General features: G+C 36.9%; 3 protein-coding genes and 3 pseudogenes across 3 annotated transcripts; 5 read left to right on the forward strand and 1 right to left on the reverse strand.

Annotated features, from left to right (window-relative positions):
* Positions 1-3,724: 3,724 nt before the first annotated feature.
* On the forward strand, positions 3,725-5,599 carry LOC149176508 (disease resistance protein At4g27190-like). The gene is made up of 3 exons (XM_089421496.1): positions 3,725-3,958; positions 4,109-5,288; positions 5,382-5,599. The coding sequence occupies exons 1-3, from the start codon at positions 3,725-3,727 to the stop codon at positions 5,597-5,599; spliced, it is 1,632 nt and encodes a 543-aa protein (XP_089277622.1).
* Positions 5,600-45,872: 40,273 nt separating this feature from the next.
* Positions 45,873-46,946, forward strand: LOC149176509 (3-ketoacyl-CoA synthase 11 pseudogene; annotated as a pseudogene).
* A 101-nt stretch (positions 46,947-47,047) lies between these two features.
* LOC149176510 (3-ketoacyl-CoA synthase 11 pseudogene) lies at positions 47,048-48,394 on the forward strand (annotated as a pseudogene).
* Positions 48,395-51,572: 3,178 nt separating this feature from the next.
* On the reverse strand, positions 51,573-52,139 carry LOC149176511 (uncharacterized). Its single transcript, XM_089421497.1, has one exon. It carries the CDS (start codon positions 52,137-52,139, stop codon positions 51,573-51,575), a length of 567 nt encoding a protein of 188 aa, XP_089277623.1.
* A 986-nt stretch (positions 52,140-53,125) lies between these two features.
* On the forward strand, positions 53,126-53,623 carry LOC149176512 (polyamine transporter PUT1 pseudogene; annotated as a pseudogene).
* A 389-nt stretch (positions 53,624-54,012) lies between these two features.
* On the forward strand, positions 54,013-54,438 carry LOC149176513 (metallothionein-like protein EMB30). Its single transcript, XM_089423139.1, has 3 exons — positions 54,013-54,062; positions 54,216-54,266; positions 54,357-54,438. Exons 1-3 carry the CDS (start codon positions 54,013-54,015, stop codon positions 54,436-54,438), a joined length of 183 nt encoding a protein of 60 aa, XP_089279265.1.
* Positions 54,439-72,089: the final 17,651 nt, after the last annotated feature.

Here is a 72,089-nt window from a genome sequence, read left to right on the forward strand (position 1 = left end):
AGTTTTGTAATAAGAATAAGAGTTGTTTAACGATGCCAAGGCAGGGAATTGCCTGGCGATCAAAAGTGGTTGGAATCTGGGCAAACAAATTTCAAAAATCTTGTAGAGACAGTGTTTGAATTGTATTTTTGATGGTGGAAACGGATTCAGCACCATCAAAAACGTCAAAAACACATAAAATTTTGAAATTTTACAAATTTCAAGATCTAAAAATAACCGTCACTTTCGAGGGACCAGCAGCTAAGCTTCTCATTTCCAGAAGAGGTATGAAATCACCAATGCCATAAATTTCTCAAATAATAAAATAATTGAATTAAATTCTCATGGTAGAATTTCTGCAGCGGAAAAAGAAAATTAGAAAATCCCCAGCTCCCAGTCTTCTGGCAGCTGGAAGGGAATCCCAAAATTTTCCATTAACACATCCAACGGAGGAATATCCTCTAAGTTGAAAGATCCACCATTCTCCATACTTTCAAATGGTACTGAATCCCCAAATGTCGCACCCTGCTCCCAAGTAATCTGTTCGCTATTAATGTCATATTCCTTTTCCAAACCATATGATGAGGATTCCGCGCCATTCTCAGAACGAAGCCGGAATTCTTCTGCGGCGAACTTTGCCGCCGCAGTTTGAATTTGCTGCGGTGATAGAAATGAAGCGCAGGAAACTTTCGGCGGAGAGTGGGGAAAATTGAGCTTGGCCTTGGATCCTCTGAGGCAATACACGGCAAAGTCATATGCACGGGCAGCTTTTTCCGGGGTGTCGTAGGAGCCCAACCAAATTCTGCCACTGGAATTGGGAATTCGAACTTCCGACACCCATTTCCCCCATTTTCTCATCCGGATTCCCTTGAAGTGCCGCGACTTCAGTGAGCAGCGGTTGGCACTGCGGCGGCAGCTCTGGTTTCGCGAGGGTTTAGTCATTGCAAGATTTTGCAGGGGAGTCGCACTGAGGACGTGCTGGTAAAATTTGAAGTCTGTCAAGGGAGGAAGTAGTGAGAGGATTTGAAATCAGAATCACAGAGTGGTAGCTACTAGAGTTGTGGAAGTGAATGTCTGCGGGATGAGATTGTTTGGTGTAAGTGCCAACAGATATATAGAGACCGAAAACGTGTTGAGTGCATGGGATCTTTTGTGGCATGGTCTAAGAAGTTAATATACGCGCAGCCGATTTAGAATTAAAAACATGGGAACCGGCTTGGTGTGAATGTGTGTTGGACGAGTCTGAACTTTTATCCAGGGGAACCAGCTTGGTGTGAATGCGTTTGGACGAGTCTAAAGAAGAAAGTTTAGACTACGGTAATGTGGAATATTCCCGAAATTCATTGGTTACTTTCGTCCATCGCACATTCAAATTCCGGCTGACTTTCCACTTGTCTTGTTGTCCATCAAATAGTGCCAGCAGAGGAAACGCTTTAGGCCAGGACAGATTTTGTGCCGCTATGTTGTATTTAATGGTGATTTTTTTTTTTATCAAAAGGTGGAAAAACCTATCAAACTCAGTTTGTCAAACCAACAGTGAGGACAGCCATCTCTGGCTGCTATCCGCAAATGTCAGTTGACACATCACTGTTATCAAGGAAAACCACGCCACCTGAAATAACCCGCTGGTGGTCCGTAAGGGAGCAGGCTTTCACTCCTGCCAGATGCCTCTGGGGCTTGGGCCGTTAACCTGTTTCATCTGGGGCTTGGGCCGTTAACCTGTTTCCTTACGTCCGAGGAAGACGAGCTCTTAGCCAAGCGAAGCAGTTTTAGGGCATACTCGAGGCCCAATATTTAATGGTGATCTTACTAATATATAAAAAATAAAATAGTGAAATTTTGAAGTATTTAAAATTTAAGGATATTATATTATTTAGTTTGGCAATATCCATGTCGTTATATATTAATATAATCACATAAATGTGGTTGATACAGTGTGATAGCTATTATTTTTTATTAATTGTAATTGTGTTATTATTATCAAAGCCAACCTAACAATTTAAAATTTATTATTATTATAATTTTGAATTAATAAAACTTAAAGTGATAAAATTTGAAATAAACTAATCTAAAATTTAAAGGAATTGTTTTTAGTGCGATTTTTTGAACTTTTTGGTAATAGAATTCGGTCGAAAAAATTTGAGGTAAAATCTTGATTTGTGTTATTTAAACTAGTTTTTTGATTCTATATATAAATTCAGCACAATAAAAAACCTCTAAGATACTTCGATTGTGCAGGGCTTACACATCAAATTTGTGATTTCAATAAATTCCAGAGGGATTTTAGAGAAATTAGACCGGAGAAACATCCAAAAAATCACACTAAAAACAACTCAAAACTTAAATAATAAAACCTAAAACCTAATTCTAAAAGTAATAAACCTAAATAATAAACTAATATTTTTTTAAACTAAATTTATAAACCTATATTTTAACATATATCTTTTAAATCCAATATAATAAACTTAAAAAGTAAAACATAAACTAGAATATATAGCTTAACATAAAATCATTTCACTTGAACATAAGTGTATGTCTAACGAGGTGGAGGAATTGCCCGGATGGTTAAAAGTGGTCGGAATCCGGGCAAAAAAATTTCAAAAAATCTTGTAGAGGCAGTGTTCGAATAGTGTTTTTGATGGTAGAAATGGATTTAGGACCATCAAAAACGTCTAAAACACCTAAAATTTTGAAGTTTAACAACTATAACTTGAATTTACAAAAATCTTTGCCAGATTTTCTCTAAATATAACCGGAATTTCAATAACTTTCCACACAACTCCTCCCCCTCATTAGATTACGCGTAAGTGAAATGAGTTTTCTTTTTCGAAAAAAACCAAAAAAACAAATATAAATCGACGATAATCTAGCCAAGCAACTAAAGTTGAAAATAACATGAAGAACATTGTGGAAGGTTGGGCTAAAAAACCGAACAATTTTTTGAATATAATATTTTTTCACATTTCTCACTGAAATACAATCCGAACAAGACATCTAATCAATCACTCATAACATTAACATTTTAATTATCAAATTCTTCTTTTATTTTTGTGTAATAATATTTTTGAGGAAACAACCAACTGCCTCATGCCCCTGGGCGATGCCTGGTGTAACTGCCGTCTAATTAGGCCGATCAGCCTTCCTTTGATTGAGCTTTTCGTCTACACTTTGTTTCTCTGCTTGACAGTTGGGTGCACTTTCGATTGACAGTTGGCATGCACCTTCAACTGCCCTATGGTTGACATTTGTCGTGCAACTCCATTCCTGTTTCTCCTCTTTAGCTCTCTGCTCTTCCTGTTTTCTTCCACGACCATTTCTATTCCTCCTGTTTCCGCTTTCTGCTCTTTCTGTTCTCTCCACGCTCTGCTGCAATAATGTTTTCATGCTCTCCACTAACTGCTGCAATGATGTGTCCCATTTCTGCTATGCAATCTGTTGTGCACGACCTAGCCATCGGTTATTTCAGTATACCCTGTTTACAGCCTCGTTTTACTGTTTAGAAATTGTTCACTCAAGCCTCATTTTACTGTTTAGAAATTGTTCGCTCAAGTGCTCATAGTGGAAAGATGTCTGGGAAGGATCAAGGATGCCCTTACAGAAGCCATGACTCTATTCGCTGCAGCCAAGAAACAGCAAGAGTGAGGGTGTGGCCTCCTTTTTTGCAATTCTGACCTCCCCGCGAAAATTAGAATTTGGAAAGTAAGATACGATTCCCTATCGCAAGAGCTTGAAATGGTTTTTTTCGATGTCCTCCCATGCAGAGCAGATTGTGTCCTTAGCCGCTCCTCGAGCACAACACCTTCTTCAACCTGTGCCCGACTCCGGATTCGTAGGGGCGGGCATTAAATCTGCCCGGGAGAAGCTGCAGGGTTGGTTGGAGGGAGCTTATTGCGAAGCTCGTGTAAGCGGTGTATATGGTAAAGGGGGTGTGGGTAAGACATCCTTCCTCAAAATCATCTACAATACCTACAAGAAAGAGGTCAGTCATTTCTTTGATCTCGTCATTTGGTTTACAGTTTGTGGGAACTTTGAAATTGAACAGTTCTACAATACCTACAAGAAAGAGGTCAGTCGTTTCTTTGATCTCGTCATTTGGTTTACAATTTGTGGGAACTTTGAAATTGAATAGTTGCAGGCTTCCATTGCGGAGGCTCTAAATATAAGTATGGAGGAAAATGATAATCCTGAGACGAAAAAGATGAAATTGAGTGCATCTCTAGACAAAAAGAAATTGCTTCTTATATTGGACAACATTGGGAAGGAAATAGATCTTAGTGAAGTGGGCGTCAGAATTGGGGATAATACTGGTAGCAAACTCTTAGTCTCCAGCCGCAGCACACAAGTGATTGAAAAGATGGGAGCAAAGGATTACTCCCTGGAGATAGAACCCTTGTCCTCAGATGAAGGCTGGGACTTATTTAGAAAAGGAGCTTTTGAAAATGGACCTGAGAATGATATTGTAGAGGCTAGAGCGAGAGAAATTGCCTCGGATTGCAGAGGCTTGCCATTGGCCATAAATGCAGTTGCTGGAGCGATGAGGTTTAAAAAGACTGAGAATGAGTGGAGCCATGCTTTAAATTTGATGAGAAAGAGAGATGCTTCCGTCCCAACAAATCTCAGGGCCATTGACGCAGAGCTTTATCAGGTGTTAAGATGGACTTACAATGAATTGTCAGAATTCCATCTAAAGATTTTTTTTCTAAATTGTGCAGCATTTTTGGAAGATAAAGAAATTGCCGTGGAGACGCTGGTGCAGATGTGGGACGCGGAAGGCTTCCTCAACAAGCCAGGGACACCTTATTTTATGGATGCTGGGCGGCAATGCATTGATGAACTAGTAAGAAGGTGCCTGGTGGAGCATGTGGAGTATATTGTTGATGATGACTATCACAGTGTCGAGTATTTAAAGATTCATGAAGCTTTTCATGACATGGCAATTGACATAGGCCAAAAGGAGGGAACATGCTTATTTGCAGCAGGTCAACAGTTGCAGAGCTTTCCGACTGACAAAGTTTCCAGGGATTGCAGACGAATATCAGTGAGGTATAATGCTATTCGTGATGTGCCAAATGATTTGAGATGTTTAGAACTGAGGAGTTTGGTTTTAGCCTCCAATATTCGTTTGGAAAAGATTCCAGAAGAATTGTTCAACAATACCCCGTCTCTTCAGGTTTTGGATTTGTCATCCTCTCCAATAAAAGGATTACCAACCTTGAAGCAACTTCAACAGCTTCAGTTTCTCAACTTGTCTAACTGCTCCAAGCTTGCTGATTTTCCTGACAGCCTCTGTAGTATCCTGTCACATAAAGGTTTGGATTTGTCATAAACTCCAATAAAATCATTCCCTGAGAACTTTTGTAATCTATCTAGTCTTCATGTTTTGACTCTTAATTCTTGTATAGAATTGGATGCACTGCCGAATAAAATAGGAGGTCTTCAGAATCTAAAGCATCTCAAGCTGGATGCATGCTTTAGTCTCAAGAAGATTCCAGAAAATCTTTCTCAGCTCACTTCATTGAACACTCTCATTTTTCCATTAATGGAGTCTACTTGTGCAATGGGTGTGGAAGATCTCTCAAAGCTCTCCAGTCTCATGGAGCTGACAACGGTGGTTAAATAAGAAACTGGAGACTGACAATGGTGGTGAAAACAGAAACTGCAATGGGTATAATGGATGAGATGAGAAGCTTAACATTAGAATGTGACAATGATGCTGTTGCAGGTGCAGATAGAGATGGTGTAGCCCCTGAGTGTGGTATTCTCCAAAACATAGGGAATATGAAGAAATTACAGGATTTTCATCTCATTAATTATCAGCAGGCAACTCTACCCAACAGTATTTGTAAGTTACAAAATATCAGAGTGTTACCTTTTGCGCTCATGTTACCAATTGGAGGATCTTCCTACCTTGGAGGAGACCAAATGTGAAATTGCAGGTGAGTCTGCCTTGGAGGAGACCAAAAGCAAAACTGCGGGTAAGTCTTTTCCCATGTTAGAAAAATTAGTTTTAAGAAACTTGCTCAAGGTAAGATCCCTAGTTGCAGGGTCATCTGGTGAGTGGAATGAAGGAACAATGTCCCGACTTCAATTATTGGTAATTATCAATTGTCCATCATTGCAAAGGTTTCCAAAGGGAATGAAGCTGCCTAAATTAAAAGAACTACAAATTACTATGTGCAATCAGTTGATGGAGCTGGACATTGGCAGTGGCAGTTATCCAATGTTAGAGTCTTTAACATTGGATGAACTAAACAAGTTAGAGAATATAGCTGGATCTGATGGGTGGAATGAAAGTACATTATCTAAACTCCAAATCATGGAATTCATCGATTGCCCTTTGTTGTTGTTATTAAAGAGTCAGAATGCCCTGAATGCAGAAGGTTGTTTTGTGCTCAATGTGGTGTGCCATGGCATGTGGGTTTGGATTGCTCTGACCTGGAGAAATTGTCTATTCCTGAGAGGGACAAAGATGATTTGTTGCTCTTAAAGCTCGCCAAAAAAAAAGATTGGCGACTGTGTGGAAAATGTGGACAAATTGTTGAAAAAACATCTGGATGCTGTCACATGATTTGCAGGTCAGTAAACTGGTAAAATGCATTTTGTTGAATATTTTTTTTTGATAATACCCTATTCATCTTTGATAAAGATAATTGGTTCCAATCTGAAAATTAGATTTTCTAATGATAGTTGTAGGTTATGATATCTTTACTGTGTGCATATGGATGCCTAAGTATTTTCAGTTGAAAAGCAAAGCTACATACTAATTGTCCATGGCTTAACAAAGATGTTTCTTCAAATGTATCTAGCTTAGGGCCATGAACTCCAGTGCAAAAATGAGAACTACAAACGTAGCAGCAAGGCAACCTCACATGGAAGAGAACTTGAGAAGGTATTTTGCCAATAATGTGTCAGGGTGTTAGAGCGAGACAGATCAAAATTAAAGAAAATTTCCTTTGATTTGCATGATCTCATGTATAAGTAACAAAACAAACTAAGTTTTTTTTATCATAACTTATAAGGGTGTCTAACCAGCTTCATAGCAGGTTAAACAGTAAACAGCTTACTTAGTTACCTGATATAACCAAACAACATTTGCAGCTATCAAATAAAACCTAGTATATCATAAGCAAATCATCTGAATACAATCATACCTGCTTGATCTCGGGTGGGGCAGGAAGTTCAGGAGCTAAATCTTCTCTCTCAGCAGGATCATATCCAACTGCTTCATCATCATCTGTAAATACTTCTTCGTGCTCCCAATCATCTCCTGCAAGTTAATTGACCATTCTCAGAGAAAAGCAAGCACTATTTAGTATTGAGTAGTTAGGTATAGTCTATAGTTGGGCCCCAAAATTTTTTAGGAGATGGAAATGCATCACAATGTGATGTTGAATTCTTGTCTGTGAAAAGAATATGTATACATAGTTTTTAGAATAAACTTACTCGAGAACTATACCCTACTTTTATGTTGAACCATTTTAGTTTATATTTGTATTAATCATAATACCTCTGGCGTAGCTTGTGTCAAACCGTTATACTTGTTTCCAATGATCCATAACAAATTACAAATTACAGATCCTAAACAAAGATATTCAATTGGTACAAATGATGTGCAGGCATTGCAAAGTTCCATCTTCCAAATGGCTGTTTGATTATTTTTCCAAACAAAAGTATCTTATGCACTGCAGTGTCCACCTTCATAAGAGCAGATAAATAATTCCAATTTGCAATCACAAAGGATGATCCAGTTTTATGTTGCCTTCCCATGTCATGACTGGCTGCTTCATCATCCCCAAGAATTTTTAGCAGATGGCAATGCATCTCAATGTGCTATGGAAATCTTGTTTGTGGAACGAATATGCATACATAATTTTTAGACTAGATCAAGAACCTACTACAGAACAATACCCTACTTTTACGTTGAATCATTTTAGTTTACACACGCATTAATAATAATAACTATGGTGTAGCTTGTGTCAAACTCTTATACTTGTTTCCATCTTCCAAATGGCTATTTGATTATTTAATTCCAAACAAAAGTATCTTATGAACTGCAATGTTCATCTTCACAAAAGCACATACAACAAATCATCGCTGTAGGTTATGATATCTTTACTTTGTGCATATGGATGCCTAAGTATTTTCTGTTGAAAAGAAAAGCTACATACTAAAACTCCATGGCTTAACAAAGATGTTTCTTCAAATGTATCTAGCTTAGGGAAATACTATTTCAGTTGAAAAGCAAAGCTACATACTAATTCTCCATGGCTTAACAAAGATGTTTCTTCAAATGTATCTAGCTTAGGGAAACCTAGTATTTGAAAACTACTTAACTAAAACCTTTCCCTCGCCTCTGGTGAAACTGTCATTGAAATTTGTTGTTCAATAGTGGAAAACTAAGAGGCATTGCTTGGTTATTTAAACCACAAGGAGAACTGACACATATGGTGGAAATGCAAATCAAAGTGGAAGAATGATACACTGCCTTGCAAATGCTTTCAGCATTAACTACTTGTGTGCTGATTAATTCTTTAAAGTTTCTTCAGTTTTTCAGCTCAGAGTTCATGTTTGCTCTGTTTTACCAATTTTTTTAGCTTTGGGCTTTTGAAAAGTTGCACCTCGGGATCTATATTTGCTCATTACCAATCCATTAGCTTTGTTACTGATTTCTGTAAGGAGATGCTAACTTTTGTCACCTGTTACAACCGAGATCTACCTCTAAGCCACAGGCCAAAGTGGCCCATCATTTTCTTTTCTATGTTAATATAAGCTGGGGTTTTGATGATTGTAATAACTTTTGTTTCTCTTCTGTGGGAAATTTTGTGCAGGAGTTCAAACGGTGTATATAAATAGAAAGATGCAGAAAGTGACAGTCACGGGATATGTGAAGCCGAACAAGGTACTGAAGAAAGTGAAACGCACTGGGAAGCATGCAGAACTGTGGCCATACGTGCCATACAGCTCGGTTACCCAGCCTTTCTCTACTCAGAATTATGACAAGAAAGCCCTTGCTGGGTTTTTGAGGAAAGAGAGCTTCAACACCAGTTCTGTCTCCAACCACCAAGATGATCAGTACACTACTAACATGTTTAATGGAGAATTTATGCTATTCTCTTGTAATCTATAGGCCCCCAAAGCTCCTCATAGATGAGAATATTTGCAGGATGTTAATTTTGTTGTAAGTTTGTAGTAGATGGGGAATGACTAACTTTTATGCTGCTTCTCATCTTCAACAACAAGAGTTTCTGCGGTGAATGAAGGGCTTACATCCTGTATGTAGAATCCATGTCCTGCCTTGTGAAGCAGCTCTCCACTATGATAGCGATCTTTGTAATGTCTTTGGTAAATCCTTTAGAATGCTATTTCATTCTGTAATATGATGGGATTCACTCTACAAGATTAGGGGATTCACTCTACAGAGTCCATGTCATGCCTTGCGAATCAGCTCTCCACTTATGTTTATTTTCTCTGTAATGACCCTAGTAAATCCTATAGAATGAGATTTCATTTTGTAATATGATGGGATTTCACTCTACAAGATTGGTTTCAGTTTTACTTGTACTGTGGTATATGAAATTCCTTAGTTTTACTTGTAATAGGATGGGATTTCATTCTGTAATACGATGGGATTTCCCTCTACAGTATTAGCTACTAAATTTTACTTGTATGGAAAGATTACTACTTTCTTTGTTCAATATTTTATTTTAATTTTATTCATTTCAGTCTATTATATTATATTTTATTATAATTTTGTTCATTTTAGTCTATGATATTTTATTCAATTCTATCACATTGTTTTTCGAAATTATAAAAGTAAAGGCAGCTTCCTGTTTTTTGAAGTTAGAAATTATAAAAGCAAGGCAGCTTCCCTTTTCTGTCATTAAAGGTATCTTTTGATGCAGAATAAATATACCATTTTTAAATATTTAAAATTCAAAAATATTATTTAAATGCTCGATTATCACCAAGCTTCTTGACTTTAAACTTTTATATGGCCACAAGTGTCATCCAGCTCATGGATCCACATTAATAAAGTGGATATAGTTAAGACAGGTATATGGTATATGATTTCATATTGATAAAGTATTTCCAGTTAATAGAGGAGTATAATTTGAATTTAAAGTGGGTGTTTTTCCATTTTCAAATAGGTATGTAGATACAGAACAATATGCACGGAGATACAACATTCTTTTATAATAAAGTAAATTTAATTGGAACAACTTTTACTTTGGGATTTTATATTTTTTAATCCTTTATCACATAATATCATAATTATAATTATGAAAAATTAATTCAATTTCAACCTTTACTTTCTCACCCACCACATACTTCCAAAATGATTATATATTTTCAATCTCAACCTCTCCTCAACAACTTTTTGCATATGTCCAAAACTGTTTCTCACCCACCACATACGTCCAAAATGATTATATATTTTCAATCTCAACCTCTCCTCAGCAACTTTTTGCATATGTCCAAAACTGTTCATCAACTTTTTGCATAGGTCAAAAAAGGTTTGACATGATCAAATCAATTTCAACTTTCTTTCAAAGTTATGCTTATTTTTAAAATGCCTTTACTATTAAGATGTCCAATTGTCAATTTGCAGATTGGGTTGTTTTGGTCATTCCTATGAATCTTTATATTTTATCATTTCAATTATATTATTATTTTAATTATATTATTATTATTATTATTAATTTTTAAATAAAAATAGTTAAAAAATTAATTATACATCACAAATTTAATTGTATTTTATTAAACATCACATATGAATACAATAAGTATTGGTTTAAGAATATTATATTTTGACTTTCTAATCGCACTATACAATTATGGCTTTCAATGTAGTATCATTCTATATATGTATATTATTCTTTATAAAATATAATAATAATATCATGGTTTCTAATGGAATTAACTTTTTAATAGCAATATATCAACATGCTTTCTAATATTATGTTTTGACTTTCTAAATGCAATATACAATTATGGTTTTCAATGAAATATATTGGTACAGGATAGTCATGGTGGTTATTGCCTTGGTCACTAGCAAGCTTTGTATATGCTTGGCCATCTATAGAGGTTTCTTGATTTTGGGTAATTAATTTAACCTCTTGATTTTGGGTAATTAACTTACTCTAAAATGAAATAAGACATTCAATGTGTTCTTTGTAATATAGATATAAACAAAACATATAAAGAAAAGTAATTGCATAATGATCCAGTCTAAGAAAACAAGGTTTTCGACAAACCAATTAACTCTTCTATAAAAATTCAACAATTCCAATTTAATAATCCTATCGGCCTCTCTTTGTACCTTTTGGGACAATTGCTAGTTATGATGCAAATAATACTTAAACAAAAAACGCGTGGAACCGGACTGAAAAGGAGGTCTCTGGAAACGACGCCATTGATTACCATACAAACCGTACTGTGAAATGGTATTGCCACGTGGCAATTAAGTTAGTTATGTGGTGTGAATGTTGGACAAGTCCACCGAAGCGGAGAAAATTGACATGTTAGTTATGTGGTGTTAGGTTTGGACAAGTCTATTGAGGTGCAAGTATTGACTTAATTGTTAAAAGTTAAGTGGTTTGGCAAAAAAAATTTAACAAATTTCAGTGTTTCAATTGTGTTAAGTAAATAATTTATTATAACCATTTCTATGCAAGGTAGTCGTAATTGACTAATTTCTCATGATTTTTGAATAGTCCACTTAGCACTCATTGCATCGAGTGATGCTTAGAGGGGTAATTTATGTTATGCCATTTATTTCCCTAGTTTCAATTCCACTTCTTCACCCCTGTGAGCATCCCCAGTGCAATGAGTGCTAAGTGGACTATTCAAAAATCATGAGAAATTAGTCAATTATGACTACCTCTCATGGAAATGGTCATAGATGAATGACTTACTTAAAGCAGTTGAATCCCAAAAAATGATATCTAATATAATGCACTGCGAAAACCCCCAATAATTAAATCTTACTGTCTAAATCATGTTTTTGATTATGGAAATGGATTCAGTACCATCAAAAACTTTTATTTACAAAAATCTTTACCAAAATTTATCAAAATATTACAAAAATTTCCATAATTTTACGGGAAAAAAACAATCTGGTTAGACCACGGTGGTAGTTTTAACTAAGGTTCACCTGAAACCAAATTTGACATATTTTGTACAAATTCTAAATGGCTTTATTTATTTATTTTTTTCTCGAGGAAAAAGCGTAATTTTCATTAAAAATTAAGAAAATTACATGTTGTATGCCAGCATATGAGAAATGCTTTCACTACTATCTAGAAAGATTTCAGTCCAAAAGTCATGAGCACTAAAATAATATTTACATATCATCCTTCATTAAACATGAAGGGTCAATGGCAAACTAGGGCCATAATGGTTAAAGAGCTGCAATATAAACAAAAAGAAATTAGGATGATCTCATAGATCATTCCTGAAGGTATCTTGCCCCTTCAATGAAGGGTCTCTGGTAAATCTGGAAAAAAACCTCATCCCTGTACTCCTAAATCAACCAGTGTCCTCTGATCAGCTGTGCGACCTCTTTGGAAAGAAGATCAACGACTTCATTCCTTTCCCTGTAGATATGAGAGCAGACAACAAACTCAAACTGAGATTTTAAGTATATAGCATCCTCTACCAAATCTCTTAGTGTGTGCAAGTGACAGTTATAGGTCCCATTGATCCAGTTTATGATGCGCTGAAAGTCCCCAAAAATATGGATTCTGTGGCATTGTTGTTCTCTGGCAAAAAGGAGTAGATGTCTAAGGTTGTTTAGTTCGGCATAGTTATTTGTGCCCCTCCGTAGCCCCACTTTAATTTTGAAAAAGACCGAATCATTTAAATGTAGAACAACCCTCAGGCTGAGTCGAGCCGTCAAAATAGGCCCACGACTGGCTTCTGTCTACGATTTCGGGATTGATAATTCTAATGGGACGCTGAATCGGATCCTCTGGGATCGTGCTAAAAATGGCCAATGTATCATTGCATGTGGCTTCCCCCAAGATGTTTTTATCTTGAAAAATCCTTTGGTTCCAAATAAGCCATATACCCCAACATACAATGAGAGGCATGTTTTTTTTATTTTCTGTGTGGCAACACTCGACCACCAAGCGTGCTAAGCCTCATTTACATTCTGACCTGCCCAGCGGGTTTGAATTGAGAGTGCTGAAGTTATGAAGTTCCAAATTTTGACCGAAATCAGGTATTGAAGGAAGAGGTGATCTGTATCTTCCGAATCCGCTTTGCACAAGCAGCAATGAGAAGGGCCATGGAAGTTGTGTTTTTTTAAATTTTGCTCAATGGGGATTTTTTTTTAAGAGTATGCCCCACATGAAGAGTCGAGATTTGTGGGGGGCTTTCAGTTTCCAGATATGCTGCCACCACCAGCAAGTTTCCCCCATTGCCCAAGTCTCCATAATCGCAACAAAACCCGCCTTTAGGGAATATTTGATAGTGGGATCCTTTGCCCATATAAGTTCATCCTCCCTATCAGTGATCCAAACATTAGCTTCCTCCAATGCCCCCACAAACTTGTTTCATTTATTCCCACGTTCTCAAAGGCCAGCCACTGCAAATTTGGCCAAGCCGGGCGACCCACTATCATGATATGGGCAAGCTGTGATATCCCTACCACCATTAGGTCCTGTCGCATATCTCTTGGTAGTATGTGTGCATTCGCACTTCTAGCCCAGGCATCAGAGCCAATTTTGATATGAGTACCATCCCCCACTTTTCAGGCTAATCATTTCTTTATGATGTCAAAGGAGTGGGTAATGGCTTTCCAGATGCTCAAAGCCCCCATGATGTTGTGGTTGGTGCTACGAATCCAGTCTGATATTGATATGGGGTGGATGTACTTGTTGTATACAACTTCCTTCCACATGTTGTTTGTGGTTATGATTTTCCATACCATTTTTGCTTCGAGGGCTTTTGCGAAGTCCAGTGGTTCCTTTAGCCCCCATCCACCCCATTTTTTGGGCTTTGCAATCCTTTCCCATTTAACCCATGCAAACGTTTTGCCAGAATTTTGACCTCGCCAGAGGAATCTGCAGCATATCTGTTGGATTCTACTAAGGATGCCTTTAGGTATCAAAGCCAGTGACATCCAGTAGACTGGTATTGCCTCAAGAACTGATTTTATTAGGGTGATCCTACCAGCACGGGAGAGCTATTTCTGTTGCCATATATTTATTTGTGTTTCGATTTTTGCTAGTAGCCACGACCAGTCTGCAATACGGTACCCGTTTGGCTTTAGTCTAAATCCCAAATATTTCAGACTTGAATCTAGATCTTGTGTGACAAAACTGAAGTGTTGGGAGGCAAATCTTTGTTCATTTTGGGGACAGGAGCTAAAGATGATAATTTATTTTTCATAATTCAGCTCCATACCTGTCGCTTTACAAAGAGAGATAGAATTGACTTGAAACAAGAGGTATCACGATAAGAGCCATTTAGGAAAATAAGAACATCATCTACAAATACAAGATGAGAGATAGCAATCCTGTCATTGATTTCCGCCCCTCCCAGGGTTCCATTTGATCTTTGCTAATTTCAAGAGTCTATTGAGACCTTCCATAATCAGAAGGAATAACATCGGGAAGAGTGGGCAACCCTGTCTGAGGCCTCTCTCAGCATGGAAAAAGTCTGACGCCGTCCCATTAATTGGGACATTGAAAGAAATAGAGGTGAAATAACAACCTATCCAATTGATGAATTGATGAGGAAAACCGATATGGGCGAGCATGAGTTGTAGATAGGTCCAGTTCACTCGATCAAATGCCTTGGATAGATCTATTTTAAGGATGGCAACTTTCTTGGAGAGAGTTTTAATCAAGTGAATCATTTCTTGAGCGATGCTTATGGCTTCATGAATTTGACAGTGACTGAGGAAAGACAATTGTTCTTTTGAGATAATCTTGGAGAGGATTGGATTAATATGAAGGGTGATGATCTTGGAGGTGATCTTATAGACACAATTGCAGAGGGAGATGGGTCTAAAGTCATCAAAAGATTGGGGCTTGTCCACCTTGGGGATGAGGGCAATGAAGGTAGAATTGAAAGCCTATCACATCCTTCCAATTGTTCTACAGTCTTCAATTGCCAACAGTAGGTCTTGCCCAATGAGATCAAAGAATGTGGTGTAAAATTCAATGGGCCAACCATCCAGCCCCGGGATTTTGTCTTTGCTGAAATTTTTTAAGGCTGCTTCCATTTTCCCCAAAGAGATTGGTAGATTTAGTGCCTCTCTTTCCTCTTCCTCAACAAACTGAGGCACAACTTCCATAACACGAAGGATCTTAGCTATATTTGTTTCCCTTGGGCTTTTATAGATGGATGAGAAATGCCTAACTCCCATATCTGCAAGCTGGGCAAAAGTGCTGGCATCTCTTCCATTTTGGTCTTTCAGTTCCCAGATTGTATTACTCGCTTTCTTGCCCCTGGAAAACCGTTGGAAAAACTTTGTGTTTTCATCTCCCGACTTTAACCATAAATCTCTACTCTTTAAGCGCCAGGTGTCCTCAGTTTTTCTCAACAGCCTGATCATTCATTTTTCCAAATTTATAAGATGATCCATTGATTGTATGGAGGCATAGTTGTTCAGGCCCAATGATTCAAGATGTTTTAGCTTTGTTTCAATCCTGATTAGTTCCTCCTCATCCCTTTTTAGTTTGGCCTTAATCCAGCTAATAGTTTTTTCTTTTAGATGGGTTAGGTTGTGAGATATGACTGTCACTAGGGGTGGACCAGGTTCCCGACTACAGTGAGTCCAGCAATCCTTGACCAAAACATGAAAATCCTCCTCGTTGAGCCATGCTGCATTGAATTTGAATGGGGAACCCAGTTTGAGATTTGCATCCTCGATTTCCAGGAAAATTGGGGAATGGTCTGAGCATCCCTCCAAACCAACCCATTGACGAATATGTGCTAGTTGATTTGTTAAGGGATATTTGATTAAAAATCAGTCTAGTCATCGTGCCAATGCATCCTCCCCCGTTCTGCGATTCCTCTAGGTTGGTATGATGCGAACTGAATCAATGCTTATAAGATCATGGTCATCCAACAGATTTAAAAAAAAACCTGTTAATGCATCTGATTGGACCCTATGTGTCACGCCCCTACACTTGTAGTAGTCTTCCAACTGCTTATAGCGAGGTGCGGCACCACCGAACACTTTCTTTTCACCAATACTTATTTTCGTGGACTACGCCTAACATTCCACTTACTCCTACTTAATTCGTGTTTCGCAACCAAGTATTATTAATGTGTTCCTTTATGCCAATGAATACCCATACACATTCATTATCAACAACATTATACAAGAGAAATGCACAACAGTATAAAGGGAGGGGCAACTCCCTGCAATATGAGTCTGTCTGAATCAATATATTATATAATCTTCACTTTTACAATGTACAAGTTAAATCTTGGGAAACCCCAAATTTACACTTAGTCAATTTTCACACCTTCGGCAAACTCGGTTGCCCAGCTCGTCGGCACCTCCGCATGGTCGCCGCATGACTCACCAACCCTTCGTTCACCTTGTCGCATGGTCGTGTTGTTTGCCCAACTTGGGCGCGCCTCTAATTCACCACACACGGGCACCTCTACCCGAGACACACTTCCGTTCACAACCCAACACACCAACAAGTCTTCGTGCACACTTGCATGATGGGCGGTTGCTCACCCGAGTCGCCAAGACACTCACGCCAAGCCTTCGCACAAATCGGCTGCCACACGTTCACCGGTTACGCGTTACCCAACCACCGAGTGCACCTTCGCCTGCACCTTCTCCCAACACCAAGTGCGACTTTCTTCACCGTGCGCTCACCCAAGAACGGCGCATGAGATGTGCGCCTTCACTTCTTGTACTGCGCACTTCTCTTCCTTGTGCGAAGATGACAAGTGATGATCGAATGTTTCCAAGTGCTCCAACGCACTACAATATATACTCATCGTAAGTGGGGGTGGTGGCTCGCCCAACCGACCACCCAACGCTATGTGCACACCCTCCAAACGCCCAAAACACCGTCAGCTTCTCTTCCCATCGTAGGTCAGCCGCACGCACATGTTCAACGCTCCAAGGTGCATATAACTCCATCGCATTTCCATTATTTCGCACATGTTATCGTTGCAAGTTCATCGCAAGTCTGCCACATGCCCGTCGCATAACCGCAGCTCGCCCTCAACTGCACGCGCGCCCAACTCGCCCGTCGCCCAAACACGTCGCACGCCCGGGTGGAACCTCAGGACGTTACATCCTCCTCCACCTGAAATCGTTGTCGTCCTCAACAACATATCATCCTGGTAGCCATCCACCAAGATCATCAATATCCATGATATCAACTCCTCCACATACTGCAACCATCATTGCAATATATGTAGAACCACCATCTCCACCATGTCTCGCCTCGGCAACCATCTGTCACCAAGATCACCATACCAAGGTATACACCTCATCGGTATGTTATCCATTGGAAATAATCTCAATCTATGACCATCGATCACCCTGTCACAATCTCCACATGCTGCTCTGCGCCATGGAAGGCTGGTCCTTCCATCTCAAGTTACATGCCCACTGCAACATCTCGTGTCGACCACATCATGTGTCATCATGTGAACTGCTGCCATGATACTCCAACATAATGCTAACACATCTCTGTACATGTTGGCCCCCATGTCTGAACTAGTTGGGTAGCTAATCCAACTGTCACGCTCAAACCATGAGAATGCACATCCTCATGCCACCATCAGTTGTTTCTCAAAACATCTTGTCACATCCTCAACTCGATCAAGAATCCATCTCCATACAAGTGTAAGTCATGCTCAGGTCCATGAAGTAGCCCTCATCTCATCTGAAACATGCTGTCCATGATGTTTGGTGCCAATGTGCTGCATGAAATCAGCCGCATCTATCCCAACATCATCATCCATATGTGTATCTCCTCAAGGTGAAGAGATCATCTCATCAAACCCGCTCTCAATGTGCCACATCCAGGTCCATGAAGCAACCTCCATGATATCTGTAATGTGCCATCCCTCAAGCCTGCCATAGAAACAAGTATACACCTGTCTCATCTATCCATGTGCTGCCCATGATCATAGATCAATCAGCTCCCATGTGCCAAAGGTAGTTGAGTCTTGGCTCAACCCATGCCCAAGTGTTACCACCAAGGCATCATCATCGTTGTAACTCCATCACTCCAAAGTGTCTCATATCGATCCTCCACATCAAGTCACTCTTTCAAGCCATCCCCATACATGTACTTGAAAGTATGCACCCCATCCTGTATCAAAGTCTCTGACCTCAGCTCCTCAATGTATTAGATCCTCCAAGTCCACCATATATGAAGTCCTTAAAAGTCACAACATCCTCATGTCATCATGAGCTCCATAAGCCATCCCCAACCAACATCTCAGCAAGCATACAAGTCTCGGCCCAAGGGTCTCTGCAAGATGCCTCAGCTCTCCATGTAGTAGAAATGCTCCATAGTCTGCTCACGACTCCATCCAAGTCCATGGCCTTGTTGTACATAAGTGCACAACCTCTCCATCAGCTCATAAATAATAAGTCTCCATGTCACATCAGCAAATCCACTTGCACAACATCCCTGCCTTGGCACTCCTCATTGGATGCCCATAAGTGACACCTCTACAAGTGCTCTCGCATAATGTCCCTGCATAAGACTTCCATGCTCCATGTCTCCAACCTGATGTCCATGACTATGTTGCCCATGTAGTCCAACCAAGTAGACCCATCACAACAATCGGTCATCCTCATCCAAGTCTGCAATCTTCGGTCTAGTGAACTCGGTCACCCAACCATATCATCATCACATCACGAGTCCCTTCCATCATAGCTCCCCCACTAAAGGTTCCACCAAGAGTTGCTATCGGTTTTGGCCATGAGAAGTCCACCCAAGTAACATCGTACCTCAAGTGTGTGCCCTCTAATCTATCCATGAGTCATGCCGGGCACTTAGCCAATTCTCCATATGGCTAAAGCATGACCCAATCCTCCACAACGATCATCATGTTCCTCCCTTGTCACGGGCCTTTGTACCTTCTACCATAAGGTCACAAACAACCCCAACAAGTCCTGCAACAATCAACAATCTTTGCTCTTTATCATCATCATGAGGTTCCTCCAAATGAGTATCCTCATTCATCCATGTCTGCAAACCGCACGATCCTGGTCCAACTTGATTAATCTCAAGTTCATCCTCCATTGTTGTCACATCTGCAACATCCTCGGTCATCACGACTTCCTCTTCCTTGATAGCACAATCTGCTACTTCACCTTGCTCCATTGTCCAACCAAGTTGAAGAAATTCGTCTTCAACATTCTTTTCCAAGACCTCAAGTTTCTCTCGAATCCAGGGATTCTCTTCTTTCAATCGCTTCAACCTGTATAAGGTAAGCAAGAGCTTCCCTTCGCATTCTTCCAAACCTGCCATGCCTTGTCGTTTAGCTTGGTCCAAGCATGATGCTTCACCTCTGCTAAACTTGTTTCACCATTCACCAGCTTCACCAAGTTCACTGCAACCATGAACCGGCCCTTGTTCCACTTGTATGTGAAACTAGCTTCCTTCACCTGCAAGTACCTGCTTCCACTGTCACTTCGTCATGAGCAACCTTGCTCTAACACCAGCTCCAACTGAGCTCTGATACTAACTGTCATGCCCCTACACCTGTGGTAGTCTTCCAACCGCTTATAGCGAGGTGCGGCACCACCGAACACTTTCTTTTCACCAATACTTATGTTCGTGGACTATGCCTAACATTCCACTTATCCTACTTAGTTTGTGTTTCGCAACCAAGTATTATTAATGTGTTCCTTTATACCAATGAATACCCATACACATTCATTATCAACAGCATTATACAAGAGAAATGCACAACAGTATAAAGGGAGGGGCAACTCCCTGCAATATGAGTCTGCCCGAATCAATATATTATACAATCTTCACTTTTACAATGTACAAGTTAAATCTTGGGAAACCCCAAATTTACACTTAGTCAATTTTCACAACTTCGGCAAACTTGGTTGCCCAGCTCGTCGGCACCTCCGCACGGTCGCCGCACGACTCACCAACCCTTCGTTCACCTTGTCGCATGATCATGTTGTTTGCCCAACTTGGGCGCGCCTCCAAGTTGCCACACACGGGCGCCTCTACCCGAGACACACTTTCGTTCACAACCCAACACACCAACAAGTCTTTGTGCACACTTGCACAATGGGTGGGCGCTCACCCGAGTCGCCAAGACACCCACGCCAAGCCTTCGCACAAATCGGGCGCCACACGTTCACCGTGCACGCCTTACCCAACCACCGGGCGCACCTTCGCCCAACACCAAGTGTGACTTTCTTCACCGTGCGCTCACCCAAGAACGACGCATGAGATGTGCGCCTTCACTTCTTGTACTGCGCACTAGAATTTGCGCACTTCCTTCCTTGTGCGAAGATGTCAAGTGATGATCGAATGTTTCCAAGTGCTCCAACGCACTACAATATATACTCATCATAAGTGGGGGTGGTGGCTCACCCAGCCGACCACCCAACGCTATGTGCACACCCTCCAAATGCCCAGAACACCGTCGGCTTCTCTTCCCATCGTAGGTCGGCCGCACGCACATGTTCAACGCTCCAAGGTGCATATAACTCCATCACATTTCCATTATTTCGCACATGTTATCATCGCAAGTTCATCGCAAGTCTGCCGCATGCCCGTCGCATAACCGCAGCTCGCCCTCAACCGCACGCGCGCCCGGCTCGCCCGTCGCCCAAACGCGTCGCACGCCCGGGTGGAACCTCAGGACGTTACACTATGACCCCATAACTCGGCCAACCCAAGTCAGAAATTAAAGTCTCGCCCAATGATCAGGTTCTTGGCTTACATAAAGTCTGCCTGAAACAGTGTCTCCCATAAAACTTCTCGATTCTGACATGGTCCATAAATATTAATAATCCTCAGGAGGATGTTGAGCGTGGTGGAAATGAAGTCAGCTCCCAGAAAACCTTTTCCACCCTAGGCATTTGAGATCTTGATTGAATTTTTGTTGAAACCTAGTGCACAACCCCCTGAACACCCTCTCACATCCAAGAAGAAGAGCTCCCAATCTAGCAGGAAGTGTTTTAGTGTTTTATGTACAGAGGGACCGTCACCTAGGGTTTCTTGCAATAGAAGGAAATCCAACTTTTTTGATAAGCACAATGTTTTCAACGCCAATTTTTTATCTGGGCTGGCCAAACCCCTGCAGTTGAAAGAGAGGCCTTTCACGGGTTAACCTTTGCAGGGTTCCCCTTTTCTCTAAGGACCTAGTCTATGGGAGTTTGGATTCCTGAGGCCACCTCAAGGTTGGCCCTTATGATCGTTTTTGAGAGACAAAAATTTCTGCCCTGGGGGATCTTGGGAGGAAGGGGAGGGGGCGGGTCGTCATCTAGTGCCAAGGCATGGAGGGAGGGTGGATTGGAGCAGAAGTTGTAACGGTGAGAGGAGCTGGAGGTCGAATCCCCAGAGGGGTTGCGAAAGAGATTTTTATGGACAGTAGAGCAGGGGGAATTCAAGATGGGCGCAGGGGCAGAAGCCACAGGGAAGATGACGGGGCTCAGATTAACATTATTAGAAGAAAATTTTGACTTACAATTTGTAAATGCAGAAATAGTTAACATACATTCATTTTTAAATTGAGTATGGAGGCGAGAAGAGGTACCCGAAAAACCCAAGTTTTCCCTGGCACGTGCTCTAGTAATCGAGGCTTCCGTGATCCAATTGTCTGACTCAGGGTGCACAGAAGATGGCCCGTCCAGACCCTTCCTCGAGATGCCTTGTAGCACGTTGAGTTCCTCCATCCCCAACTCTGTTTGAGTGCAAGCTGCTACAAAGAATTTCGGGGGACTCGACCTTCGCCCAATGACCAGGGGGCATGACTTGTAAAGGTGGCTAACCTCATGGCATCTCCGGCACCTGAAGGGAATGCCCTCATAATCCAGTTCCTACCAACAGATAATATCGCCCATCTGAAAGAGATAGCTTTCCACCAGGACCTCTCTTGTGTCTAGGTGAACAAGTGTCTGAGCCATTGCCAAGACCCCTGAGTCCATATACAATCTGTCATGATCAAGGTATGTGCCCAAGTCACCACCAATCACCTAAAAATTGAACTTGGCCTTGGATCCCCTGAGGCAGTGCATGGCAAAGTCATATGCATGGGTAGCTTTTTCTAGGGTGTCGTAGGAGCCCAACCAAATTCTACCACTGGAATTGGGAATTCGAACTTCTGACACCCATTTCCCCCATTTTCTCTACCGGATTCCCTTGAACTGCCGTGACTTCAGTGAGCAGCTGTTGGAACTGCGGCGGAAGTTCTGGTTTCGCGTGGGTTTAGTCATTGCAAGATTTTGGAGGGCAGTCGCACGGAAGACGGTCCGGTAAAGTTTTACGTCTCTCTAGGGAGGAAGTAGTGTGAAGGTGAGAGGATTTGCAAGAATTACATAGACGATGGTAACTACTAGAGTTGTGCAAGTAAATGAATGTTTGGTGTATGTGCCAACAAATATATAGAGACGGAAAACGTGTTGAGTGCATGGGATGTTTTGTGGAGGGGTCTAAGAAGTTAATATATGCGCAGCCGATTTAGAATTATAAACATGGGAACCGGCTTGGTGCGAATGTGTCTTGGAGGAGCTTGAACTTTTATGCATGGGAACCAGCTTGGCGTGAATGTGCCTTGGACGAGTGTAAGCAAGAAAGTTTAGAGTAGGCTAATGTGGAATATTCCCGAAATTCATTGGTTACTTTCGTCCATCGCACATTTCGACTGTAACTTAGTTGGCGTTCAAAGCTGTGTGTTTCATTGCAGCTGACTTTCCATAGGCGACCGCAACTCGGTTTTAATGCGCTCTCGACGTATTATACTCCATCAAATGGTGCCAGTAGACGAAACACTTTAGGACAACACAGATTCTGTGCCACTATGGACTATTTAATGCTGATCCTACTAATCATTATAAAACATCAAAACCGTTAAAAAACATGTAATAATCCTAAAACATAAAAATAATTATTATAAACATCAAAACTGTTAAAACCTATAATATAAAAATAATTAATATAAACATTAAAATCAGATATAAATATTTATATCTATTAAAAACATACCATCTTACAACAAATTTTATAGATAAACTTTGGTTATATATATTCTTATTTTATTAAAAAAATAAAAAACAAAAAAATCACTTAATATTGATAAGTTAATAAGCCCCACTCAATGAGCAAACTGTACCAGCACATTGCCATCGAATTTTGGGTCTGTACCCCATTTTCTATTGCATAACCCTAAAAATGAGCATAAGTAAAAACCAAATTAGTTTTATAAAACATTTACAGACTACAAAATTGTAAGGAATTTCAATGCTAAATAATCGAAATCAATTTACCTTGAAATTCAAAACAGGTTTTACCCCAGCTTCAATTCCTATAACATAATATAATCATAGAAGATCCAACACTTGAATCAATGCCTCATTTATTAGAAACATGTATCGAATGTCTTTTTGAATGGAAATGGTATGCGCAGAGAGTTAGAACATAGATTTCTGCATATGATTCTTCAATAATGTAGAACAGGTTTGAAATGAACTCTAAATATTATTTAAACCACTGTTTGAACATAAGCAAAATGAGTTTTCTTTTCATGGCAGAACCAACAAAAACATATTTGCATTTGTAAATCGAAGATAATCCACACAAGCAATTAAAGTCGAAGATAACATTAAAAAGACAAAATTGAAGAACATTATGGAAAGTTGGACTCAAAAACTCGAAAAAGTAACCCAATTTTGAAAGATGAGATTGGAATTAAAATGAAAGCCTTTAAACTATTCGAATATAAGGATGAAAGAAGAGAGTTGGATCAAACCCAGGTATCGTGGTAATCGAAAGGCAAGTAAGTGGCACACTCAATAGCCATGCCAAATGAAGGGGAGCTACACCACATGAATTGTGAATGTCCTTTTTCGTAAATAATCTTTGAATAAATTATAAGGCCAACCAAGTTTTATAAATTATTTTTTAATAAATTAAAGATAAAAACAAATTAAATAAATTAAAAAATAATTCATCAATTTTTTATTATATCTGTTGGATTATGTATAACACAAAAAATATTTACAGATTATTAAATTTTGGTCATTCATAATTTAAAATTTTAAAATTTCATAAACCCAATTTCAATATAGACTACACCTATGAACATAAATATTTAAAATTGTGGTCAGTTATATATAAATTATTAAATTTTGTTATACCATATTTAATATTGCAACACAGATATCGAAACAACACTTTACTGTATCTATAAGTAAAATTTGATGACTTATATATCACTAGGATTGTTATGCAATATTTAACATTGCAAAACTAATATTAAATACCAACAATTTACTGTATCTGTCACCTAACCACTTCCAAAACAACTATGAACTTGTAGCCATCTGATTCGCATGGGTGATTAAATTTAAGAGCGTAGTTGTAGTCTAAGGAGGCGTAGATTTTGCTTGGAAAATAATTGAAATTCCAAAATGATTTTGGCTGAATTTTTTGGAAATCTAGGTTACAACTATCAAGCTTTAAGATTTTGGGTGCCCTAAGGGTTTTGGAGATTTTCTCATGTCAATATCCTATTCTCCAAAAGACACCATAAAAATAATTTTTCCTTAGCAGTACATTTAATCTCCAAATATTTTCCCACCACCAAACTATATTCTCGTTCCTAGAGGAAGACACTAGGTGCACATAACCTTCATTTGGAGTATAAACCCTCGAGGTTGAGTGTATCCATAAAAGAGTTTCCTCTTAGTCATGAATCCTAATATGCGATCTATCCAACACTCTGATGAATTCTTGCCAAAGTGTCTATGAGCCTCTGTTAATTGAAGCTGCTCAGCGCCATCCATCCTCGTTTTGATATGGTGGTATTGTTCAAATCAACAAACTAACTAAAAAAACCCTTCCATTCTCATTCAAAGTCGTGACAAGGTCTCTTGGAAACCTATACTCCTCTGCACATTTGATCCAAGGATCGATGCCTATCCTTAACTTCTCTCCATTCCCTACTTTCCATTTGGGCCTGCTTCCAATCATTGGAAAAGAAGTAAGCATGCTTTCTAAACCACTAATCCATTTTTTCTCTCTTATTACGCTTTCTGATCCATTCTTTAAGAGTAAAAGGAAAAATATATTTCTCGTATACCATTGTTGTCCAAAGGATGCTTGTATCCAAGAGTATTTATCCAAATTTTGTTGCTAAAGTTTTTGAGAAAAGTTGTAGATTCTTGATTCCCCATCCTCCCCATACTTTGAGAGTTGTGATTTAGTCTCACCAGACCCATGGGAAAACCAGATCCTCTTTGGTGCCAAACCATAAGAATCTATTGCATAGTTTCCTCATAACATCTAAAATATGTTTGGGAATCAAAGTTAGTGACATCCAGAAATCCGAAATAGCTTCCAAAAACTGATTTAATAAGGACTAGCCTCCCTTCTCTCGACAACCACCTGAAGCTCCACATGTTTAAGTGTTTTTCCATTTTTTCTAATAGTCATGTCCAATCCTCGTTATTGTACATATTAGGCTTTAAATGGAAGCATAAGTATTTTAGCCCTTCAATTTCCTGATCTTGAGACTATGTAACCTCTCTTGAGCCATCCCAATGGCTTCACGAATTTTTCTCCCTTCCAAAAAAATAATTTTTTCCTTAGAGACCTTATTTGACAAGATAGGTCCGATTCAGTTTTCTTTGATCTTATCAATAATCTTGTAAATACAATTACATAATGAAATAGGCCTGAAGTCCTCAAAGGATCTAGGATTATTGACTTTTGGAATGAGGGATATAAAGGTTGAATTAAAAGAGTCCAAAATTCTCCCATAAATCCTAGCATCCTCATAGTATCCTCAATGACCTTGAGAATATCAGCTCCCAAAATATCGTTTAGGATGAAAAAGAACTCCATTTTCCACTCGTTTGGGCTCAAAATCTTATCTTTCTACATTCCTTAGAGCACCACCTATAGTTCTTTGTATATGACTAGCTTCATTAATCTCATGTTGTCCTCCTCCTCTGAGAAGCAAGGAAACGATTGTGCAACAAGGATCACCTCCGTAATGGATTCTTCTGAAGGGGCCTTAAATAGATTTTCAAGGTGATTTTTGGCTAGGGTGGCTAAATCATTAAATGGGCTAGCTTCCCCCCCCTCTAGCTTATCCAATTCCCAAATTGTGTTACTTCTCTTCCTCCCCTTAACATAATTCTGAAAAAAAAAATAGTGTTTTTGTTACCACTCTACAACCAGATAGCTCTACTCTCTCTAGCTTTCCTCCATGTCTTTTAATATTTTCTTTTTTGTGGCCTCCAACCAAATAATAATTTTCTTCTCTTCCTTTGTAACAAAACCTCCCCCACCCTCTCCTTCCTTCCTAGCTAATTCATCCTCCACTATTTTTATTTCCTCTCTATCCTTTATTTCTTCTAATATGACCATTGCTTGACTACCTTATTCATTATTTTTGTATTCTCAACAAAATTATGAGTAATAGGCCTATACTCCTCTTGGTTATGACTTCTCCAAGTCTCCACCATAAGCTCATGCAAGTCCTCCTCCTGCAACCATGCTCTATTAAATTTGAAGGGGCTAGAAGGCTTCTGAGCCCCATCTTTTAGCTCAAGCAAAACATGATGGCGATTATATGCTCCTCCAGACCCGACACATTGCCTAAAAAAAGGGGTTTTTTTATATACCTTCTGACATAAGGAAGCGGTACAGGCATTTGGCCACTAGTGCCTCCCCTACTATTACATTCCTTCAAGTAGGTTCATACTTAACTAGATTCACATCAAGTAAGCCATTCTCCATTAGTAACCTTGCAAAAAAACTGACATAGAATCATGATGTACATGGGGACCCCAAACCTCCACTGCCCCCAGGGAGAACTTTAAGTTTCCTCCCACTATAAGATTATATTGTTTCATGTAAGTTTTCTTTATCGAACTCTCCCAGAAAGTTCCACGTTCCACACACATACCATATACATTCGTTATTATCATATTTAACCCCAAATTTGCATGGAAGGCTTCTGCTCCAAAAAAAATTATATCTCCCTAGTGATTAATCTATTTCACAATATTCAAATTAATCCCTACTCTTGTCCCCTCAATCTCCCTCTTGCATCCAACCCAGAAATGGACCAAACTAGAAAAAGGGAGTTCATAACTTGGGAAATTTTATCAGCATCCCCCAATGTTTCCTGTAGGAAGACTATGTCTAGCCTCTCCACCTAAATGAGTCTCCTGAACGTTAGTTTTGGGGGTGAACTATCCAACCCTCTATAGCTAAAAGAGAAAAGTCATGGTATAACCTTATCAAGGGCTTGCGTTGCTCCAAGCATCCCTTCAATGGATAATTTTCTACCATGAGAATGTCTATTTGAGCTCTCCATTTTTCTTTGGAAATATGGGTTTGACCTCTCGTTCCTTTCCCAGCCAAGAGTGAAGACATAGACCACAGACCCTCGAGTTTGTCCTTAGAGAAGACCTCATTGACAAGCTAGGGGAAGAACATTGTATGAGGATTGTTGGGTAAGGGCACACCGCAAACATCATGGGAGGACAAGTATCAACACACAGACTTGAAGATACCTGGGTACTGAAACGCCCAGACCCCATCTCTAGTTTACTAATGGCATTAGTAATACAAGAGACAGGAGTAGGGAGTGTACCATTACCCGAAGGTGTCGCGTCCACCATTGTCGAAGCTTCCCTATCCTTTTTCTTCTTTAGTTCCTATGCAACCTCCATACTCACTAGTTCCCTGTCCATTTAAGCCCTGACCTCTGAGGGCTAAGTCCACATCATATTACACAATTGGAGAAGAAGGCTCCAACCGAGTATCCATATTTGTCTCAGGTGACCCTCACTCCTCCTCATCCCCTCTCACTTTTCTTCTTCTCTTACCATTATATGGGAGAGCGAAATCCCTCATAACGTTCCCTTTTTTGTGGCATCTCCTATAGTGGAAGGTCAACCCTTCATAATCCAAATCTTACTGATAAGAAAAACCTTGGTATGTCTTTGAAAATCCCCTCATTCATTCATTAATCAAAACATGGTAAGATCCATGACTAAGATCTGTCATAAAAACATGCTTATTACCAACAGAGTAACCATAATATAACAACCATTAAAGGCTCATAATAACAAGTACATGTACACATAAATTACAAGAGGAAAATAACTCTTATTAACATATGGAAATACAACCAAGTTAGGAACTTCCACGTACCATCCGACCATAGATTGGGATGAACCAAATATTTCTTTCAACCAATCACCCCCATGCCATATTGCAAGCATGAATGTGGGACTTACAAAAAACCAATCAGGGCTTTCTCATGATTTTTCGTATATCCCATTAAGGGATTCCTAGGTATGAAACCCTCATTAATACAACCAGGATTTATTGCAATCCCCATTAGATCACTAGGCCCTAAACAAGCATGGATTCTTCTGGATCTCTCCACCTAAACCGTGAGGAATTTTTCTGTCTAAACCTCTCAGCTTTACCGAGTATCCCACCATTACCGGTAAAGGGATTCTCAGGCCTACGAGGTCACCACCCTCTTGGATTTACCATGTATCTCACCATTACCAATCAAGGGTATTCACCTTTGAGCTTTACTGTGTATCCTGCCATTCACCGGTTGAGGATTCCTAGGCTCAATTGTGGTGTTCACAACCAGGCTTTACCATGTATCCCATCTTGGGATTCCTGGGCCTTGTGAATAATCCTGAGACCACCTCACTCAGCTTTGAGTCCATTCGGTAGTCTAACTCAATCAAATACAAGATAACTCCATCAAACCATGGTTATCTGGAAATGATAAAGAAAAGTTGAAGAACATTGTCACACCTAGAAAAACCCATGCCAATGACAACAAGAGAAATAAAAATACACATGCATTTACCATGCATGCCAAATATAAAGGAAATGATACATGAAACTCGATACATGCAAGTACATCCGTTGTAGGCACTTGATCTTTCTCTTCCTTGCTTGATCTTGGCTTCCCTTTGCCTTCTCATCCAATCCAAGTGAATGCTAGAGTGCTCCAAGCATGCTCCAAGAATACTCTAAGTGTGCGAGAGAGAGAATGGAGAGAGAAATCCTCCCAAAAAATGTCAAAAGGATACCAACTGACCCTAAGAAGCCTTTTTATTAACGAGGCCTCTAATTTCTTCAATTTTCCATTATTTTCCTTCAATTTCCTCCTCACATGCAACTTGTAACCTTTCACCTTCCTTTTCTCCCAATTTCCTTTATTTTCATAAATAAAATTCCAATTAATCTCTCTTACCTTTTCAAACTTTTCAATTTCCTTTGCCAATTTCCTCTTAGCCATAACAAACCAACTAAACACCCACTAAGATGTTTTTCCCAACATTCAGCTTGGAATACGTGTCCCATGAAAATGGTCTCATTTTACCTTTATTAACTTTATTACATGGATTTTTAACCGAAACTGATATAACTGAGTCACTCTTGCAGAATGATTAAGAAAACTCCAATAGTCCCTTCTTATCCAACAACTTTGGCCCAACAACAATTCATAATTTCCACCCCCAACTAATCTAGAATTTCGGTCCTTCCAACAACCCAACAACTTCGCACGTGTGACAAAAGAAGAGAGAAAATTTGAGTTCTTATGCTTGACAAATGCTTCCTTCACCTTCACTAGGGTTTCCTTCCTCTTCCTTGAATTTCACACCCTTTTTCTGTCTCCAACTACTGCGTATCAAACTTGTTATGAATGTGCTCCAAATGAGGCAAGTTGTTGTCCTTTTATAATGGTTTCTTCCTCTCCAATTAGGCTGACTTGTCCAGGTGGAGGGTGACTTGGTGGAGAAAACCTAAATGACCTATTTTACATAAAAATAAAATTATTTCTTGATTAAAAATGCCCAGGAAGGGTCTATTACATTATGACATGGACAAGGACACTTGACATAAACCCCATAAGCCTATAATAGAGGATTTGACCTAAGAACCATTGACCCAAGCATGAAACCCATGCTTTAATAAGTCAATTTATTTTATAATATTTTTTCTTTCTTTCTTTTGACAAATACATTACATCATGACTCAAATACAATTATGAAGCCTAACACTAGTTATATTTTCAACACTCCCTCTTGACTATGGAGGTATTCATTAGTACATATATACATAGGTACATGGAAGATCTCAAAGTGATATACTCTATGAAGAGTCATAGCATGTGCAATGCTACAAATTAGATATCTGACCAGGGTACTCTAATTGGGTGGGACTACGTTGTACTCAAGATTTAGCCACTTAAGGTACCATCAGGATTTTGAGCTCTAACACCAACCTAGGGATCTAGGTGTGTATCCAAGGTCATAGCTCCATGAACAACGCCACCCTCCCTACTTCGGGATCTAGACATCAACGCATAGGCTAGGGTTTTATAGTGAACCTTAAGGGTTATGGTTTCACATGAATGAGAAAATTACAAGAGATAGTAGAACGAGGGTAGATTCAATCTAATGATTAATCACACTAACAAGAACCTTTATGATTCAAAACTCTGGACATAAAGATGTTAGTCATTTAAAAAAAAAATTCAAAAGAAGAATGATAATTCCTTTTTGCAAAAAAACTTATAGTTTAAGACATACCTTGAGTTTTTCTTTAACAAACTTTGTAGGACGTCAATTCTTTAAGGGCTTGTTTTGCAACATAACTTCTTCCATGCTTCAAGTCTATCCTTTGAAGTTGTCTCCATTACTTGTGTGTATTCTGCAGGCTTTCCTATTGAGGAAAATATAATGAAAGGGTTATTAGTGTAGCTCAAAGAGGAAAATTAATATAGCAAAGATTAGAACGAATTCTCACGAGCTCCATAGTGAAACAGGTCGTTGGGAAGTTCCTAAAACACCATGGATGGAAAGGATCTACCATCTATGTGAGAATGGGAACATCGAGGATGAAAACCACTTCCTCTTAGAGTGTCCTGCATACAACCACATTAGATCTTAGTTTCACAATCTTTGTTACAATACTGACCTTCCTAGCCTTTTACAATGTCAAAATTATAGTGAGCTCGGGAGGCTTCTCTCCAAGCTTTTTGAGCATAGGAACAAAATCTTAAATCAAAATAAATAATTTGTTTCTTTAGGTCCGATAGACCAATGTTTGGTCTCAGCGGACGTTAACCATCATCATCATCATCATCACAATACAAGCAAGTATCCATATGAGGAGGGAACCAATCATGAAAGATAATCCAAAGAACAGTATACTTAAATTTTGGAAAAATGGTGAAGGCGCCCTCTTAATCTAATCTTTCTTAGGGATACCTACAACTTATCAAAATAATTAAAAAATGCTCTAACAAGATATTTTGAATCTATCAACTATGGAAATCAAAACATATTACAAAACTTGAAATTGTAGACTAAGAAGGATATGTAAGAGGAGACTTAATACTTAAGTCCTTGACTTCATATTCTTCAGTATTTTTCTTCTTAGGTGGGGTTTCATCAGCAACATTTGCATGTTCTCTTTCTCTCTTCTTATTCCTTGGATTCTTAGGACATTGACTTTTGTAATGTACCATTTTGTGGAAATTGTAGCACCCAATCTTTAATAGATCAACCTTCTTCTTTGGTCCTTTGAACTTCTTGAATCTTCCCTTCTTTTTGTGATGTGCAGAGTAGGAATTAGAAGTGTTTTCTTCTTCATCTTCCTTCTTTTTATTTACTAATGGGATTTGAGATTCTTCTTGACTGCATGCATTCCACATTTGTTCAAAGGTAACTGCTAATTCTTGATGCAAAAGAGCTCCAAGATTTTGGTAGACCTATTAGTGCAACAATCATGAGTTCCTTTTCAGGTACAAATTCATCAATCACTTGGATTTCATCTCTTATTCTACAGATCCTTACAAATTATGATGACATAATATCATCTTTTGTCATTTTTATTGTTCTTGTTTCATTCTTGAGACTAGCTATTTAACCAATGTTCTTGATGGTGAACAACTTGGAGAGGGTTTCATACATTTCTTGAGCGGAATCCATATTGGATATGTATGGGATTAAATTTTCCTTTACTCCATTTACTATCAGATTCATGGCCAAGATGTTGATTTCCCTGAACTTCTCCTTTTCTGCATCATCTGTAGGTTTCTTAACTTTTCCTTGAACAAGATCTAAAACTTTATGCTTAGTGAGAATACAATATATCCTCTTCTTCCATGCCCTGTAATTGGAGGCTCCTTCTAGCTTATTTTTTGTCTTCATTGCGGTTGACATCGTCTCTATAGATAGTAGGCTTCTCTTCTTATATGATCATTTTCCTCATGACCTTATTTTGTTCCTTCCACCTTAACTCTTCTTTCAATTGACCTTCGGGCTTCCTTTTCCTTCCTTCTTCACCTTAGCTCTGATACCATGTTAGAAAATCGGAAAGGCAGAAATATTTTCTTATGTTGATAATTACTTGTGATATTCTTGTAGTTTTATTATCTTCTATTCATGTTATTCTTTTATCTTAGTTTCATCAAGAAATCATCAAATTAAAACATGAAGATCAACAACAACATATGTAGGCACTCATCCATGGCTAAAACCCCTCTATAGGGGAAAACCCAGTGAAACTCTTCCACTAGTGAACCAAATTGAGATAGACCAAGACCTTAGACCTGAAACGCCTTCCTCCAACACCAAATTAGTCTTCCAAGATTATTTGGTAAACTCTGGTAGTCTCTTCTTATCCAACAAATTCAGCCCAACAACAATTCAGAATTTCAACCCCTAGCTACTCCAGAATTTTGGCCCAGCTATAATACTACAATTTCGACCCATCCAACAACCCAACAACTTTGCACGTGTGAGACGAGGAGAGATAAAATTTGACTTCTTATGTTTGAAAAAGACTTTCTTCTCCTTCTCTAGGGTTTCCTTCCTCTTCCTTCAATTTCATACCCTTTTTCTGTCTCCAACTATTGCAAATTGAACTTGTTGTGAATGTGCTCCAAATGAGTCGAGTTGTTGTCCTTTTATAGTGGTTTCTGCCTCTCTAATTATGCTGACTTGTCCAGGTGGAGGCCGACTTGGTTGAGGAGGCCTAAATGACATATTTTACATAAAAATAAATTTCTTTCTTGATTGACAAAACCCAAGAAGAATATCTTACATTATGACATGGACAAGGACACTTGAAATAAATCCCAGAAGCCTACAATGGAGGCTTTAACCTAAGAACCATTGACCCAAGCATGAAACCCATGCTTTAATAAGTTAATTTCATTTATGATAAAATTTCTTTTTATTTATTTTGACAAGTACATGACTTCATGACTCAAATACAATTATGAAGATTGACACTAGCTACATTTTTCAAAACTTCTAAGAATGTCTTTTGTTATTTTCATCCTGGATGGATTCATGAAAATTCATGCCTCTTCATATATGTGTTCACTTTCATAACATCATTGGTGTGATAAGCCTATTGGTCCAACTGTAACCTTTCCCAAACACTCGACATGTGAATACATGAATAAATATAATGCACACAAACTCTCAAAATAAAGCACCCTTCACCTATGTAAAACATAAATTGGGAAATCTTGAAAACAAGGATGAGAGATGCTTTGCAAAATTAACTAACTGCAAATGCCATAAATCATAATAAATTTGTGCAATATGAGGATGAAGATGAAGGACAAAAAGCCAACATAGATAATGTGCTTTGTGAAAATATAAGCAACCATAGCCTTCGACGATAGCTAGGTTATTTAAATATTTTGACCAAATCAATCAAGGAAAATTTTATGGAAACTTATTTGTTTAGAAAGCTTGACGAATGTTACTAGTCATTGTGTAAACATTATAAAATATTTAGTGATATATTTGTAAAAATATTTGTTTTTAATTATTTCTAATTGAGCTCCATGGGTTTCCTCAATTGGTCCAGACTTAAAGCACCTTTCCTATTGAGAAATCATGGGTTCAAATTTAGGTGTAGGGGAAGATTTTGGGAGCTATTGTAGCAGCTACAAAAACACTCTTAACCCCTCCCATGAAATTTGAACAATAACCTAATAAAAACTAAACCCCACACAAACTAACTATTCTAACTCTCATAAATAACTCAAAAAGATACTTATTTCTACAAATAGTTTCCAATAACAATATATGTGTGAATATAGTTTTTTCACATTTTCCTTTGTTGTAGTGTCTCTGAGAAGATGAACAAACTCACATTCCACTTGTTATCTTCAATAATTTTTATTTTCTTAACTTAAATAGATCTTAATTAAAATTAAAATTAATTACGTCGTAAGGCATTCCCCTCTTAAATGAACTCCCCTCCCTACCATTGTGTCTCGACGTGGCTCGTTAGATGATTAAATAATCATCGACCATCATCCGTCAAGAACGTTCTAAGAAATTGGGAATATTGCGCTTGGAAGGTACGACGCGATCATCAGTGAAGAACGTTCTAGGCAGTTGAGAATATTGCACTTGGAAGGATCCCAGCGAGTGTGTTCATGACGTTTTCCAGCCTTAAGATGGTTGTGCCTCCCTGAATTTGAGATGGTTGTGCCATTAATCCCTTATTTTGAGCACACGATAAGCCCGTGCAGGATGGTGAATTGTTAGCTTATGTCTGCATCATTCAATGTGTTATGAGTAGCTCAGTCTGTGAGTAGCACCATCTTTATCACCATCATTTAGTCTGTTATGAGTAGCACCATCTGTCTCACCTCATTCGAACTTGCGCTTTCCCAAGAAACACTCTGCAACAGAGTCGCTTGCCATGAGGTTTGAGGCGACACAGGTAAATTTTATGGGTATATCGAAGTGGGTGGCGGTATTCAAACTATTTTTGGTTTGGATTCTCAGATTTTTGGAGCTCAATTCCCTTTTCTCATTTGAGTTCACAAATTTTTGTATCTTCTTCTCGTTTTCTTATTTGGGTTCGCAAATTTTTGTATCTCTGTCTTCTTGTTTGATTTGGGTCGGCGGGTTTTGGTATCTCTATCTTCTTTTCAGATTTGGGTCCTCATTTTTTTTCCCTTGCAGATTTGGTTTTGGGTGTTTTTCAAGAAATGAAACCCAAAAATCTCGAGGAAGGGGATGATCTCATGTCAATGGAATCCAGGAAGCAAGCTCAAGCAACAATATCAGTCAAAACAGGTCAAAAACTCCTAGATTTTCTCCAATATGTGAAACTGAAGTATGTGAAATTGGGCTATCACTATGTGATTAGCCATGTAATGTATCTATTTTTATCTCCCATTATAGTCATTGTCGCAGCAGAACTGGGCACCCTTGAGCCTCAAGATCTGTTTGATTTATGGCACCATCTTCGTTATAATCTAGTGACTGTAATTGTATGTTCCACATTGTTGGTCTTTGTGATAACATTGTACTTTATGACTAGGCCAAGGCTAGTTTACCTTGTATATTTTGCATGCTATAAGCCGGATGATGAGAGAAAATGCACTAGAGAAGTTTTTATGCGTTGCTTCAGTTTGATTAGTATGTTCTCTGAATCAAGCCTGGATTTTCAGAGGAAAATCCTTGAGCGTTCAAGGTTGGGAGAGGAGACATACTTACCTGAGGCAGTGCTAAGAGTGCCCCCAAATCCATGCATGGCAGAGGCTAGAAAAGAGGCAGAGATTGTCATGTTTGGAGCCCTTGATGAAATGCGAGACAGAGATGCAACATTGGCACCCAAATGCTGGAAGCCCTTCAAATACAAGGTAGTGGAAGAATTGGTGGATGAGAGGGATGAATCCATGTTTGGAGCTAGGCTTGAATGGGACAGGTATGATGCATTCTCTGATCTTCTGGTAGTGAGACCTAGTAAGGCTCTGCAACCAAATAGCTCTACTGTCTCTAGCTTTCCTCCATGTCTTTTAATATTTTCTTTTTGTGGCCTCCAACCAAATAATAATTTTCTTCTCTTCCTTTGTAACAAAACCTCCCCCACCCTCTCCTTCCTTCCCAGCTAATTCATCCTCCACTATTTTTATTTCTTCTCTATACTTTATTTCTTCTAATATAACCATTGCTTGACTACCTTATTCATTATTTTTGTATTCTCAACAAAATTAGGAGTAATAGGCCTATACTCATCTTGGTTATGACTTCTCCAAGTCTCCACCATAAGCTCATGCAAGTCCTCCTCCTGCAACCATGCTCTATTAAATTTGAAGGGGCTACAAGGCTTCTGAGCCCCACCTTTCAGCTCAAGCAAAACATGATGGTGATTAGATGCTCCTCCAGACTCGACACATTGCCTAAAAAAAGGGGTTTTTTTATATACCTTCTGACATAAGGAAGCGGTACAGGCGTTTGGCCACTAGCGCCTCCCCTACTATTACATTCCTTCAAGTAGGTTCATACTTAACTAGACTCACATCAAGTAAGCCATTCTCCATTAGTAACCTTGCAAAAAAACTGACATAGAATCAGGATGTACATGGGGACCCCAAACCTCCACTGCCCCCAGGGAGAAATTTAAATTTCCTCCCACTATAAGATTATCTTGTTTCATGTAAGTTTTCTTTATCGAACTCTCCCAGAAAGTTCCACGTTCCACACACATACCATATACATTCGTTATTATCATATTTAACCCCAAATCTACATGGAAGGCTTCTGCTCCAAAAAAAATTGTATCTCCCTAGTGATTAATCTATTTCACAATATTCAAATTAATCCCTACTCTTGTCCCCTCGATCTCCCTCTTGCATCCAGCCTAGAAATGGACCAAACTAGAAAAAGGGAGTTCATAACTTGGGAAATTTTATCAGCATCCCCCAATGTTTCTTGTAGGAAGACTATGTCTAGCCTCTCCGCCTAAATGAGTCTCCTGAAGGTTAGTTTTGGGGGTGAACTATCCAACCCTCTATAGTTAAAAAAGAAAATTCATGGTATAACCTTATCAAGGGCTTGCACTGCTCCAAGCATCCCTTCAATGGATAATTTCCTACCATGAGAATGTCTATTTGAGCTCTCCATTTTTCTTTGGAAATGTGGGTTTGACCTCTCGTTCCTTTCCTAGCTAAGAGTGAAGACATAGACCACAAACCCCCGAGTTTTTCCTTAGAGAAGACCTCATTGACAAGTTAGGGGAATAACATTGTATGAGGATTGTTGGGTAAGGGCACACCGCAAACATCATGGGAGGACAAGTATCAACACACAGACTCGAAGATACCTAGGTACTGAAACGCCCAGACCCCATCTCTAGTTTACTAATTGCATTAGTAATACAAGAGACAAGAGTAGGGAGTGTACCATTACCCAAAGGTGTCGCGTCCACCATTGTCGAAGCTTCCCTATCCTTTTTCTTCTTTAGTTCCTCTCCAACCTCCATACTCACTAGTTCCCTGTCCATTTAAGCCCTGGCCTTTGAGGGCTAAGCCACATCATATTACACAATTGGAGAAGAAGGCTGTAACTGAGTATCCATATTTGTCTCAGGTGACCCTCACTCCTCCTCATCCCATCTCACTTTTCTTCTTCTCTTACCATTATATGGGAGAGCGAAATCCCTCATAACGTTCCCTTTTTTGTGGCATCTCCTATAGTGGAAGGTCAACCCTTCATAATCCAAATCTTACTGATAAGAAAAACCTTGGTATGTCTTCGAAAATCCCCTCATTCATTCATTAATCAAAACATGGAAAGATCCATGACTAAGATCTGTCATAAAAACATGCTTATTACCAACAGAGTAACCATAATATAACAACCATTAAAGTCTTATAATAACAAGTACATGTACACATAAAACACAAGAGGAAAATAACTCTTATTAACATATGGAAATCCAACCAAGTTAGGAACTTCCACGTACCATCCGACCATAGATTGGGATGAACCAAATATTTCTTTCAACCAATCACCCCCATGCTATATTGCAAGCATGACTGTGGGACTTACAAAAAACCAATTAGGGCTTCCTCATGATTTTCCATATATCCCATTAAGGGATTCCTAGGTATGAAACCCTCATTAATACAACCAGGCTTGATTGCAATCCCCATTGGATCACTAGGCCCTAAACAAGCATGAATTCTTCTGGATCTCTCCACCTAAACCGTGAGGAATTTTTCCGTCTAAACCTCTCAGCTTTACCGAGTATCCCACCATTACTGGTAAAGGGATTCTCAGGCCTACGAGGTCACCACCGTCTTGGATTTACCATGTATCTTGCCATTACCAATCAAGAGTATTCACCTTTGAGCTTTACTGTGTATCCCGCCATTCACTAGTTGAGGATTCCTAGGCCTTGTGAATAATCCTGAGACCACCTCACTTAGCTTTGAGTCCATTCGGTAGTCTAACTCAATCAAATACAAGATAACTCCATCAAACCATGGTTATCTGGAAATGATAAAGCAAAGTTGAAGAACATTGTCACACCTGGAAAAACCCATGCCAATGACAACAAGAGAACCAAAAATACAATGCATTTACCATGCATGCCAAATCTATAAAGGAAATCATACATGCAACTCGATACTTGCAAGTATGTTCGTTGTAGGCACTTGATCTTTGCTTCCCTTTTCCTTCTCATCCAATCCAAGTGAATGCTAGAGTGCTCCAAGCATGCTCCAAGAATACTCTAAGTGTGCGAGAGAGAGAATGGAGAGAGAAATCCTCCCAAAAAATGTCAAAAGGATACCAACTGATCCTAAGAAGCCTTTTTATTAATGAGGCCTCTAATTTCTTCAATTTTTCACTATTTTCCTTCAATTTCCTCCTCACATGCAACTTGTGACCTTTCACCTTCCTTTTCTCCTCATTTCCTTTATTTTCATAAATAAAATGCCAATTAATCTCTCTTACCTTTTCAAACTTTTCAATTTCCTTTGCCAATTTCCTCTTAGCCATAACTAATCAACTGAACACCCACTAAGATGTTTTTCCCAACATTCAGCTTGGAATATGTGTCCCATGAAAATGGTCTCATTTTACCTTTATTAACTTTATTACATTGATTTTTAACCGAAACTAATATAACCGAGTCACTCTTGGAAAATGATTAAGAAAACTCCAATAGTCCCTTCTTATCTAACAACTTTAGCCCAACAACAATTCATAATTTCAGCCCCCAACTAATCTAGAATTTCGGCCCTTCCAACAACCCAACAACTTCGCAAGTGTGAGAAAAGAAGAGAGAAAATTTGACTTCTTATGCTTGACACATGCTTCCTTCACCTTCGCTAGGGTTTCCTTCCTCTTCCTTGAATTTCACACCCTTTTTCTGTCTCCAACTACTGCATATCAAACTTGTTGTGAATGTGCTCCAAATGAGTCAAGTTGTTGTCCTTTTATAATGGTTTCTTCCTCTCCAATTAGGCTGACTTGTCCAGGTGGAGGGTGACTTGGTGGAGAAAACCTGAATGACCTATTTTACATAAAAATAAAATTCTTTCTTGATTAAAAATGCCCAAGAAGGGTCTATTACATCATGACATGGACAAGGACACTTGACATAAACCCCATAAGCCTATAATAGAAGATTTGACCTAAGAACCATTGACCCAAGCATGAAACCTGTGCTTTAATAAGTCAATTTATTTTATAATATTTTTTCTTTCTTTCTTTTGACAAATACATTACATCATGACTCAAATACAATTATGAATCCTAACACTAGTTACATTTTCAACACTCCCTCTTGACTACGGAGGTATTCATTAGTACATATATACATAGGTACATGGAGGATCTCAAAGTGATATACTCTATGAAGAGTCATAGCATGTGCAAAGCTACAAATTAGATATCTGACCATGGTAGTCTAATTGGGTGGGACTACGATGTACTCAAGATTGAGCCACTTAAGGTACCATCAGGATTTTGAGCTCTAACACCAACCTAGGGATCTAGGTGTGTATCCAAGGTCATAGCTCCATGACCAATGCCGCCCTCCCTACTTTGGGATCTAGACATCAACACATAGGTTGATCAAATGTCCTCCCAAGCATCTTGTTGCCACAAGATGCTTCATCTCTCCTTATCAACTAAATCAAATATATATATATATATATATATATATATATATATATATATATATATATATATCTATCCACCACTCCAAGCATGTTTCAAACATTCAACCTTTTTATGGAGAGATGCTGCACAATCACAACCCCAATTAGAAATAAACTTTCAATTACATATATACAAGTAAACAAAAACCTTCGGGGTCCTCAATCATTCTAATGCTACTTATATAATCATCAAGTTATCCATGTACAACTTATCAGAATCTTTCTTCTTCTTTCATTAGTTGCACCAAATACAACCTTAGTATTTCTCAAGTATTTTGTTTGCAACCCCATCAATATTCATTTATTGGTTTCATTCTTTCTTCAAGGTGTTTTCTATTATTATCATAACATTCCCTCCCTCTCAACTGGGGAGATGTACCTTTTCTTCTATCCAAGCTCCCTCTCAACTTAGGGAGAACAACATCATCATATATACTTCATTCTTTCTTATGTGATCAAGTCCATCTTGATCATCATCATTCTTATACCTTCCTTCAACATGCTCATCATTATTATCATCATCAATTATGAACATCTTCAACATCCTGAAGATTATGTACCTGCGAAACTTTAATATCAAGAACAACCAAATGTAAATATATAGAAGCATGAAATTAACTAAATCATGTCATTACTATGGAAGCATCAAAACATTCATCAAATACCTAAATCTAGTTAGGCTCATCATTAACAAGGGTCACATATTTTATATACTAGATTTCAACAACTTGCTAAGGTTTTGTCACAAACCCTAGACTCCATCATTAAGACTTAAAGCAACTCAATCAAGATATTAATCCAATCGTAATACTATACGTCTAGGGATTCAACAAGATGCTTTAATAATTTGCATGTTATACTCAACTAGGATTTGTTGAAAACCCTAGATTTTATCATCAAATCTAAATCATATCAATAATCGAAAACAATATCATCATACCCTAGAATATCAATCTTTACTAGGGTTTTGTTATATACCCTAGATTTCATCAACTATTAAGATAACATACTTGCATATACATATCTAGGGTTGCATTATCATGCCCTAACATCTCATATCAATATCCATACCTACTGGTAAACTCGAGATACAAACATCAATATATCGTAGTTATAAAAAATTTTGACCAGACTAGGATTTCCATCATGTAGAAGAATATACACCTAGGATTTCTTTCCTAGGATCTTACTATAACTATTGCAAGGATGTTGTTCATAAACCATAATTCACCAAACCCTAAAAATATGGGGTTTCATTATATAACCTAGACATTAAAAACAAACCCTAAATAACTATGGTTTTACTACGACATTATCAAAACCCTAAAATTTAAAAGAATAGGATTTTATCATATGTTCTAGACTTTATCAACAAACCCTAGAAAGGATAGGGTTTAATAATCAACATTGACATACCCTTAGCATTAAGATGCTAGGGTTTTATAGTGAACCTTAAGGGTTATGGTTTCACGTGAATGAGAAAATTATAAGAGATAGTATAATGAGGGTAGATTCAATCTAATGATTAATCACCCTAACAAGAACCTTTATGATTCAAAACTCTAGACATAAAGATGTCAGTAATTTAAAACAAATTTCAAAAGAAGAATGATAATTCCTTTTTGCAACAAAACTTTAGTTTAAGACATACCTCGAGTTTTTCTTTAACAAAATTTGTAGGACATCAATTCTTTAAGGGCTTCTTTTGCAACATAACTTCTTCCATGCTTCAAGTCTATCCTTTGAAGTTTTCTCCATTACTTGTGTGTATTGTGCAGGCTTTCCTATTGAGGAAAATATAAAGAAAAGGTTATAAGTGTACAATACAAGCAAATATCCATATGAGGAAGAACCAATCATGAAAGACAAGCCAAAGAACAATATACTTAAATTTTGGAAAAATGGTGAAGGCTCCCTCTTAATCTAATATTTCTGAGGGATACCTACAACTTATCAAAATAATTCAAAATTGCTCTAACAAGATATTTTGAATCTATCAACTATGAAAATCAAAACATATTACAAAACTTGAAACAGTAGACTAAGAAGGATATGTAAGAGGAGACTTAATACTATAAGTCCTTGACTTCATATTATTCAGTATTTTTCTTCTTAGGAGGGGTTTCATCAACAACATTTGCATGTTCTCTTTCTCTCTTCTTATTCCTTGTATTCTCAGGACATTTACTTTTGTAGTGTACCATTTTGTGGAAATTGTAGCACCCAATATTTAATAGATCAACCTTCTTCTTTGGTCCTTTGAACTTCTTGAATCTTCCCTTCTTTTTGTGATGTGTAGAGTAGGCATTAGAAGTGTTTTTTTCTTCATCTTCCTTCTTGTTATTTACTAGTGGGATTTGGGATTCTTCTTGACTGCATGCATTCCACATTTGTTCGAAGGTAACTGCTAATTCCTATTGCAAAAGAACTCCAAGATTTTGGTAAACATATTAGTGCAACAATCATGAGTTCCTTTTCAGGTACAAATTCATCAATCGCTTGGATTTTGTCTCTTATTCTAGATATCCTTACAAATTAAGATGACACAATATCATCTTTTGTCATTTTTGTTGTTCTTATTTCATTCTTGAGACTAGCTATTTAACCAATATTCTTGATGGTGAACAACTTGGAGAGGGTTTCATACATTTCTTGAGCAGAATCTATATTGGATATGTGTGGGATTAGATTTTTTTTTACTCCATTTACTATCAGATTCATGGCCAAGATGTTGATTTCCCTGAACTTCTCCTTTTCTGCATCATCTGTAGGTTTCTTAACTTTTCCTTGAATAAGATCTAAAACTTTATGCTTAGTGAGAATAAGGTATATCCTCTTCTTCCATGCCCTGTAATTGGAGGATCCTTCTAGCTTATTTTTTTGTCTTCATTGCGGTTGACATCGTCTCTATAGATAGTAGGACTCTTCTTATATTATCATTTTCCTAATGATTTTTTTTTGTTCCTTCCACCTTAACTCTTCTTTCAATTAACCTTCAGGCTTCCTTTTCCTTCCTTCTTCACCTTAGCTCTGATACCATGTTAGAAAATCAGAAAGCCAGAAAAATTTTCTTATGTTGATAATTACTTGTGATATTCTTGTAGTTTTATTATCTTATCTTCATGTTCTTCTTTTATCTTAGTTTAATCAAGAAATCATCAAATCAAAACATGAAGATCAACAACATCATATGTAGGCACTCATCCATGGCTAAAACCCCTCTATAGGGGAAAACCCAGTGAAACTCTTCCACTAGTAAATCAAATTGAGATAGACCAAGACCTTAAACCCGAAACACCTTCCTCCAACACCAAATTAGTCTTCCAAGATTATTTGGCAACTTCAGCCCAACAACAATTCAGAATGTCAACCCCTAGCTACTCCAAAATTTTGGCCCAGCTATAGTACTACAATTTCGATCCTTCCAACAACCCAACAACTTTGCATGTGTGAGACAAGGAGAGAGAAAATTTAACTTATGTTTGAAAAATACTTCCTTCTCCTTCGCTAGGGTTTCCCTCCTCTTCCTTGAATTTCATACCCTTTTTCTGTCTCCAACTATTGTAGATCGAACTTGTTGTGAATGTGCTCCAAATGAGTCGAGTTGTTGTCCTTTTATAGTGGTTTCTGCCTCTCTAATTATGCCGACTTGTCCAGGTGGAGGCCGACTTGGTTGAGGAGGCCTAAATGACATATTTTACATAAAAATAAATTTCTTTCTTGATTGATAAAACCCAAGAAGAATATTTTACATTATGACATGGACAAGGACACTTGAAATAAATCCCAGAAGCCTACAATGGAGGCTTTGACCTAAGAACCATTGACCCAAGCATGAAACCCATGCTTTAATAAGTCAATTTCATTTACGATAAAATTTCTTTTTATTTATTTTGACAAGTACATGACTTCATGACTCAAATACAGTTATGAAGACTGACACTGGCTACATTTTTCAAAACTTGTAAGAATGTCTTTTGTTATTTTCATCCTTGATGGATTCATGAAAATTCATGCCTCTTCATATATGTGTTCACTTTCTTAACATCATTGGTGTGACAAGCCTATTGGTCCAACTGTAACCTTTCCCAAACCCTCAACATGTGAAGACATGAATAAATATAATGCACACAACTTCTCAAAATAAAGCACCCTTCACCTATGGAAACATAAATTGGGAAATCTTGAAAACAAGGATGAGAGATGCTTTGCAAAATTAACTAACTGCAAATGCCATAAATCATAATGAATTGTGCAATATGAGAACGAAGATGAAGGACATAAAGCCAACATAGATAATGTGCTTTGTGAAAATATAAGCAACCATAGCCTTCGACGATAGCTAAGTGATTTAAATATTTTGACCAAGTCAATCAAGGAAATTTTTATGGAAACTTGTTTTTTAAGAAAGCTTGGTGAATGTTACTAGTCATTGTATAAACATTATAAAATATTTAGTGATATATTTGTAATTTTTTTTTTTTTTTAAATTATTTCTAATTGAGCTCCATGGGTTTCCTCAATTGGTCTAGACTTAAAGCACCTTTTCTATTGAGAAATCATGGGTTCAAATTTAGGTGTAGGGGAAGATTTTGGGAGCTGTTGTATCAGCTACAACAACACTCTTAACCCCTCCCATGAAATTTGAACCAATAACCTAATAAAAAATAAACCCCACACAAACTAACTAATCTAACTTTCATAAATAACTCAAAAAGATACTTATTTATACAAATAGTTTCCAATAACAATATATGCGCGAATATAGTTTTTTCACATTTTTCTTTGTTATAGTGTATCCAAGAAGACGAACAAACTCACATTCCACTTTTTATCATCAATAATTTTTATTTTCTTAACCTAAATAAATCTTAATTAAAATTAAAATTAATTACATCGTAAGGCGTTCCCCTCTGAAATGAACTCCCCTCCCTTTCATTATGTATCGACGTGGTCTGTTAGATGGATTGTTAAAAGATGAAATATTCTTCAGCCATTATCCGTCAAGAACGTTCTAAGCAATTGAGAATATTGTGCTTGGAAGGTACAACGCGATCATCCGTGAAGAACGTTCTAAGCAGGTGAGAATATTGCACTTGAAAGGATCCCAGTGAGTGTGTTCATGACGTCTTCCAAACTTAAGATGGTTGTGCCTCCTTGAATTTGAGACGGTTGTGCCATTAATCCCTTATTTTGAGCACACAATAAGCCCCTGCAGGATGGTGAATGGTTAGCTTATGTCTGCATCATTCAGTATGTTATGAGTAGCTAAGTCTGTTATGAGTAGCACCATCTGTCTCACCATCATTCTGTTTGTTATGAGTAGCACCATCTGTCTCACCTCATTCGAACTTGCGCTTTCCCAAGAAACACTTTGCAACAGAGTTGCTCGCCATGAGGTCTGAGGCGACACATGCAAATTTTATGGGTATATCGAAGTGGGTGGCGGTATTCAAACCATTTTTGGTTTGGATTCTCAGATTTTTGGAGCTCAATCCCCTTTTCTCATTCGAGTTTGCAAATTTTTATCTGCTTCCTGGATTCTTATCCGGGTTCGCAAATTTTTGTATCTTTGTCTTCTTGTCTAATTTGGGTCGGCAATTTTTGGTATCTCTATCTTCTTTTCAGATTTGGGTCCTCCTTTTTTTTCCCTTGCAGATTTGGTTTTGGGTGTTTTTAAAGACATGAGACCCAAAAAGCTCGAGGAAGGGGGTGATCTCGCGTCAATGGAATCCAGGAAGCAAGCTCAAGTAGCAATATCAGTCAAAACAGGTCAAAAACTCCTAGATTTTCTCCAATCTGTGAAACTGAAGTATGTGAAAATGCGCTATCACTATGTGATTAGATATGCAATGTATCTGTTTTTATCTCCCATTATAGTCATTGTTGTAGCAGAACTAGGCATCCTTGATCCTCAAGATTTGTTTGATTTATGGCACCATCTTCATTATAATCTAGTGACTCTAATTGTATGTTCCACATTGTTGGTCTTTGTGATAACATTGTACTTTATGACTAGGCTGAGGCCCGCTTACCTTGTAGATTTTGCATGCTATAAGCTGGATGATGAGAGAAAATGCAGTAGAGAAGTTTTTATGCATTGCATAAGTTTGATTGGTGCGTTCTTTGAATCAAGCTTGGATTTTCAGAGGAAAATCCTTGAGCATTCAGGGTTGGGAGAGGAGACATACTTACCTGAGGCAGTGCTGAGAGTGCCCCCAAATCCATGCATGGAAGAGGCTAGAAAAGAGGCAGAGATTGTCATGTTTGGAGCCCTTGGTGAGCTTTTTGAGTAGACCGGTGTTAAGCCTAAGGATATTGGCATAATTGTTGTGAATTGTAGGCTTTTCAACCCCACACCTTCATTGTCTGCGATGATTGTAAATCATTACAAATTAAGGGGGGATATAGTCAGTTTCAATCTAGGTGGAATGGGTTGTAGTGTAGGGATGATATCTATTGATCTAGCCAAGGATTTGCTCCAAGTTCATAGAAATTCCTATGGAATTGTTGTTAGCATGGAGAACATAACCTTGAATTGGTATTTTGGTAACAACAGATCCAAGCTGGTATCAAATTGTATTTTTAGGATGGGAGGTGCTACAATATTGTTATCTAACAAGAGATTAGATAAGAGGAGGGAAAAATATAAGCTCGTGACATCGCGAGGACTCACAAGGGAGAAAATGACAAGTGTTTCCAGTGTGTTTTTCAAGAGGAGGATGAAGCGGGGAAGATGGGAGTTTCCCTTTCTAAATACCTTTAATGTTGGAGTTTCATAATTTTGTTTAAAATCTCTATATTGTCACACTGGATCACTTTTCAATATGCTTGGAATGCATTTTTTTCCCTTGTGGATTTGGTTTTGGGTGTTTTTTAAGACATGGAAACCAAAAAGCTGGAGGATGGGGGTGATCTTGCGTCAATGGAATCTAGGAAGTAGGCTGAAGCAACAATATCAGTCAAAACAAGTCAAAAAATCAGGTTTTCTCCGATATGTGAAACTGAAGTATGTGAAATTGGGCTATCACTATGTGATTTGCCATGCAATGTATCTGTTTTTATCTCCCATTATAGTCATTGTCACAGTAGAACTGGGCACCCTTGAGGCTCAAGATCTGTTTGATTTATGGCACCATCTTCGTTATAATCTAGTGATTGTAATTGTATTTTCGACATTGTTGGTCTTTGTGATAACATTGTACTTTATGACTAGGCTTAGGCCAGTTTACCTTGTAGATTTTGCATGCTATAAGCTGGATGATGAGAGAAAATGCACTAGAGAATTTTTTATGAGTTGCTTAAGTTTGGCTGGTACGTTCTCTGAATCAAGCTTGGATTTTCAGAGGAAAATCCTTGAGCGTTCACGGTTGGGAGAGGAGACATACTTACCTGAGGCAGTGCTGAGAGTGCCCCCAAATCCATGCATGGTAGAGGCTCGAAAAGAGGCAGAGATTGTCATGTTTGGAGCCCTTGATGAGCTTTTTTAAAAGACCGGTGTTAAGTCTAAGGATATTGGCATACTTGTTGTGAATTGTAGCCTTTTCAACCCAGCACCTTCATTGTCTGTGATGATTGTAAATCATTACAAATTAAGGGGGCATATAGTCAGTTTCAATCTAGGTGGAATGGGTTGTAGTGCAGGATGATATCTATTGATCCAGGCAAGGATTTGCTCCAAGTTCATAGAAATTCCTATGGAATTGTTGTTAGCATGGAGAACATAACATTGAATTGGAATGTTGGTAACAACAGATCCAAGTTTGTATCAAATTGTATTTTTAGGATGGGAGGTGTTGCAATATTGTTATCAGAGTTGTCTTTAGTGCGACTTTTTGGAGATTCCGGTGACAGAATCCGGCGGAAAAATTTGAGTTTAAATCTTGATTTGTATTATTTAAAATGTTTTTTTAACTGCATATTTGGATTTAGCACCTTGAAAAACCCCTAGGATGCTTTGATTGTGCAGAAATTAGCTATCAAACTTGCGATTTCAATAAATTGCTGCCAGATTTTGACCGGAAAAACCCACCGGAAAAGCTTCCAAAAAGTCTCTTTAAAGACAACTCCATTGTTATCTAACAAGAGATCAGAGAAGAGGAGGGAAAAATATGAGCTCGTGCACACCATGAGGACTCACAAGGGAGTAGATGACAAGTGTTTCCAGTGTGTTTTTCAAGAAGAGGATGAAGTGGGGAAGATGGCAGTTTCCCTTTCTAAATACCTTTAATGTTGGAGTTTCATAATCTTGTTTAGCATCTCTATATTGTCACACTGGATCACTTTTCAATATGATTGGAATGCATATAATAATTCTCTCATGTTTTCACCAGTAAAATGAACAAGTAGGTATATAAATTTTAGTGTAATTATTTTAAAACCAAGGTGAGGTATGGTCTTTGAATCTAAAAAAACATAATTTTCATTGTGCTGTGTATGGATCACACTTGCTTGATTTTCAAGATAAAATGTTTTAAATGTTTTTGAATGACCTCTACATTATTTTCAACTGCATGGCATGGGTTATATTTTCTTGAGCATAATCTTTTGGATTAAAACAAGAACATGGTAGACACAAAGGAGATTAGTGGTAAAAGGGTAATGTCATCTTTTGAATAGTTTCAACATTTAAAAAAAATAATACAGAGGTGAGTCAACAGTCAAAAGAAAAATACATGCAATTTTCTCAATAACATGTGTAGCTGATGTTGTGTAGTTGATGTTATTCTTACGTTCAGTTTTCAAATTGGAGATATGTGTATTTTTATTCAAGGGTAGACCTTAATTCACATAGAAATTCAAAATTTATTTACAAAATTGTTATAGTCCTTTGTAGACACATATTTCAAACTATAAAACTATTACTTTGTACTGATTAAGCTTGTCTACAGCAAGAGAAAGTGATCAAGAAGAAATATGGAGAAATTTTACCAACGCAACCTTGGATTTCAAAGGTAGCAAATCACAATCTATTTTATTATTTATGAGGCATTCAAGTTGGCATAATCAAATAAGGTATGTAACTTGAACATAGGCCTCGTGATTTACAAGGCTCAAGGAAACAATATTGCATTAACATTTCATTGTAGCGTAGTCCTTTCCCTTTGTTGATATTTTTTATCTTTCAACAATTATCAAAAAAACATTAATTAATGCTATATGCTATTGGCAGCGTTTCATTTGCAACATCTAATACAATTGTTAGTATTAAAAAAATAAATTAACATAACATACAAATTAAATGAACATAAATTTAATATTATAAATGCAAAAAATAATTAGAATTCAATAGGTGTTGCGATTTCTATAAACACTGAAGTAGGTAATAATTTCGAAGTGACACACATCAATGCCTAGAAAGTACTGAACATAGACATCTATTGCCAGCGTGGACAGACTCGACATGCAAAAGTGACGATCCATTAATCAATATTGACTGGAAAATATTTGTGGCTTCGTGAAACACGTACCTCCACACCTCCTTAGTTAACCTTACGAACAGGTTTTTCCCACCTTGGAAGAAAAAATTGTGAGCATTACAAATACTGTTGAAATAGTGATGTTTTAACTTATTTTATTAGATGTCGAGAAGAATTGAATTATTTGAGTGATAAATTATTTTCCAATTTTATTAATATATATATATTAATTATAGATATTTGGTAATTATAATTAAGATAAGTTATATTGGTTTATTTTATGTATGTATATGTTACTGGGTAATATTATATTGAGTCTAAAAAGAAATTATATTATTTTCCAATTCCATATTATTCACCAAAGTAATTATGGCTGTGGTCAATTTTATTTTGAATATTCAAAAAATTACACATCTTTTTATATTGACGTGACAATTAAATGTAAACATTTTTTTTATATATAAAGTATATAAATTAAATATTTATTTGTATATTTGATTTATAATTTATATTAAAATATGTTTTTATAAGTAATATAGTTAAATGTGATTTAGAGAGCTATTAAAAGTATTATACATTTTTTGTTGGAAGAAGTAAAATAAACTTGTATTTTTTTTAACTTTCAATTATTTATATATATTTTTTGTTTAAAATATTAATATAATTTTTTCATATAAAATAGATATTAAAATATTTTATTTCAAATTGATATTGAAATGTATTTCTAGTTATTAATATCATTTATAATATTATATATCAATTTATGTTAAACATAAATATAAACACATATCTCCTTCCTATTAGATTGAAAGCACTAATTTTCAAGACAAACATCCTTTATTTTTACATTGATAATATTAATATGATAATAATTAAAAAAATTAAAAATAAATTCCAACTACTTATAAATAAACCATTGCAATTAAATAAATTATATAAATTATTATTATTAAATTAAAATAAATTTGTTAAAGTGATATTTTTTATTAAATTAATAAAATTGTTAATATTAATTATTAATATTAATATTTTTTAATTTTTTCTAAATGATCCATATTTTTATATTTAAAATTACAATTTAATGAAAAATTATCATTTAAGTTATCGAATAATTAAATTTCCTAATTAAAATAATTGTACAAAATCTACGACAGAATCCAATGGTGCGATTTGTCTTGTTCCCTGAACACCCTTTAAATAAACCTTCGGATTGTCACTGTCCTTATGTTTCACCTTTGTTTTGATAATTATTTGGTTGTGTATGACTGATGTTTGAATATATATATATATACATGTATATGGGGTCGGCAAAATTTGTCATGATTACCACTCTGAGAACACAGTTTTGCAACAAGAATATGTTATCCGGACGTCACTGTTAGCAAGGTGTCAGCAAGAGGGTGGGCTCCACTCCTGCCACGCTCAGAGGAATATGCAATAACGCATACACAATCAGAATACAAAAAGGCAGATACTTGAATGGATATGTAAGTATATTTATGAATCATTCTTTTGATTATGTGGTAACGGAATCCCGTAGAAAAATTGAGGTTAAATTTTTATTTGTATTATTTAAAATGGTTTTTTAATTGTATATTTGGATTCAGCACCTTGAAAAACTCTGAAAAACCCTTGGGACACTCTGATTGTGCAGAAATTAGCTATCAAACTTTCGATTTCAATAAATTGCTGCTGGATTTTGACCAGAAAAATCTCAAACTTTTGATTTCAATAAATTGCTGCCGGATTTTGACCGAAAAAACCCACCAAAAAAGCTTCCAAAAAGTATCTTTAAAGACAACTCCATAAATATGTGGCCATCCTATAAATATATATGCGTCAAAATCTACTAGTAACCGTCACTTTCGAGGGACCAGCAGCTAAGCTTCTCATTTACAAAAATGAATTCACCAATCCCATAAATTTCTCAAATAATAATATAATTTTATTAAATTCTCAGGGTAGAATTTCAGCACCAGAATAAGAAAATTAGAAAATTCCCAGCTCCCAGTCTTCTGGCAGCTGGAAGGGAATCCCAAAATCTTCCATCAACCCCTCCAACGGAGGAATATCCTCTACGTTGAAAGATCCACCATTCTCCATGCTTTCAAATGCTACTGAATCCCGAAATGTTGCACCCTCCTCCCAAATAATCTGTTCAGTGTCAATATCACATTCCTCTTCCGAACCGTATGATGAGGATGCCTCGCCATTTTCAGAAAGAAGCCGGCATTCTTCTGCAGCGAACTTGGCCGCCGCCGTTTGAATTTGCTGCGGTGATAGAAACGAAGCGCAGGAAATTTTCGGCGGGGAGTGGGGAAAATTGAGCTTGGCCTTGGATCCTCTGAGGCAGTACACAGCGAAGTCGTATGCGCGGGCAGCCTTTTCCGGAGTGTCATAGGAGCCCAGCCAAATTCTACCACTGGAATTGGGCATTCGAACTTCCGACACCCATTTCCCCCATTTTCTCATTCGGATTCCCTTGAAGTGCCGCGACTTCAGTGAGCAGCTTTTGGGACTGCTGCGGCAGCTCTGGTTTCGCGAGGGTTTAGTCATTGCAAGATTTTGCAGGGGAGTCGCACTGAGGACGTGCCGGTAAAGTTTGAAGTCTTTCGAGGGAGGAGGTAGTGAGGGGATTTGAAGTCAGGAATCACAGAAATGGTGGTAGCTCCTAGAGTTGTGCGAGTGAATGTCTCCGGCATGAGATTGTTTGGAGTAACTGCCAACGGATATATAGAGACCGAAAACGTGTTGAGTGCATGGGATATTTTGTGGAGCAGTCTAAGAAGTTAATATACGCGCAGCCGATTTAGAATTATAAACATGGGAACCGGCTTGGTGTGAACGTGTCTAGCACGAGTCTGAACTTTTGGAACCAGCTTTGTGTGAATGCGTCTTGGACGAGTAAGTTTAGACTATGGTAATGTGGAATATTCCCGAAATTCACTGGTTACTTTAGTCCATCGCACATTCCAACCGTAACATAGTTGGCGTTCAAAGCCGTGCGTTTCATTGCGGCTGACTTTATACATACGAACACAATTCGGCTTTTAGGAGGGCGAGCGCTATTTCCACTTCCATAGAAACATAAATGCTACGTCCTTACAACCTTCCTTACGTCATCGCATGTTCTTTGGCTGTCAATCCGTGTGCATCATTTCTCCGGCTAACAGATTCCGATTCCGTGCGTGCATGGTAACATACATGCCCATACATCATGATTTATTTTCCGGCCGTTTCCATAGCTCTGACTGCGGCAGGCTCCACCACCGCTCCTGCTCTGACAGGCTCCTCCGCTCCGACTTAGGCTCCACCACCGCTCCCGCTCTGACAGGCTCCTCCGCTCCGACTTAATCACTTGGATGTACTTAATGCAAGTGGATGTAGTTAATGAAAATGCACTGTCCACCTACACACATTCAACTAAACCTCCGCGCGCAAGATTTCAAACTCGCAGTCCCACTCAAAATTTCAAACTCACAGTCCCGCTTGAAATGAAATGTGAGAGGGTGGGCTGTGCCACGTAAATTTTTTAAATTGAAATGAGCATTGATTCTTTTCAGCTTCTTGGCATGGGACAATCAGGCATGCTTCCTGCTCTATTTGCTGTCAGATCAAGATATGGAACTCCTCTTCTGGCCATTATGTTTTCTGCTTCTGGAATTTCATTGAGTTTTCAAGAAATTGTAGCAGCTGAGAATTATCTCTATTGCTTTGGTATGTTTGCAGAGTTTGCTGCCTTTATATGTTTAAGAATCAAGAAGCCAGGACTTGCTCGGCCCTATAAAGTTCCTCTTGGGACTGTTGGAGTTATTCTCCTCTATCTAATACCTTCGTTGTTACTGGTTCTGGTGGTAGCAGTTGCTTCTTTTAAAGTCATGGCTACCAGCATCAACGCTGTTTTAATTGGGTTTGTATTGTGGCCTTGTCTTGAATTTGTGAAGAGTAAGAAATGGTTGAACTTTGTGATAGGGTCAGAGCTTTCAGGTGATCTTCATGATATATTAGTGTCTGATGCAGTCGCGCTTCCTGTCATTTGAATTTTAAATTTGTTGTCCCGCCCTGTTTTGAAATCAATTGTCCCGCCTTTTTATCATATAATTGTTTTGATGCATGCTCTTTCATCTGGAGTTTCTTTTATCTAAACATCCCCTGATACCGCTTAACAATATCATGGGCAGCTGCAACTTTGGATGCAGGTTCGAATCAATGCTCGTTGTGCCTGCCTGGTGCCATGTGTGAGATCTTTCATTAGCAATATCATCGAAGAGCACCGTCATGTAGAGCAGCGTAGGGAAACCGCTGATCAATCTGATTTTGTTGATGTTCTACCATATATTGGTGGGCGAGCAAAGCTTGAGAAGGTAAGCAAGCACTTGAGAAGTTACATGCGAAGGAATTGGTTTTTGCGATAATTGTTGTTGCGAACATGTCGAGCGACTGCGCAAATTGTGACTGCGCTGACAAGAGCCACTGCATGTATGTTGTCTACTCCTCTCTTTACAGTTTTCTTTTAATCTCGATTTCTATCAATCTCTCTTCCTTTCCCTTTTCAACTTTCGTGTCGTTTGTCACGAGTTCGAATCTAGCTACGTCTGAGCTCGTTCGATTTTGGGTTGTTTTGTTTCACAGTAAAAAGGGCTTCCAGATGGACCGTATTGTGGAGACCACTTATGAAATGGGGTATTGTGTTATATGTAGTTGTTATAAGTTTCATTTCTATGGTTTCAGAATGACATGATATTTGAATTTATTTGGGTTTGGTGTAAACAGGCATGCTGCAGATGTATCTCTAGAGAACGACTGCAAGTGCCGCCCAAACTGCCAGTGCGGCACGAGCAGCTGCCACACCTGAATCAATAGAATCTCTTATATAGTGGTCGTCTCTCCAATTGGTGTGTAATAAGTCCAGTATGTTCCACCAGACATGATGGATAGTTGTGCAGTGTCATAGATGTCACTGTACCATGAATTTTAAATAAAGACTCAGTTTACATATATTTGGGATTTTCGGTGCGACTTGTATTGTTCATGAAATGCTAATTATTATGCCGCTCAGCGTAAGCTATCTCCGATTTTTTTTTCCAAAAATGTTTTATAGGAATATGTATATGGGCTTCTGAAATGACATTTATAAATGTGTTAATTTTTGAATTGACATTCATAAATTGGTGACTTTGTTTTTAAATTAAAGTAGATATACATGAAATTGCATTATTAATGTTAAGAGATAATTTAGTATCAGTGTAAATTAACCTGGGATTTTCAACTATTTTTAGTCTCTTTTAAAAAATGTTTAAGGTAGGTTTGTATTAGAAGTGTTTTAAATAAATTTGCATATGTTATATGGCCATTTTCTATATTTATAGATCTCTTTAATTTTTTTTTTCTTCTCCAATTAAATAGAGTTGTATTGTTGTTTATGTAAAAGTAATAAATTAAATTGAAAAACAATTCACATTTGTAAAACATAATATTTTTAACCAGTTAAAATTTTAATTTTAGGATTTTAGGAATAGAGCGATCTAATTATCAATGAAATTATAATATTCATTATTTTGAAATACAAATTCTTAATCCATCAAAATATTGCAATCTTATATTTATAATTTTAAATTGTTTTTAAAATTTTAAATAAAATTAATAATAATTAGAAAATGTTAAAAAATAATGGCATAATAAAATAAATTAGTGTGAATTTCATATTAATAAATTGAATTTAAAATAATTAAAATTCATAAAATATATAATTAAACCATAATAAGTTAAATTATATGAATTAATTTTTGTTATATAAGTAAATTTCAAAATCATACATATTTATTTTTTAAAAATATTTAACTAATTAATATAATTCAAGTACTAAAATCTACAAAAGAATACATTCTATCTAAAATATACTAAATTTTTAGTTTCATTTATTATTGTAGTTAAAGTCTTAAAACCTAAATTAATTTCAAAATTGAAATCATACATTTTTTGTTTTATTTTTAATTTTTAAAAAATATTTAACTAATTAAAATAATTCAAGTACTAAAATCTAAATGAGAATACATTCTATCTCAAATATATTGAATTTTTAGATTCATTTATTATTATAGTTAAAGCCTTAAAACATTATGATGTTTTATGTTCATTTATATATGTTGTTGACATATAATAGAAGTTAACATATTGGATATAAGGTTGAGACAAGTAGAGTTAAGAAATGACATATATGTAGTGCTTCAAATTTAATGTGCAAAACATAGTTTTGTATTAAGAAGTAGTCGTTTTACATCTCATAAAGATCATATTTGTAATGTTTATTTCTAGAAATTAATTGTTAATTTACAAATTTAATCATGAATAGATAAATTGTTAGTGGAATTTAATTTCCAGTTTTAGTTTTAGTTTTCATATACAATTTATAGATTTTAAACATGAAATTTAGCATTACAGGTAGAAGGGACATCCATGGCATTAAAGGTAGTCGTTCTTCAATGTCTATTGTCAAGATACTTATCTTTTGGACATCCATGGCATTAAAGGTAGTCATTCTTGAATGTCTATTGTCAAGATACTTATCTTTTGATTTGAGACAATATATAAAAAGCATCACTAATAGTGAAAGGCAATCTCATGTATATGGTCAAGATAACCATCTTAATTCTAGAAAATATAACCTTGTTTTGAGCGAAGATCATATATGTTTCCATTAGGGAAGTATATTATGTTATTATATTTCACTTCAATGGAATCCTCATTCCCTAATAGAGTTCCTTTCTAGTGGATCTTACTCAGGAAAGTGTACTTCAACTTGTTCTAAATAAAATTGCAATACCAATAGGCATAATGATGATTCCAAAATAAATTTCAAATGATCTCTAGTTGGCGACAAGAAGGACATGCTTCTTTTGTGAAACTTCTACATAGTAAATGCTAATCTAATAAAAAACATTCATATTAAATTAGTGTTTGTAATATCATACAAAGAAAAAATTATTTTCCATTTTGTTATAGGGTCAATAAGGCCTTGTTGCTTCTCCTGAAATGAGAAAGGGAGTCGGGACTATAGGCAATTGATATAAGCATTTCGACCTTTAAATCTAAACAAGTTTAGCATATTTCCATAACTTATCTCTCAAGCATTAGAGAAATTTTGAGGTTTAAAATGGGCCTATTAAACAATATTAATATAATAATAGTGGAAATAATAAAATAAGATTATATTACATCATCAAATTTTAGAGGGGAAAAAAACTACTTTTTCAACTCGTATTTTCAACTTATCTCCATACAGTTTTACTAAAATTTCCAGCGGAAGCACTCATTAGATGTGGAATTTAATTCTTCATCCAAAGAATGCCCATGTTGCATACTTTTGATGGACCCTGCTATATGAAAAATGAGAAATACATGAAAAAGTGGGTACTCCTTAGAAGAGGAATTAAATTCCACATCCAATGAGTGATCTGGCTCTAAATTTGAGTAAAATCATAGGGAGATAAGTTGAAAATATGAATTGAAAAAGTTTTTTTTTTTTTTTTTTACTCCAAAAATGGTGAACCATCCCCCATGATTGACATCATCATCATCATCTTGAATCATATTAGTTCTTATAAATTTGATTTTGGTTGTACATTTTTGTTTTGAGGCTCATTTTAAAACTAAAAAATTCTCTAATGGCTCCACTTGGACTTTGTGCATTAAACTTGAACCACTCCTCTTCTAGAATTAACTTTTGAACTCATATTTGTATTACATTGTTTATGCTATGATCTCTTATGTCATTTTATGTATTTGGTTGGCATGATGCAAGTTAATGCTTCCCCATCATGACAGTTTAGTTGTAATAGAAATCTAGAAAAAAACAATCTATTGACTAGGATTTATTATATGTACTTGCACAACTTATTAGGATATGATATGAAAAGTAGTTTGGTTTTTGGAATATATATCACTTTCATTTATGGAAATTTGATAAATTAAAAAAATTGCATTCTTCTATTTGTGGTATGTTACTTTTTATTTTGTATGCTCATGTATTTTGTATTGAAATGAGCAAATATCGTGTATCTTCATACAAATATTTAATGAGTGCACAATTTCATCATTGATGAACATGTAGATTATATCTAAAATATATGGTTGAAATTAGCGATAAGAATAGGGTGTTAAAAAATGGATTTGTTTTTTATTATGCAGATTGAACAACAAGGTTTGTTAATTTGAAGCTAAAAACAAAGTAGCTGACTCATCTAACATATATAGGAAAAGAGGCAAGCCCGCCATTTTTGGAATATACAAGAATGCACATGCATTAATAGTAATACTCATGTGTTTTATTACATAAATTCATAACTATGTGAGTCTTCCTTTCCTTTATTATTAGGACTTATGTTTCAAATGCAAAACATTAGCATTAGGACCTACTTTTCTCTCCTAGGCATAGTCAAGAGCTTAGGCCCATCCCTTCTATGCCTAATGACAAAAGGAATACTACATGGGTGTTAGAGACTCTATAGAGAGGACATGTGTCATGGTTGAATACCATGTTAATAATACTTGCAACCTAGAAGGTTTATTTTCCCACATAAGGACCTTGTATTCCTTTTTGACCATGGTCTAGGCTTTTAGATCCAACATTGATTCCCAAAACCAAATAATGACAACCATATCTCACTTAGAGAGAAAGCATCCCATAGAAAGGTCCTATGTGGTGTGTCAATGCATATTTCACCATGCTCAAGCCCAATAGCCTTTGTTAAATGCCAAAGGCCCTTATTATACTTTATTAACCATTATCAAGATGGAAAGACCCATTAATATCATTGAAAACACATAGTGTCCCTTGGTAAATAACTCATATTGAAAATGTGCACATGGTATGCAATATTTGGTCGATTTTAGGTTTTTTTTGTAGCAATGGAGATAAGAATCATTTAGAGCATAAGGTTGTTCTTGTTTCTCACAATCTTGGTTATATATCTAGATGCATTCTTGGTGACCAACTTATTAATGGTGCCCACATCACCCTTGGAAGCAAATGATAACCAGCAAAGATCTAATCTGCATGTTTGAGGATTTCCATGGCACTTCACTGTGAACTTAGGAATATCAATCCCACTTTTTGGCAAGCCATGCACATGAAAATGGCTTATGTGGACCCTCAATCAAGATTTTATCTTAATCAAGTTTTTAACCCTTGAACAAGTTTTGAAACCTTAATTGAGGGCTTAAAACATCAATCAAGACTTTTAAACTAAAAACAATTATATATTTGAAAATAACCTTGATTAAGGGTTTTAAAATACCACAGTTGAGAGCTTTTAAGGAATTTTAAAAAATGTGATTGAGACTTAGACATCGATAAAGGGCTTCAAAATTAATAATCCTTCGCCATTTTTGTGAGTTTTCATGGAACTTCATCTTTTTCAATGGGTGAAATTCTTTCATCTCTTCTATGGAAAGTGGTGGACTTGATGCATATATATTCATCATTGAATTCTCTATCCAATGACAAAACTTTCTCATTTTCTCATTTTTATCATTCTAAAACTTATACATATAATTTTATCGAATAGTCAAGCCCCCCAAAGACAAAAAGATATCTCTAAAACTACACAACTAAAACATTTAAAAATATGTGTGTGCACTCTATAGATGTTTTCTTATTCAAAAGAGGAGTGTTATCGGTTTTACATTTTAGGTAAAAGGTGAAATGCAATTTTGGGAACAAAAATCTGTCTTTAATTTGTTCACTTCAAAAAAATAATAAAAAATATGTTTTCAATTGTTTTTATTTAAATATCAAGGATTACTTATTCATTCAAATATATGAGTTTGAAGGTTTCAATTTAAAAAAAAAATGTGAAACATCAATTTTTCATTCCCACATTTCACTAAAAAGTTGTTCATATATTTATGGATTCACCCTTTAGCATGAGAAGAAAATTTAGGGCTAGAGTCTCTTCTTTCCCTCCCTCAACTATGGCATGAACCTAAGATTCATCTATGATACCTAAGACAAAATAATTCCACCAATATTCAACTTACATGTGCAAAACCCCTTAGAGAGGGCATTTGTCATTGCTTATTGGTGTCGTTCATGGTGCTTATGTTTGAGAAGGTTCAATTAGGGATTCATTTCATTGTTTACCCCTTCACCATGTTTATTCCTTGACCCACATTTCAGATGCCCAAACAAACCCATGGTACATGTATCCTACTAAGAGGCCAAAGAAATCTTACAAAGTTCATGTTTGTTCATTTGAGTATTTGTTCAAGGCTCTTGATCATGACAAGCTTCAATAACATTTGAAGATAATTATTTTCAATGTTTGATGATGATAAGGACCCACAAACCATCTAGGCCCTCATGTAGTGGTTATTTATGGAATGAGGTTGTTATTTCCCTCCCTTGACTAATATCAAGGTTGTGAGTTTTTTTTCTATACCAAATATATGTTCAAAGCATCAATACCGAACCATAATCCATGAAACATCTTAGTGCCACCCATATCCAACTCTTAGGGCGAAGACCCCTTAGTGACATCTTGTGTCATTATGTGTAGGGTATATTCATAATACTAGAGCTTCACATGGTTCAATTATGGGTCAAGACCCTTTTTTACCCACTTAATCATGTTTAGGCATCCAAACCCATTTCCATTGCATAAAACCTATTCATGGCACCCATATTCCGCTCAAAGGCCTACCAAAAACCCATATCAAAGATTGATGTGTTGGTTCTATGAATCATCTAAGGCTCTTGATCCCAAGAAGATTCAATAATATCTTATGGAAGTTTTTCCTTTACCATGTTCATAGTCTTGCAACAAATCCTCGATGCACAAAAACTCCTATTGGCATCTATATCCAACATTGATCCCAAAACTTCCCTAGATATTATTGGTGTTCTAGTTTACAAGTGTTTTTCATTATAATTGAGATGAAGAAGTGGTTTTTATAGCCTAAGGAAGAAATTTTTTCCTCTCCTAACCATAGAACTTAAGCTCTAGAAGGCTCATTTATGGCTTAATTCCCTTGTTTTCCACTAACCATATTTAGATCTTGCGACATATTTATAGTAAATAAAAGCTACCTAAGGTAGCCATGTCCTACTTAGATGTTAAAGAACCCCAAATATGGACCTAAGAATGGTTCATCGGGTGGGCTCAACACACATTCTCATTCAAGGCATGTTTTATGGTTCATGGCATCCATATCTCTCCAGTAACCCAAAGATGTCATACAAGGATCTCATGAGGTTGTTTAAGAACATGTTCATCATTATAGCCTTAGAAGCGCCATGGGTATTATGTTTTTTTCATGGTGTTTGAGATTGAAAAGAATCCCTTAAGGTATAAGGCCCATTATTCGTCTCGCGTGACCTTGTTTAGACATCTAAACATGTTCTTAGTGCATAAATAACCTAGTCATGGTACTCATAGCACCCATAGAGCACATTTATAACCAATAGATGTTAGATGTGGAGGTTTGAGGAATTATTCATGGCGCTTGAGCCTAAGAACCAAGGTATAGGGATAAATGATCTTATTTCCCTCCTCTAGATATGGTCACCAACTAGAGACCATCCATGATGTCCAAGACCTCATAGTGGTGCACATATTCAACTCAAATGGTAAGGACTCCCTATAGAGGGCTCAATTCATGGTTTCTAAGAGTTTTTCATGGTCTTAAGATTTAAAATGTTCAGTAAGGCATTAATAACCATTCACTATCCTGTGTGGTGCTCTAAAAACATGTTCATGGTTCTTGAGTTAAGGCCTTGCAAACCATAGTTCTCTTATGTGGTGGTATGAGAATGTGTTCATGGTGCTTGAGTGAGAGAAGTTATGCATATGGATTAATGTTTCTTTTTTACTCCCCAACTAATGTAAATGTTACTTATTTTGTTATGTAAAAGGATTGTTCATGATTCTCAGGTAAGAGAATGTTCAATTAGGGATAAAATCCCTTATTTACCCCCCTGACCATGTTTAGACATCCATACCTATTTTCAATTCACAAAACCAACTCATGGCCCTTGTATCCCACTCAAAGGCTTACAAAAAATGCCTAAAAATAATTCATATAGTGGTTCAAGGACTCATTCAAGGCTCTTGAGCTTGAGAAGATTCAATAATATCTTAAGGAACTTGTTTTCCTTCCTTAACCATGTTTAAGGCATTGTGACCCATCCTTAATGTGTAAAGGCTCCCAAAAGCATCTATATCCAACTTTGATGCTAAAAGGCCCTAAAAAGGGTGTGTGTCATGATTTGTAGTTGTTGATGATGATTGTGCTCGAGAATTAGAATTTAGGGGCTAAGGCCCAAGTGTTATCCTCTAGAAAGTTCATTTAATTCTTAAGCTCCTTATTTCTACCCCCCCCAACCAACCATGTTTAGAACTTGAAGCCCGTGCATATTCATGCCCCCTTCTTATTCCGTGTATGCATATACGGAAATTGTGCATATACGGAAGATATGTGCATATCTTCCGTATATGCACAATTTCCGTATATGCATACACGGAATAAGAAGGGGGCATGAATATGCACGAGCTTCAAGTTCCGTATATCCCTAACTTTCCTATATATGCATATCTTCTGTATATGCACATTGTTTATGTATCTGCATCGTATATGTGCAAATTCCATATACAGAAATTGCGCATATACGGAAATTGTGCATATACGGAATATATGCGCATATCTTCTGTATATGCACAATTTCCGTATATGCGCAATTTCTGTATATGGAATTTGCACATATACGATGCAAATACATAAACGACGTAGATATACGGAATATATGCACATATAGGAAAGTTATGGATATATGGAAGATATGCGCATATCTTCCGTATATGCACAATTTCCGTATATGCACAATTTCTGTATATGGAATTTGTACATATCTTCGTTCATGTATCTACATTTTATATGCGCAAATTCCATATACAAAAATTTCGCATTTATGGAAATTGTGCATATACAAAATATATGCGCATATACAAAAATTGTGCATATACGGAATATATGCACATATCTTCCGTATATCCTTAATTTTCCTATATGTGCATATCTTTTGTATATGTACGTCGTTTATGTATCTGCATCGTATATGCGCAAATTCTATATACAGAAATTGCACATATAAGGAAATTGTGCATATACGGAAGATATGCGCATATCTTCTGTATATCCCCAACTTTCTTATATATGCATATCTTTCGTATATGCATGTCGTTTATGTATCTTCATCATATATGCGCAAATTCCATATACAGGGATTGCTTATATAAGAAAATTGTGCATATATGGAAGATATGCGCATATCTTCCATATATGCACAATTTACGTATATAAGTAATCCCTGTATATGGAATTTGCGCATATACGATGAAGATACATGAACGAAGATATGTGCATATACGGAAATTATGCATATACGGAAGATATGCGCATATCTTCCGTATATCCTTAACTTTTTATATGTGCATATATTTCGTATATGCATGTCGTTTATGTATCTGCATCGTATATGCGCAAATTCCGTACGGAAATTGCGCATATACGGAAATTGTGCATATACGGAAGATATTACGATGCAGATACATAAATGACGTGCATATACAAAATATATGCACATATAAGAAAGTTAGGGATATACGGAAGATATGCGCATATCTTCCGTATATGCACAATTTCCGTATATGTGCATATCTTCTGTATATGCACAATTTCTGTATATGTGCAATTTCTGTATATGAAATTAGCGCATATACGATGCAGATACATAAACGATGTGCATATACAAAAGATACGCACATATAGGAAAGTTAAGGATATACGGAAGATATGTGCATATCTTCCGTATATACACAATTTCTGTATATGCGCATATCTTCCGTATATGCGCAATTTCTGTATATGGAATTTGCGCATATACGATGTAGATACATGAACAAAGATATGTACAAATTCCATATACAGAAATTACGCATATACGGAAGATATGCGCATATACGGAAATTGTGCATATACGGAAGATATGCGTATATCCCTAACTTTCCTATATATGCATATCTTCCATATATGCACCTCGTTTATGTATCTGCATCGTATATACGCAAATTCCATATATAGAAATTGCGCATATATGGAAATTGTGCATATATGGAAGATATGCGCATATCTTCCATATGTCCCTAACTTTCCTATATGTGCATATCTTCCGTATATGCACGTCGTTTATGTATTTGCATCGTATATGCGCAAATTCCATATACAGAAATTGCACATATACAGAAATTGTGCATATACGGAATATATTACGATGCAGATACATAAATGATGCATATACCAAATATATGCACATATAAGAAAGTTAGGGATATACGGAAGATATGCGCATATCTTCCATATATGCACAATTTCCGTATATGCGCATCTCTTCCGTATATGCACAATTTCCATATATGTGCAATTTCTGTATATGGAATTTGCGCATATACGATGCAGATACATAAACAACGTGCATATACAAAAGATATGCACATATAAGAAAGTTATGAATATACGGAAGATATGTGCATATCTTCCGTATATGCACAATTTCTGTATATGCGCATATCTTCCGTATATGCAGAATTTTTGTATATGGAATTTGCACATATACGATGTAAATACATGAACAAAGATATGTACAAATTCCATATACAGAAATTGCGCATATATGGAAGATATGCGCATATATAGAAATTGTGCATATACGGAAGATATGCGCATATCTTCCGTATATCCCTAACTTTCTTATATGTGCATATCTTCCATATATGTACGTCGTTTATGTATCTGCATCGTATATACACAAATTCTATATACAGAAATTGTGCATATATGGAAGATATGCGCATATCTTCCATGTCCCTAATTTTCCTATATGTGCATATCTTCGGTATATGCACGTCGTTTATGTATCTGCATCGTATATGTGCAAATTCCATATATAGAAATTGCGCATATACGGAAATTGTGCATATATGGAAGATATGCGGATATCTTCCATATATGCACAATTTTCGTATATGCGCAATTTCCGTATAGGAAAGTTAGGGACATACGGAAGATATGCACATATCTTCTGTATATGCACAATTTCCGTATATGCGCATATCTTCCGTATATGCGCATAGAAGATAAAGAAAGTTAGAGATATACGGAAGATATGCGCATATTTTCGGTATATGCATACATGGAAGATATGCACATATAAGAAATTTACGCATATACAGAAGATATGTGGATATCTTCCGTATATGCACAATTTCCGTATATGCGCATGCGCAACTTCCGTATATTCACATATTTTCCGTATATGCGTAAATTTTTTATATGTGCATATCTTCCATATATGCATATACGGAAGATATGTATATACGGAAGATATGCGCATATACGGTATATGCACAATTTCCGTATATGCGAATATCTTCCGTATATTCCTAACTTTATTATATGTGCATATTTTTCGTATAGGCACGTCGTTTATGTATATGCATCGTATATGCGCAAATTCAATATATGGAAATTGTGCATATATGGAAGATATGCGCATATTTTCCATATCTTCCATATATGCACAATTTCCGTATATGCGCAATTTCTGTATATGGAATTTGCGCATATACGATACAGATACATAAACGACGTGCATATACGGAAGATATGCACATATAATAAAGTTAGGGATATACGAAAGATATGCGCATATCTTCTGTATATGCACAATTTCTGTATATGCGCATATCTTCCGTATATGCACATATCTTCGTTCATGTATCTACATCGTATATGCGCAAATTCCATATACAAAAATTGATATGCGCAATTTCTGTATATGGAATTTGCGCATATACGATGTAGATACATGAACGAAGATATGTGCATATACGGAAGATATGCGCATATCTTCCGTATATCCCTAACTTTCCTATATGTGCATATTTTCCGTATATGCACGTCGTTTATGTATCTGCATCATATATGCGCAAATTCCATATACAGAAATTGCGCATATATAGAAATTGTGCATATACGGAAATTGTGCATATATGGAAGATATGCGCATATCTTTCGTATATCCCTAACTTTCTTATATGTGCATATCTTTCGTATATGCACGTCGTTTATGTATCTGCATCATATATGCGCAAATTCCATATACAGAAATTGTGCATATACAGAAATTGTGCATATACGGAAGATATGCGCATATATTCCATATATGCACAATTTCCATATATGCGCAATTCTGCAGATACATAAACGAAGATATGTGCATATACGGAAATTATGCGCATATACGGAAGATATGCACATATACGGAAATTGTGCATATACGGAAGATATGCGCATATTTTCCGTATATCCCTAACTTTCCTATATGTGCATATCTTCTGTATATGCACGTCGTTTATGTATCTGCATCGTATATGCGCAAATTCCATATACAGAAATTGTGCATATACCGTATATGCACAATTTCCGTATATGGAATTTGCGCATATACGATGCAGATACATAAACGACGTGCATATACTGAAGATATGTTTATGTATCTGCATCGTATATGTGCAAATTCCATATACAGAAATTGTGCATATACCGTATATGCACAATTTTCGTATATGGAATTTGTGCATATACGATGCAGATACATAAACGACGTGCATATACGGAAGATATGCACATATAAGAAAGTTAGGGATATACGGAAGATATTCGCGCATATCTTCTGTATATACATAACTTTCGTATATGCGCAAAGTCCATATACAGAAATTACGCATATACGCAATATATGCGCAACTTTCGTATATTGTATATGTGCATCTACCGTATATGCACAACTTCCGTATATTCGCATATCTTTCGTATATGCGTAACTTTCTTATATATGTTCAAATTTTCCGTAAATACGCATAAATTCTGTATATGTGTGCAACTTCCGTATATGCGTATATCTTTAGTATATGTGAAGCTTTTGTATATGTGATACATAAACCAATCTGTGGCTTACAATGCAAATACATAAACCAATAGATGTATCATCTACATGAAGAGAGCATATATATATATCTATATATATCTCCAATAATAGGTCCATGATAAGGAGATACTAGCAATCTAGGCCATTCAAAAAATAGATCCATGTTAAGAAGTATTCTTCATAGGTCCATGAAAATCATATGAAAATTAAGGCTTCTTGCTTAAAATTGTACATATCAGATTCGAAATGTAAGAAATTTCAAAAATGTGACACAGTTCAACCCCAGAAAACAACTCAAGCAATATCAAACTCATAGAAAACAACCTAAGTGATATCAAACTAAAAAAATTGTTAATGCTAGACACTCACCCATCTCCATGTTATTTACCACACAAATAATTTTTTTGTGATAAACATCATCCATATTCAAGGATCCAAGCACATATCAATCTTAACATATATTTATCTATCTTGATTCGTAATATCACTATCTTTCTCGATGCTTAACCTTCAATGAGTTCATGCTAAGACAGATGGGTATCAAAATCTTTGAAGGTGACATTCTCAATGTTTCTCTATCTTTATTCTTGACCTTGAATCATTTACATAGGCACAACTATCTTACATGTAACTATGCCTCTTCTTAATGAGGCCAAGCTAATTATATTACATGTAACTATGCTTCTTCTTATTTATTTATAAATGAACGATTTATAGCCCACTTGATACACCAACAGGGATATTTTATAGAATTTTATTTATGAACTATGTTTATGTACCTTGTACAACTACTTCTATAGTTGCAAGACATATAATATACCAATCAATGACCCACTATTCTATAATGTAAAGGCATATATTATGGAAACCAATGGCCCAATATTCTCTAATGTGACCTACACATAAATACTAGTTAGAAACACAATGGAAACAAGTAACACGGTTTGTAGAAATTCCTTATAGATTCAAACTGCTAATTGTAATTTACTAAAACAATAGACTTGAATCTACTCTACTCATCAGTGGAAACAATTAAATGATCACGAAATCACGAAGCATACAAGAGAAAGAATTCAATCAACGCATTACACAACTATTTCCTAGGGAAAGCCATAGCTAAAATCCCATGCTATTTGTATATTGCATTAGTAAAAAAATATGAGAAGATCACAATGCTTTTCTCAAGCTTGAGCAACCTCTGCACTATCTCTATCTGTCTCATATCTTTCTAGACAAGCCTAGGACAATACTTAACAAATTTTTTGCTTTCCCAAGTCCCTATTTCCTTGCGTTGTTTCCTTCAAAATTAGCCCCCTGTTAATTAGGGAAATTACTCAAAGGAATTGTGCAACCCATCATAGGCCTTCCTTTGACTACATGCACCACCTGCATAATTCAGATGATTATACAACTGATAATACATTGTCCTTGAACTCCAATATCAACTGGGTAACTATTATATCTAACATGCATGAGTTATTTATGAGTGAATCATCTATTAACTGGTTGATCAATGCAGACATCACCACACTTCTAGACCTCCCACTAATTCCTCCAACAGTTGGAACTATTTCAATTGACTTTAACTTAGTTAAACTAAATTAATTAATTACAACTCAAAATAAACTCAACCAAGGCTCCTATAATGCAGGAGACACTCCACATGACTCAAGTTAGACCCTCAACTCAAATCAACTTAGCCAACTAAGTCAAATTAACTTAGTTAACTTGCATAAGTTGTCTTGTGATGTGGAATTACAATTTTATTCTTAATTTAATTCAAGGACAAAATTAAATTAGGATTTTCTTGTTGCATCTTCAACACTCACTCTCAACAATAAAGGGGTTATCTTCTACTCCGATCTTGCCTCTATGAAACTTAAATTTGCATTTTTACAATGCCTTTGTAAAAATATTTGCATCTTGTTCCTCTGTGGGAATGTACTCCAACAACATGATTCTCCTTTGCACACAATCTCATAGATGGTGATATTGGATGTCGATATCCTTGGACTGATCATGAAAAAATGGATTCCCATAGAGTTTGATACAACTCTGATTGTCAAAGTAAATCACTATAGGATCCATCTACTCAACAAATAACCCAACAAGGATATTCCTCATCGAGATAGCCTCACAAGTTGCTTGACTAGCAATGATGTGCTATGCTTCTGCCGAACTGAGTGCAACTAATCTTTTCTTCCTGTTGTACCAACAAACTACCGTTGACATAATAGTGAAGGTTTCCCCTGATGTGTTCATCATGTCTGATGGACTCCCTCTCCAATCTACATCTGTGAAGCCTTGAAGCTTCACTCCCTTTGTCCGTCCGTATCAAAGACCAAACGGAGTGGTGCCTCTCAGGTATCTCAACACATGTTTATCTACCTTTCGATATATTTTGGTTGTCTTAACCATTGCTTGACTAAGTTGGTTAATTAAAAAACATATATATGGTCATTTGTTCACCAAATACATAAGTGAACCCACAAGATGTCTGTAAATAGTAGCCTCCACTACATCATCTGAAGTAGCATCTTCCTTCCTCCAATTTCTTTTTAGAGGAGTCTCCATGGGTTTTCTTCTCTCCATGTGGAACTTCTTCAGTATCTCATTGGCATACTTTTCCCGAGAGACAAGAATTTCCTCATCTCCTTTCCATACTTCCATACCAAGGAAATAATGCATGAGATCTAGGTCCTTCATCTCAAATTCTCTTACAAGATCCTCTTTGTAAGATTTTTCCGGCTTCTCATCACTTGTTAGAATTAAATCATCGACATATAATACTATAATCAACAATTTACCTTCAACCATAATATGTTAAAGGTTTTCATCTTCTTTACTTTTGGTGAAGCCCAACCTGGTGAAATAATTGTTGATCCTGGTGTACCAAGCACGAGGTGCTTGTTTCAATCCATACAACACTCACTTGAGTATGAACACATGTGACTTTTTGTTGGAGGTTTCAAATCCTTTGGCTGCCCAATGTACACCTCTTCCTCAATCACACCATTGATCAGGAATGTTGTCTTCACATCCATATGATGTATCTTCTATCCCATCTGCACTGAAAGTGCTAGAATATATCTAATTGAAGAGTACCTTACTATTGGAGAAAAGACATCCTCATAATCAATTCCCTCCACCTGAGAGAACCCTCTGGCCACAAATTTGGCCTTTTGTTTCTCCACACTCCCATCTACTGCTTGCTTTACCTTGTAAATCCATATGGAACTCACCGCTGACTTGTATGTTGGTCTTGGGACCACTTCCCGAACATTGTTTCTGATAATGGATTCATACTCCTCTACTGTGCCATCAACCCATATTGGCTTTTACATTTATTCCTCGAATGAGGATGGCTCAATCTCTATACTCTCGCTCATCATAGCCATGTAGCCAGTGTACTGGTCTGGTGACCTCCTCTGCCTGCGTTATGATGTGGGTGCTTCCACATTCTCTCTAGCATCATGCATTAATCTGTCAGCCTCTCTAGTGGGCTTCCTTCCATCTCTGAAAGTCTCTGCATGAGTGGGTTCTTCCACTCTCTGCTTCTCTACATGTGGTTATTCCACATCATCCTGAGGTTTTTCCTTTGGAGCTAAAAGCTCCTCATCTTAATTTAACTGAATCTCCCTCTTAATGGAACATCTCATGGCCTTCTCTTCATTGAACTTCACATCTCTACGAACCACTGTCATCCTGTGAGATGACAGGTACACCCGATAGTTGTGAGGTGTATCAGTGTACCCCACAAATATGCCCAACTCAACTGTTGGTTCTAGCTTTTTCCTTGCATCCTTGGTAACATGATAGTAAATTGATGAACCAAATATCCTAAAGTGTGCCACATCTGGTTTCTTACCTAAAAAATCTTCTTCTAGTGTACTCATCCGGAGAATCTGATGGGGACTTCTGTTCTGCAAATATACAATTGTGTTGCATGCTTCAACCCACAAGTGCAACAATAGGCCCCGATCATGTAACATTTCTCGTGCAGCTCCCACAATACTTTTGTTCTTCCTTTCAACCACCCCATTTTGTTGTGGGTTATGGGGTACTATTAACTCTCATCGAATGCCTTCTGATGAACAGAAGTTCTTGAATTCATTCGACACATATTCTCCACTGTTATTGCTTCTGAGAACCTTCACTTTCATTCCAATGACTTTCTCAATAAGTGCTTTAAATTCACAAAATTTAGAGAACATTTGATCTTTCTTCTTCATGAATAAAATCCAGCACTTACATGAGAAATCATCTACAAATATTACATAATACCTGTGATTGGTCATGGAGGCTGTGGATAATGGTCCACACACATCTGAGTGAACTCTTTCAAGGATCGCTTGCACTTGATTGTCCTTATCATGAAAGTTGGATTTGGTGTACTTTCCCAATGTACACCCTTTGCATGTATCTCGCTACTCTAGTGCACCCTTAGGAAGTCCTATAGAAATATGTTGCATGATCTTCAAAGCTCCATGGTGTAAATGGCCCAATCTTCTATGCCACAACTCACCGATGTCTTGGCTTTGAACCTTCTCTGTTTTTGTGCTCAAAGTAGCACAATATTATACAACCAATTTATATAGGTTCTTCACCTAAACCCTGATCCTCGTCACTTGCCCTGACGCTATGTGACGAATGAAACTCTTTCCTTTTCTAAATATCACATCGTAGCCACGTTCCTCCAACATATCAACTGAAACCAAATTATTCTTCAGACCCGAAACATACATGACATCTTTTAATGTTAGAGGAGAACTAGACTCCCTCTAAAACGTAACAGTACCAATGTCGATCGTGCTATAACTTCCATCATCTCCCATTTCAATGTGCATCTATAGGTCCTTCTCCTCCAAGTCACTAAAGAATTCTTTATTTATGGTCATATGGAATGAGGCTCCATTATCCAGATACCACACACTACCCATCACTGATGTCACCATGCAAGCAATGAGGGTGAAATCCAACTCGAATTGTGAAGAAAGAGATTCACTTGCCACTCCTCCTGAGGGATTCTTGCTGAACTTATTGTGTGAACACTTTGTGGCATAATGTACCAGCTCATGACAGTGAAAACATTTAATCTTTGAAAAGTCCTTCTTCTTTCTTCCCTGACTGGAATCTGATTTAGAATGGGATGACTTCCCTTTCCCTTTCTTTTCCTTTCCAGCTAAGGCACAATTCTACTCATCATCATGCTTGGATGAGGATCCATATATGGTGTTCCACTGAATCTCTTCTTACACCAAGTCAGACCACAAATGCTCGCACTCTGGTAGCTTCTCCCTCCCATTTACCGAATCCTAGTAGTTGTGTCAGCTCTTTCTGCCACATCATTTTGTTGAGGATTTTTAGCTACAAAAAATTGTCTTTTTATGCCATGTTGTTCACTGAAATCAAAGAATTCATCTGATATGTATTCTCCTCCTCTGTCAGATCTGAGACATTTTATT

The sequence above is a fragment of the Pinus tabuliformis genome, chromosome 4_1, assembly GCF_031772625.1.
Source record: "Pinus tabuliformis cultivar Carrire ecotype Pingquan chromosome 4_1, CPIR1, whole genome shotgun sequence".
Lineage (NCBI taxonomy): Eukaryota > Viridiplantae > Streptophyta > Pinopsida > Pinales > Pinaceae > Pinus > Pinus tabuliformis.

Excerpts from the sequence above, each read along its gene's own strand:
- LOC149176511 (XM_089421497.1), bottom strand. The coding sequence starts at position 52,139 with ATGACTAAACCCTCGCGAAACCAGAGCTGCCGCAGCAGTCCCAAAAGC.
- LOC149176508 (XM_089421496.1), top strand. The coding sequence starts at position 3,725 with ATGTCCTCCCATGCAGAGCAGATTGTGTCCTTAGCCGCTCCTCGAGCA. Across the intron at positions 3,959-4,108 it reads ACAATACCTACAAGAAAGAG|TTGCAGGCTTCCATTGCGGA; the intron begins GTCAGTCATTTC and ends GAAATTGAATAG. Across the intron at positions 5,289-5,381 it reads TAGTATCCTGTCACATAAAG|AATTGGATGCACTGCCGAAT; the intron begins GTTTGGATTTGT and ends ATTCTTGTATAG.
- LOC149176513 (XM_089423139.1), top strand. The coding sequence starts at position 54,013 with ATGTCGAGCGACTGCGCAAATTGTGACTGCGCTGACAAGAGCCACTGC. Across the intron at positions 54,063-54,215 it reads GCTGACAAGAGCCACTGCAT|TAAAAAGGGCTTCCAGATGG; the intron begins GTATGTTGTCTA and ends TTTGTTTCACAG. Across the intron at positions 54,267-54,356 it reads GAGACCACTTATGAAATGGG|GCATGCTGCAGATGTATCTC; the intron begins GTATTGTGTTAT and ends TGGTGTAAACAG.